Source organism: Mytilus edulis, chromosome 11 (assembly GCF_963676685.1).
Source record: "Mytilus edulis chromosome 11, xbMytEdul2.2, whole genome shotgun sequence".
In the NCBI taxonomy this organism is placed as follows: Eukaryota; Metazoa; Mollusca; class Bivalvia; order Mytilida; family Mytilidae; genus Mytilus; species Mytilus edulis.
In genome coordinates this window covers 66,204,256-66,276,344 of record NC_092354.1, presented here as the reverse complement: position 1 = coordinate 66,276,344, position 72,089 = coordinate 66,204,256, and the positions used below count along the sequence as shown (strand labels likewise).

At 32.5% G+C, this 72,089-nt stretch overlaps 5 protein-coding genes across 8 annotated transcripts in view; 3 read left to right on the top strand and 2 right to left on the bottom strand.

The window, feature by feature from the left end:
• The window catches only part of LOC139496104 (uncharacterized), a 21,887-nt gene extending 14,570 nt beyond the window's left edge, over positions 1 to 7,317 (bottom strand). The window contains exons 1-2 of one of the 3 annotated variants that reach the window (XM_071284564.1): positions 7,149 to 7,315; positions 2,659 to 2,719 (exon numbers count right to left, since the gene is read on the bottom strand). The gene's annotated coding sequence lies outside the window, so the exon portion shown is untranslated. Of the gene's footprint in view, positions 1 to 1,152; positions 1,219 to 2,658; positions 2,720 to 7,148 lie in introns of those variants that run through there. The other 2 variants (XM_071284565.1, XM_071284566.1) reach the window with 2 other exon arrangements.
• A 6,837-nt stretch (positions 7,318 to 14,154) lies between these two features.
• On the bottom strand, positions 14,155 to 22,938 carry LOC139496097 (zinc finger protein 431-like). Its single transcript, XM_071284557.1, has 2 exons — positions 22,858 to 22,938; positions 14,155 to 17,171 (listed from the first exon to the last, which is right to left on the bottom strand). Exon 2 carries the CDS (start codon positions 17,165 to 17,167, stop codon positions 15,107 to 15,109), a length of 2,061 nt encoding a protein of 686 aa, XP_071140658.1. The 5' UTR covers positions 17,168 to 17,171; positions 22,858 to 22,938; the 3' UTR covers positions 14,155 to 15,106.
• A 7,452-nt stretch (positions 22,939 to 30,390) lies between these two features.
• On the top strand, positions 30,391 to 41,508 carry LOC139496095 (uncharacterized). Of its 2 annotated transcripts, none has more exons than XM_071284556.1 (7): positions 30,391 to 30,512; positions 35,351 to 35,401; positions 35,671 to 35,920; positions 37,282 to 37,380; positions 38,557 to 38,598; positions 39,455 to 39,766; positions 40,680 to 41,508. In XM_071284556.1, exons 1-7 carry the CDS (start codon positions 30,503 to 30,505, stop codon positions 40,771 to 40,773), a joined length of 858 nt encoding a protein of 285 aa, XP_071140657.1. In that variant the 5' UTR covers positions 30,391 to 30,502; the 3' UTR covers positions 40,774 to 41,508. The 2 variants fall into 2 exon arrangements, with proteins under 2 accessions (XP_071140657.1, XP_071140656.1); XM_071284555.1 differs by having other exon boundaries at positions 35,671 to 35,932.
• A 1,663-nt stretch (positions 41,509 to 43,171) lies between these two features.
• LOC139496094 (uncharacterized) lies at positions 43,172 to 52,005 on the top strand. Its single transcript, XM_071284554.1, has 8 exons — positions 43,172 to 43,307; positions 44,835 to 45,038; positions 45,610 to 45,754; positions 46,503 to 46,550; positions 47,231 to 47,992; positions 49,794 to 49,850; positions 50,325 to 50,369; positions 51,493 to 52,005. Exons 1-8 carry the CDS (start codon positions 43,301 to 43,303, stop codon positions 51,536 to 51,538), a joined length of 1,314 nt encoding a protein of 437 aa, XP_071140655.1. The 5' UTR covers positions 43,172 to 43,300; the 3' UTR covers positions 51,539 to 52,005.
• Positions 52,006 to 70,099: 18,094 nt separating this feature from the next.
• LOC139494499 (uncharacterized) overlaps positions 70,100 to 72,089 on the top strand; it is a 4,294-nt gene continuing 2,304 nt past the window's right edge. The window contains exons 1-3 of the mRNA XM_071282657.1: positions 70,100 to 70,113; positions 70,587 to 70,637; positions 71,407 to 71,460. Coding sequence (XP_071138758.1) covers positions 70,100 to 70,113; positions 70,587 to 70,637; positions 71,407 to 71,460 — 119 coding nt within the window. The remainder of the gene's footprint in view (positions 70,114 to 70,586; positions 70,638 to 71,406; positions 71,461 to 72,089) is intronic.

Here is a 72,089-nt window from a genome sequence, read left to right as displayed (position 1 = left end):
TTGTGTGTCGCTTCTCTTCCTTCTACAATGAATTAATCATCATGCCTCTGTGTTCTACATGTATATAGGTATAGTCGCATTTGTCATCTTTTGTTATGATTATTCAGTTTGTGTTATTTTGGGAGGAAAACGAAAATAAAGGTGTCAGACCACCAATTAAAAATCCCTATCTGTTCAACCGAATCTTGCAATTTTCACAGCTATCTAAATATTTTACCTTAAGTTTAACTTCAAGGAAACCAGGTATATCCTGAATTGTACATGTATCACCTTTCTACATGCCAATTTTGAACCAATGTTTAAAGTCTTATATGAAATTTCTGACCTTGAAAACACAGGTACTACCAAAATAACTCCCTGTTTTCTGGAACTCTTAAATTAGTGTACTATGTAGCGCATTAATCCTGAATTTTTAACGCAAACTCATAGACAAGTGAATTTTGACTCAAAATGGTCTAAATATATTTCCCTTTCACCAGAAGTTTCATTTCTGCATATTTGTTGGTTAGTTTAAGTAAACAATGACATCAAAAGTACTATTTTGTGTCAGAGTTCAATATACTGTCGAGACCGCACTGTTTTTCCTCATCACAATTATGTAGAAATAGTGGTGAGCAACAGTGATCAACAGTTTTCAAACTTGTTTTAACTGGTCGGCAGATATCCAAACTCAAACACCTGATTTTCGTTTTGAAGGTCGTCTTCATTACTGTTTTCATATTCATTTTCAAAATCCTGTAGCATTTCTTCAATTTTAGCAAACAAGTTCATTCTCCTAGAAGATACATACTTTCCGTCAGATTTACCGTTGTCCCATTGAAAAGTCGCCGGTTGAAATTTTAACATTGCAAAATCTGGTCAAAGGGACGTAATTCGTACAAAACGTCGCAATATTTCGCGGAATCCGCTAGACGGCGTTCATTTACTGTTACTTGACCTTAACTTTAAATATTTTGATTTCATATGTGTTTCCACTTTTGTCCCTTTGGTCTTTATGCATACCGCATCTTATATTTTTTGAGTCGACGTGCTAGATTTTTTTCTGGCACGTTTTTGTCTCTTTAATCTTAATTTCAGCTATACATTATATTATCAAACGATTATGTTCTTTGTCAAATCAGTCTTATAAAGTTGAATACCAGACATCATTACCTAAATAACAAATTCCTGAAATGATTTCTTCATGACGTCGTAAACAAAAAGTATAATAGTATGACCAACATCGAGAACATTTCCGTATATTTCAGTTGGCGTTTTTAAAGACCCGAGGAAGCGAGACATTGGATGGCATTTGACCATGTTGTTTTTTGTGGAGTTTTTATTCGAGTCGAACCAACCGAGTTGCCATTCGCGAATACGTGTGCAAGATTAAGTATAAATATACTGACCACGCAGTGCCTATTATGGAAGTCTTGATTCAACGAGATGGTCGGACGTGATGAATGATTTCATTTTTTTATCACCTTGATGGAAGACGAAGTATCTAAGGGAGCTACCATTTGATTTTTATGGGGGGGCTAGGATGAAAAATTTTGTCCTGCTTTTTTTTTTAGTTGTAATCTCTGTCCTGCCTTTTTATTTTTTACTCTATTCGGTCCTGCCTTTTTTTTTTACTAGTTTATCCTGACTTTTTTTACACAAATTGTCATCCTGCCTTTTTTTTTAACAAGTTTCTCATCCTGCCTTTTTTTTTTACTCAAAACTCCTGTCCTGCCTATTTTTTTTTAAATTTCATCCCCCCCCCCCCCCCCATAAAAATCAAATTGTAGCTCCCTAAATGACGTTTTTATTTTTTCTCCAAACTTACATTTGTAAAAAATAGTAAAGTACAAATCTTATTACTTATTACATCAAATTGAAAACGGAAGTCTAAAACAACCCGACCATAGAGTGAAAAAAGTCCAAGGCAGTTCAGTGTCGTTATATTTCTACATGCACAAATATTGATATTTTAATAAATAATCTGGCAATAATTAACTATAGCCTAAAACATAAAACTGGCAATAATCTAGGCCACGTCAATAACTTCCGGGATCGCAACATGAATAATATATAAACGTGATGAATAATTTTGTTAATATTCTCGACGATTTAGTTGTCTTTTCATTATCCAAAATGAATGACAAAGGCACCCGTCTCTTGATTTCAAGTCACGTTATTTTCTCGTGCCAGGATATCAAAGGCATAACAATATATCTGGCAGATAATAAAAGCGCGGCTTATATTGTAAACTTAACGTCAAGTTTGAATCAAGTTTGAAAATAAATAGAATGAATATGGGGAATATGTCAAAGAGACAACAACCCCGACCAACGAACAGAAAGCAGCCGAAGGCCACCAATGGGTCTTCAACGCAGCGAAGTCAATATCTTATGCTTTTAGCAAGGCCATATTTGACGAATGGAAATATCTCAAGGTGACATCGATCGACACATCGGTATGTTTCTGAATATCTTAAGCCGAGAAACTACATACGAAATCTCTTTAGGTTCAACGAGATCTTTTCCAGCCTTATAATAATAGTCGATACGGTATTGTATTGTCAGTATTGTGGGAGTTGGCATCAATCAAAAATAAAACATGTGTTAATACCTATCTTGTTTTTAGACTAGTTTTAAAATTGGTCTTAGTATTATTAATTAATAAAATATATCTTACCAATTATCTACATTGGACAGATTTAATTGTGACCAGCATTATTGTCTTTCTACTTTTAAATCTAAAAATATAAACCATCAAAATAAATAACAGAGTTAACTTTACAATGATGTCATCATCGAGAAGATGGTCATCTACAGTGACCAGCGTACAGTGATCACCAGCTTGACAAATTTGGGGTAACATTGTTAGTTCGTCCGTCCCATCTTAATAGTGTTCCTATAAATGGTCGGTGGTTTTCTCCGTGTATAGAGGATTCAAAAGGGGGAGGGGGTCTGCACCTCTCTTTTTTTGACGATCAATGCATTTGAATGGGGACATATAGTTGGAACCCTTTCCCTTTATCTTGGTTTGGGAACACAAACAACCATTTTTTAATAAAGATCCACCACTGATTTGTGTCGTTCTTTCGTAACACTATCAAAAAAAGGTTAGGTAGAGGATTTGGTTGAGCGTACACAAGTAAGATTTACCCCGCCATATTCTTTGTGTTCCTGTCCATGTCAGACGCCCTATATTCAGAGAACATCGTTGGTTGTTGTTCGTTTTTATATACTTGTTTTTTTTGTTTTTAAGTATGCCGTTTGTTTAATATCGTTTGAAATGTTCCAAGTCAAGAAAATTTAGAAACAATCATCTAGAAATTTCATAATAGTAGGTACACTGCTTCTCAATCTGTCTGTTAAATTTCTTGGACTATAGCACACACTTTCCACCGCCCACCCATACACCCGAAATCACCATTTTGTAAGCCAATTCTGTGCTTCGTTTGCTCTGATATTTGTGGTCTTAAAATTTAAGGGGACTTGTTGAGGTCCTCACTAGTCGAAAAAAAAAGATCACCTGACTTTAGAGCAATTTCGGCCTATCTGCAAACATGCTAATTTTAAGATTAAATAAATTCTTATACCACATATTTGAATATCGTCATGACTGTTTAAATCCGAGGTTATTGAAGCAGATGTCGGCCCGCTTATCATGTTGAAAATTTAATTCGAGCTTCTATCATCCTATGACCATGATGATGCTTTGGCAACGTAACGTGCTTAGTTATTATATAGAGATTAATACATGGTCTTTTCCATATCGGCCCGGGTATCATCCCGAGACCCCCATATCAGCCTGAGACGGAGTATAAAGTTATAAAGTTTTTGACTGTTTTAGTTATTTTATTTATTTATTTGTCATACATAAAACAATTGTCGGAAGTATATGATAAAGCGATTAATACATGGCCTTTTTCATATCGGCCCGGGAATCATCCCTCGACCCATATCAGCACCTCGACTCCGTCTCGGGCTGATATGGGGGTCTCTGATGATATCCGGGCCGATATGGAAAAGGCCATATATTAATCTCTATATGTCGAATTGTCCGAAAGTAAGGCTAGAAGTAGTTAAAGGGCATGCAGAAGTTTATTTTAAGTCCAAAGTTATTTTAATAAATGTTGAACTGGTTGTGATGTTAATTTGATTCATATCTCATTTGTTCTATCAAGAAACAATTAATTAAAATTGAGAATGGAAATGGGGAATGTGTCAAAGAGACAACAACCCGACCATAGAAAAAACAACAGCAGAAGGTCACCAACAGGTCTTCAATGTAGCGAGACATTCCCGCACCCGGAGGCGTCCTTCAGCTGGCCCCTAAACAAATATATACTAGTTCAGTGATAATGAACGCTATACTAATTTCCGAATTGTACACAAGAAACTAAAATTAAAAAAATACAAGACTAACAAAGGCCAGAGGCTCCTGACTTGGGACAGGCGCACAAATGCGGCGGGGTTAAACATGTTTATGAGATCTCAACCCTTCCCCCTATACCTCTAGCCAATGAAGAAAAGTAAATGCATAACAATACGCACATTTAAAATTCAATTCAAGAGAAGTCCGAGTCTGATGTCAGAAGATGTAATCAAAGAAAATAAACAAAATGACAATAATACATAAATAACAACAGACTACTAGCAGTTAACTGACATGCCAGCTCCAGACTTCAATTAAACTGATTGAAAGATTATGATTTCATCATATGAATATCAGGCACAATCCTTCCCGTTAGGGGTTTAGTATCATACCATCATAACATATATGAGAAGAACATAACCCGTGTCATGCCAACAACCGGTTTTTGAATAAATGTGTTTAGTTCCGATGCAAAGACCCTATAAGTGAATCAATATTAACGCCAAAATAAGCAATCTTTAGTGACCTGACAACAGTATCGTAACTATATCCCTTCTTGATAAGTCTATTTAAAGGTTTTGTTAGTTTCTGAGGTGAATACTGACATTTTTGTGCTTTATAAAGAATATTTCCATAAAAAAATTGGATGTGAAATACCTGAACGTATAAGAAGATTGCATGTTGAGCTATATTTACGAATGATGTCCTTATACCGATGATAAAATTTAGTAAATGTTTTGACTAGTTTGTGATATCGAAAATTATTCATTTGTATTAATCTTGTTATAAACTAAAGAAATTAAATCAGACGTACAACTTTGTTTTGAATATCCTAGCTTGAACCGGATAATACGTCAAGTAGACAATAATTATTTTTTAGTCGAGTCTCACTCAAGTTATCAGTGTTAAAAACACTTCCTTTTATGATGGATTAGTTTACAAATTTTATCAATCCATTTTAAAATCAGTTAATTTGGTGTTTTGGAATTTCTCCATCAACATGCAAATGATAATCCAAACTGGGTAGCATAGTACAAATGTAGTTTGGTAGATTCTATTTATTATTAAATAGTTTTCCTTGACATTTAACACCATCTGATTTGTATAAATTGAATACTAAAACTGCAAACAAGAAATACGTTGTGTTTGAGATTTTAAACAATATAAACATGATAAAGGGCATTTAGGGAAACCGTAAACATGGTAAACAACTATTATTGTTTTGGCCTTATCTAAATTCTCGGTCTCTGTTAGCCATGTCGTTAGCTAGACGACGTTAATTTGCATAAATAACTCATTGCATTTAGTATTAAATATCCAGTGCAAAGGGATCATTTGACACTTAAATTCACAAACTAACAATTTAAGCCACAAAAAAGCTATCAATGTAAAAGACATAAATTTGTTAGGTCCATTATTCCCAACAATAATAATATGAGGGGGAGGACAGGGGTAAGGGAGACAGGGAGAAAGGGGGTAGGAGAAAGGAGAGGAAGGCTGGGAGAAAGGAGAAAAAGTTGGAGAAAAAAATAAAATATAAAAAAATAAAATATCTCTCTTTTTTCCGGTAAATAAAAAAAAAATAAAATAAGGAGAAAAGGGGTATAGGAGAAAGGAGAAGAGGGGTAGGAGAAAGGAGAAGAGGGTGGGAGAAGGGAAAATGGTACCCCCCTGTCCTCCCCCTCTAATATGTATGTATCAATAAACATTTCGCTTTCTTAAAATTTTCTTCTTGTTTCAGCTAGTATTGAATCCTGGTTTAATATATTGTGTTTTCTTGTTGGCATTTGAGACCATTTTTGTATAACAAAGTAGTATTTAATGCAAATCCTTGATCACAACTTGACCTATAAATTTCTTTCATTATATTTCATTCAGTATCATTGACATGTCTTAAAGGTGATCCATGAAAGCGACACATTTGTCGTTACACCTTTGTGAATGATGAGCAACCACCCTTCCTCATCCCCGTATGACCCATTGTATATCACCATCTGTTACTCTGGAGCGGAAAGGGTTGGGGTCGGGAGAAAATTCTGATCCGATTAGTAATTAACATGAGAAACAATATATTAAGATTTCCCCCTCCCCTTGTGAAGTTATCTTTTGTTGACTAGTCTACTATATTATATACTTTTAAAGTTTCATCATTCACAACAACTGAATGGTTTAAGTTTGACATCCATCTTAATTTGTGAGTCATACATACATATTAAATCGAACAGTCAGTTTCGTAAGTTGTCTCCAGGCAAAATTATCTACATGTTCAAAAATGTTCTCCCGGCGTTGAACTTTTCAGCAGGTATATATGTAGCCGGGGTTATGTACTGATTTACATATATATATAGGTGTATTATGAATGTCATGTAAAGTACTGTATGGTGTTAAGATTACATTTGGTATATATATATGAATATTTATTATTCCAATCAAGGGCCCTTGATGGGCAGAATAACATGTACACATAAAACAATAAATCATGATTTGTAACAGAAAAACATTTTTTTATATGTGTATGCCCCCTACCCATGGGGATATAATTTGGAAAATTAAATATCTTATCTTATCTTAGCGTCCCCTGTATATAAAGAATAAAAACACTGATTTCACATTACAATCGGACATAATTAAGAAAGAAATATGATGATTGAATACAAATGCTTTACAATACACAAGACTATTATCTTTTTTATAAAAGCAGTAAATTCTCATCATATTTAGATCGTTTTAACCAAAACCCAATATCATAAATAAGTGAATACTAAGTGAAATTTAAGAAAGATAATTATGTGTGTACTTACACCATGTACACGTTCCAATGTACATAACATGATGTTCTAAATAGCTATTTCCCTGTACACAAAATTACACCATGTTCGTTGAAAGGATGTATCTATAAATAACGGCACTCAACAAAAACCAATTGCATGCAGAATTACACTACTGCATAAACCGCATTACACAGAAATCGATTGGCGTAGTAAAGGCATTCGACGGCCAAACAAAAATTGTTATGTGTTTGACTGTCGCATACATTAGAATAATTAGATTAGCCTAGGCTTTGCAAAAGTAATATCAGGTCAAAGTTCAATTGTACTAATATTTCACCAAATTAGTTATAATTATTACATTAATGTACAAGTAAAAGCGTTATGTAAATAAATTTACATCGGAAAAAGGGGGAGGGGTGGATACTTTCGTAATGTGCTTAAGGGGGTAAGCCTCTGGAATTAGGTAATTTTTCCAATGTCGTAATATGTTCTTATGATTCATGTATGTATATTTGGTTGAGAATTTACTGTGAAATATATGACAGGTGGCTTTTCGCTTATTGCATCATAAGTATCAGACTGAAACTATTTATTTTTGGATGCGATTAAAAGTAATCATACATTCATAAATGCATCAGATATTTTCCATGAAATTAAGTAAGCAGGATAGTTAGCTATGGTATGATACGTGTAGCTATATAGATATATATTGTAAAAATATGGCATGCAGTTTGGTTTTTCATCGTAAATCGAAAGGATGAAAGGCTGCTAGGGGTACTCGATGTCTCAGCTGATTCAGTATCGCAACCACAAAAGATCGAAGTGTTCCATCCTCCCCGAAATTTATATTTATTCCTAGTATAATGACCTATAATTTCTCTGTTCTCTTGTGAATATTGCAAGGATCTCATGTTTTAAGCGAATATTTGGATGATTTGTCGAGAAATGTAAAATTTATTTGAATCTTCTTCAGAAATGTTAAGCAAGAGTGAGGCTATATATACCTCACTCTTGCTATATATAGCAGAGTTTTTTATATAAACTTTCCATATGTAAATATGTTTTTTCATCAAGTTATCCTGAAAAACCTGGACGCTTAACGTTTAGGGTTTTTTGTCCTAGTCTCAACCCCCAGCGAATTTACGTATAGAATAGAATAGAATATTTTTATTTCCTAAATTACAGGGCCCATAAAGGGCATAAAATCAGATACAATTGATTTACATTTATATTTTTAAAATATAGGATTCAGAATGTCAGCTCATAAACTTCAAATAGAGTTAGGAAGATATATCAAGGTTTTATCAGGCAAAATAAATTGTGTATATAAATTGCTTATCTGGCGACGCAGAAGATGATAACCACTTGTTACTGACTTATGCAAAGTATAAAGTTGAGCATTGTAATCTTACAAATGCTATAAGATTGCAATGTCCTTCTTTTGCCTATTTACAAAATCCTGAGCGATTTATTTGGATGTTGGGTATAAATGAAGATATTGAAATTGTGTACATCCACTTGATTTGAACTTTGGCGGATAATTGTGTTGTCTCATACAACATCTCCTTATTTTTATAGATTATGTTTAATATTTAATGTGATGACAATGAAATGTTCGTGTTGTTTGGTTGCAGTCTCTTTGGATATATATTTTCATTATACTCATTACATCTTATTTCATCCATAAACATACTGTCATCTAACTTCCATGATACGAGTGTATTCTTAATGAAATCTTTTCAAGATTTTTCTACTTCTAAAGGCAGTTAAAAACATTAAAATTTCCAAAAAGAGATATGTCAAAAAATTGCTGCGGTCAGTGTAAAACTGCAATAATGAATACCAACACCATGAACACATTAAGTCAATCAATCAGTAATATTCTACCCTTTTCTACACCAGGAAGTGGGGCGGGATTTCGGGGGATAAAACGGGGTGGGGATTGTCAAAATGGTGAATGTATCAAATTGTCGAACGCAGCGAAGCTTCATATATATTTACTATATTTTAAGAATACACAATAATTTCTCGCGATCAAAAAGGGGCCGGGCTTTGATACTTCTACTTCACAATTATACCCCTTGAATCTGCAACTTAATTTTTTTACAAGGAATTGAGTCACGATTGATGATGAATAATTTCTTACCTTTAAAAAATTGCAAAATTTAAGACCATCAACTACACAACATGTCTATATACACAAAATTCAATAAATAATGCTAAGGGTGTGATACTAAAAGATGCTTATCTAGTCTAATCGATCATTACAAGCTGTGACTATATAGTACGCTCCACTAAGGATTTTAGGGTATTACATAAGATACAATGTTTAACGATATATTTTTTCTCTCGCTTTATATTCGTCTAACATCAGCCCAACAATGTTAGATTTGTTAATTTGCTTTCGCAAGTTGTTTTGTTCTTCCCTCGCCGGGTTCCGAACTCGTGCTATTTGGTGACGTGGCTCCAAATCGCCTTGCACTGTGCCCGAAGCGCTTTTTCTTTTATTTTTACATGGAATTTTGCCCGACGCGCTAGATCACCCAATCACCTATACTAGGCTCAATAATAAAGCTTTCGGTACATGGCATGATGATGATACCTTTCCCAAAATGTTTCTTGTATATTATGCTGGCATTTTAACCCGTCTTTGCAATGAAGTAATAAATTTCATATATATATACAGCTTGCTGTCAGTCGGTGTAATCCACGGCTACGTGTTGAAGGTAGTGGACCTAAGGGAGCTACCATTTGATTTTTATGTGGGGGGAGGGGGGGCTAGGATGAAAAATTTTGTCCTGCATTTTTTTTAGTTGTAATCTCTGTCCTGCCTTTTTATTTTTCACTCTATTCGGTCCTGCCTTTTTTTTTATTAGTTTATCCTGACTTTTTTTACCTAAATTGTCATTCTGCCTTTTTTTTGCAAAGTGTCTCATCCTGCCTTTTTTTTACTCAAAACTCCTGTCCTGCATATTTTTTTCAAATTTCATCCTTGGGAAACCGACTCGATCAAGACTACAAAACATATACAGACACGGTATACACAAATTTACACAATTAAGAACCTGCACTAAAAAATTTAATTAGGGCAGCTTTTATGAAAGAAGCCAGGAGGATCATAACTTCATCTCAAATGAGTCTGAATATGACAAGAAATTACATACATGTATCAGATGGTATGAATATCCTGCGACATTTTCCTCTTCTTCTCAAGAAATCAAAGTCGAAAGATATTTTAAATAGTAGTAAACAAACGACAAGAAATGTGAACCACTGAGAGAAATTATTTAGCTCTAAACAAATTTACGGAAATGACATTATAATAACATGATATCATGTAAATTAAGACAATTTACCTGTCAAACCCGCAAATATCCATTACAAATATTCAAAATAAGAAGTTTAAAGAGAAGATTTCCAGTTATAAATTTGTTACAATGATTTTACAACTGGTTAGTTTATTGGGTTATAAAAATTTTGACCCTAAAGTTATAAATGAGGGCCCTCATGGGGTTTTTGATTATGTGATTACTTGGCCGTTTTTTTAATGATTATTTGATTATTAAGCCAAATATTTCATGATTATTTGATTACCTACGACTGTATTTTTAGTTTATGATTATTTGATTACTAAAGATAAGCAAATATTTAATGATTATGTGATTATATTGGCAAAAAAATGGTGATTATGTGATTACTAGGACTCCCCCATGAGGGGCCTCATAAATTATTGGTGTTTCAATAAAATCATCACACGATAAGGAAAAACAAACGTCAAACAGTTTCACAATATCTCTTGAGCGTCATCTTGTTCGGCCAACCTAGTTATCACAACTTACCAAAGTACAGCATGCCCTCTCGCAAACTTAACAGCTACAATGTACATACAGGCCCGAATACGTAGCCATTAATTTTCTAGGATGGGGTTTTTACATGGACTCACGATACAATCATACACAACTTTAACACTTACAATTCAAACAGAACGTTGACGTTAACAGTGCTTATTTTTTTTCAAAGGGGTTCGTACGAACTTCTCGACCCCTTCCCCCTGGTGACTTATAGTATCAATTATTTACGGTTTCTGATCCTAAATGTGCATATAATAGTTGCCACTGGACCTCAATCAAGCAACACTCAATCACGATGAGGATTTATGGACGGGGAACTTATGGCGCTACATAACTTTACAATTGATGTGGCGCTACATAACTTTACAATTGATGCCTTAGTGTTCGCCTTCCTAAAAATTCTAGATCTGAATGCATCTGTAATCCGTTAATGCGGGTCATGAGGTAGTGTCTTTTGTTTTTAAACTTAGACTTGGTCACTATTTTCTCTGTTTAAATATGTATACTTTTTTTTTTTTATCCATATTCACTTTATATTTATAAACTCTAGGAATGCTCATTGTCTCTATTCTTTATAATATTTTGTCCTTTATACTGAACTTTTTGCCCTTTATTTTCTATTCTAAAAACCCTATCCAGACCTTATGTTATAGTTAAATAGGGGTACCAAGACTAAACCTTATTGATATATCATTGCACCAAATTGTTACAATGCTCCACATGTGGAGCAGGATCTGTTTACCCTTCCGGAACACCTGAGATCACCCCTAGTTTTTGGTGGGGTTCGTATTGCTTATTCTGTAGTTTTCTATGTTGTGTCATGTGTTCTATTGTTTGACTAACTGTTTGTTTTCTTTATTTTTAGCCAGGCGTTGTCAGTTTATTTTCGATTTAGGAGTTTGACTGTTCCTAGATGGTATTTTTCCTCTCTCTGTTACATTGATCAATGAACTATAAGAATGAGGTCAAGATCGAATGACCCTCAACAGACAGATATAAACACCTTGCAACCATTCCATACATCAAATTTAGTTGACCTATTGCTAGTAGTACATTTATATCTCAGAAACAGGAAAACTTAATATTAACAAATGACCATAGGGAATAAAGTCAAGGTCAGATGTACCCTGAAAGTTTTATACATCTTAGAATTATGCCTTATTGTAATAGACCAAATATATGCAAGTCGACCTATTGCTTATACATTAGGACATGTGTACATAAGTTATAATAAGTATGTGAAAAATTGACCAATATTATAACCTGTAGTCTGACAGACAAGAACATCTTGAATTTACTTGAAATGATCCCATGCAATAACAGCATATTTATCCTAGATCTTTTAACTTGAGAGAAAATTATGTTGCATAACAAGAATGTGTCCCTAGTACACAGATGCCCCATCCCAACTATCATTTTTCAGTAGATCTTGAAAATGGGGTAAAAACTTTAACCTTGCATTAAAATTAGAAAGATAATATCATAGGGAACATGTGTATTAAGTTTCAAGTTGATTGGTCTTTTAACTTCATCAAAAACTACCTTGACCAAAAACTTTAACCTGAAGCAGGACAGACGGACGGACGAAAGAACGAACAAAGGAACGGACTCACAGACCATAACACATAATGCCCATAAATGAAGTATAGTAAATGGGGCATACAATTATATAATTTTTAAGCAGTTGCTAAACAATGCAAATGAGGTCAAGGAAAATGCAAATATGACAGAGAGGGAGTTTGCAATACATGATGAGTATCTAAATACATGTTTCATGTATGAAGCATCCAGGTATTCTACCTTCTGAAATATAAAGCTTTGTCAGTGGTGATTAATGTGTTTAACTCTTCCACATTCTGTATGTGTCTGCCAAGGTAAAGAGCCTATACATGTTATTCAGTTGTTGTCAGTGTTGCTGTTTATCAGATATTTTGTACATAAATCAGAGAGTTAGTTTTCTTGTTTTAATAATTGTACATTTTGTCTGGATCCTTTGTAACTACAGGTAGCTACAAACAATGTATGCTGAATGAGATTTGCTCATTGTTGAATCATCTACATCTACCTCATTTAGTGGATAGTTGTCTTGTCTCATTTGCATCATTACCGCATCTACTTATTTTACCAAGTGATGGCAAAATCTCAAATCTATTGTTTTATCACATTACTAATCTTTTTCAGAATTACTATTTTCTAAATGCTTTAATTGCTTATAAATTTAAAAAACAAAGATATTTTTTTTTTGCATTTTAATATGCTATACATATGTACTACATTGAAACAAAATTTCTTCAATAATAATTATGGTATCTCAATATCATTTTGAATATATCCATCAGTTTGTAGACTTCAACTCTCAAGTAAACATAATTTTTATTCATGTTATTCCTAAATGGAAAATTTCAACTCTAAGAAATTAATTATCTCCCCTTTTTTCAAAAATCATTTAACTGTTTAAGGTAGATTCATGGTATACCGCCATCTTGGATTGAACAATCACAGTAAAAAATCGGTCTAGTCATCTAGTTATTTGCCTAAATCTGCAAATTTGAATACAGATTTGCAATTTATTGGTTAGACTGTTTAATAATATAAAGAAAACTTGAAAATTTATTGTATAATCCAAAATATTTCAACAAATATTATTTTTCTTGCTTTTAGAATCATTTTTTTCAAACGAGCCATTTAAGGGAAGATAACTCTTTTAGTAAAAAAATTATACTGGACAAATAGGGAATTTTTTTCTTTTTACTTGAAGCAAGAAAACAAGTTCGGTGACACCATTTTTTCTTTTTATTTTCTTAAAACATATTACAAAACCTATCTTTTCACAATTTTTTTCAAAATTCTATCTCATAGATTTTTTTTATGCACACAAATGTGTTTTCCCATGAACAATCTAACCAAATTTAGGCAATTTTCAACGACTCATAGCTTGAAAAATAGCACGGTGACCCCTCCTTTTTATTATATATTTGAAAAGAGCATATTAAAATCTTCATTCTGACTAAGTATAAGAAAATTCTGTCTCAAAAAATATTTACTTATGATCTACCTTTATTTCCATAAAATGAAGAAATGTGTTTTTATAAATAAAAATATATATCTAAAATACATTTATGTAGATACATGTATATCCAATCCTTTATGTTTAAACAAAAACAATAAATGCCAATATATGCACAGCTGTTCTGGACAAATCTATTCATTAGATTAATTAAGAAGAACATTACAATACATTTACAGTTGATTGTCCATCAAGTTATAGATTTTTTTATTCTTTTATGTACATGTAGAATTGATTTTAATTCAGATAAATGCAACATATTGCATGATTGGAAAGTTGAATCAATTAAATAGCAAATAATGAGGTACATTTTTACTATCTGTTAACAAGTAAATATTATTATATATATTAAAGGTCAAATCTAAATATTATACACATGAGGTCTCTAACTGCTTATATTTACACACAAATATGGTGTTATTTCATGTTTTTAGAACATGTAGAAATTACAGCCAAAAAATATGATAAAACACATAATTTTATATACATGTACATGCTATAGAAATGCCAATTTTCAAAAAAGCAAACCACCGTCTTACATGTATATAAATGTACATGTATGAGTAAATTTATAATACATCAAGGTGTCACTACCCACTACTGTCATTGACTTTAACCACAATCAAGAAGGTTTGGTCACTTTTAAAGTTCAGTATAATCAATCAATCAATCAGAAGATTAATATGTCAATTACACTATCATGACTATAGTATGACATATCTTTAAATTTCTTTAAACTTATTTCTTCAAAACCTTCATGACCTTAGCTATTTAAAAATAATTTGAGCTTATTTACCATGTTTACATAACTTTACTGCAATTTCAGAAATTATTGCAATGTTTTTAATATTGTTATTCGGAAAAATGCTATGTACAGTGTTAATGTTATTATCGCAATAATATAAACTGGCATTTTGATTTTTTTATATGAATTAAACAGGATTTTTCTCAATATAGCAAAATTTAAAATTGCATTTGACTTTTTAACCCTAAAATGACAAAATCACAATCATAAATGCACACCAAATAATTTCTCAACTTACAGTATTCAATATTATAGAACTTAAATATCAAATATAATACACCAATATTTGATCCTGGTGAAAATCAACACCTTCTTCAATAATCACTTCTTTAGTAGCTCTTTTTACATTGACATGATTTAGATTACTTTCATTTTGATCAAGACCTTTGCCATTCTCAACTTGATTCATAAAATTGCCTTGCGCATTCTCAAGATGAACATTCTCATTTTGCCTGTTTTGATCTATATCTTTGCCATGTTCATTTTCAAGATGGCCGTTGTCATTTTGATCTATGCTTTTGCCATGCACATTTTTAAGATGGCGTTTTAAGCTTTTATGAATGGTGAAGTTTTTCTGACAAATTAAACATGTAGTTGGTTTAACATTATCAGGGTTTTTTCTCCTTCTATCAATTTTGTTAGGTCGGTGTATCGTCTGGTGTTTCTTCAGGTTACGCAGCGCTCGAAATGATTTCAGACACACTAAACACTTGTACGGTTTTTCACCCGTATGGCGACGTTTGTGTACTTTAAGTGTGCCTGCATCTGCTGTTTGAAAACCACACGTTTCACATTTAAATGGTTTGTCTCCAGTGTGTGTCTTCATATGGCGTTCAAGCCTGATAGGATGTAAGAACGCACGATCACAAATATTACATGTATAACCTTTGACCTTTGTATGATTTCTAATATGAGAAGCCAAGGCACCAGAATGACTCAAACCTTTTCCACACAAATGACAAATAAAAGCTTTTTCATTGCTATGTAACTTGACATGATTTTCTAATTTTCTCTTCTCGAAGAATCCCCTACCACATATTTCACATATATGAGATTTTTCACCATTGTGCCTTCGTAAATGTTGTTGAAATTCATATTTTGATCGCATCTCACGACTACAAATGTCACATTTATATTCTTTCACATCATCGGTATGAATTTTTTCATGCTTTTGCATTTCAAATTTTAAAATGAATCTCATATCACAATAACTGCATTCAAACGGTTTCTCACCATTATGCCTTTTATAATGGATTCTCAATGTATCCCTTCTTTTGAATGATGCATTACAAATTTGGCATGTAAAATATTTGACATTTTTCTGTTGTTCTCCTGTGTGATTTTTTCGCATGTGTAGTCGACATTCCACACTGTGGCTAAAATTTTCTCCACAAATGTTGCACGAATATGGTGTTTCTCCTGTATGAACTCTCTCGTGGACATGCATTTTGCACAACTGAGTAAAGGTTTCATCACAGTATGAACATTTGTTTTGCTTACCATTGTTACTCTTCTTATAATGCATTTTAAGACTATGACTTCTTTGAAAAACCTGTCCGCAAATCTCACACGGAAAACTTTTTTTGTGTATTTTCATATGTGATCTCAATTCCTTTTTTCTAGGAAAAACTTTGTTACAAATGTTACATTCAATTTTCTTGTTTTCATCTAGTAGCAACTCGATTTTCACATTGTCAACTTTCCCTTCCTGATTATCATTATTACCTGAATCCCCATCTTGAGTCTCACTCAAAATGAACATATTGACATCATTAATATTGGCCTGTAAATCAATTGCACTACAATATTTGGTTTTAGTTGAAATTTTTGCTCGTGTTTTTGAAAGAGGAGGGCATGGTTTTCTTCTCTTTGAGTTTGTAGCTAACATACCACTACATTTTTCTGGTCTTTTCCTTAATCTTTTAGCACGTGTGACAATTTGCTCTGCTCTTTCCTCCTTAATTTCTGGTACCATGTTTTCATGATTTTGGTCTGTAATGTCAATTGCTTCAACATTTTCATTTTCATCATCTGAAGGTTCTGCCTGATTACCATTAGAATTAGTAGATGATTGATCCTCTCTGGTCACATGACTTGAGTTAAGGACTTCATTGGCTGATACGCATGTAGTGGAAGCTGTTAAATAAAATTTTGGTTCAGCTATATCAATGACTTGCTTGGTCTTTTCACAGTTTTCTTGTTCCCTTAGGGTAGTAACAGTGTCTATACTGAATGGATCGTTTATAATTTGTTTGGTTAAGTTAACATTACCAGCAGTTATAACAGTGATGTAGACATCTACCTCTGAGACAATGGTCACCTCCATAACTCTGAAAAATATAATATATACATTTATTATTGCCATTTTGTCAATTAACATGTTTAAGACATAAATGTGATTTTAATTTTTGCGAAATTGAGAAAAATCCTGTTTAATTCTTATTAAAAAATTTCAAAATGAAAGTTTAAATTATCCGATTATAACCCTGTCACATTTTTCGCAAAATTTAATTAAAACATTGCAATAATTTCTGAATTTGAAGTAATTGAACATTGTTATATAACATAGATTAAGCCAAAATTTATGTTCAGCAAATTTTAAGACAGCTACATATTTTACAAAATGAATGTCCTTAAGTAAAGAGGTACAAATGTAGGCCAATTTTTCCCTGTATATTAAATGTATAAGTACTATAACATCTCACCGACAACATTGCACAAGTTCAAATCGCACTTGAAATATCATGAATGTATATTAAAGCATCTATTTTCCTGGTTTTGACTATTTTAAAGGTAAATAGATTTCTATATGTCTTTCACTTTGACACCCATGATGTACAAGTGGCCTTAATTTCTGCAGTATAGATCAAGGTATTAACTATGACAACTAGTTTATATATATAAATACAATAATCATGTGATCGGAAGACTTGAATCTTTAACTTTAAATCACTAGGCTCCCAGAGTTCTTCAAATATTTAAAATTTAACCATCCAGAGTGGAAAAATTTTGTATTGCACTAGATTTGGTGGCGGAATCTGTTTCTCCTAATGAGTTTTAAATGATATGCAGACAAACTCAATTCTTTTTATTTTAATGATCTGCCAAAAAGATGTGTTCTATCTATGTGATGCATACATGTATATATCATGGTCACCTTTATTCATAACATCACAATAGAAAATTTAGAGGAAAGCAAGAAAACTTGACGTCATAAAAGAATTTTGACAAATTGAGAATTGAGATAGATTAAATAAAAATAATCAACATGAACAGTGCAAATTCAAAATACATGAGCTAAGGGAGGTTATCCATTCTCATATTTTTTATTCAGTCAAGTACAATGTTAGTGTACATACTATAAATATGTTTGTGTACCCTTAATGGTGTTTTTTTGGTTCAGTATTTTCACCCAGGATATTTACACATCATGGTTTATATATGTATTTTGCTTGGATGTGATAGTCTAGATCTGAAATGATTTTCTTTATAGAGTGTGTTCATTGTTGTTGATGTACATGCATATATATATGTGACCATTTAATTTCTAGAAATGTTACAAGAAAGTAATAACTAAGTGCAGCGTAACCTGTGTTATCCAACACATTAGGGGACCAGAAAAAAAAGTTGGATTTAGCAAGGTGTCAGAATACTCAGGGGTTTTTTTTCAGCCAGGAAAGGCATATTTTGGGACCATGAAAATATGTTGGTTTAAGCAGTATTTTGGAATGCTCAGGTATCGGATAAGATATGTTACACTGTATTTCTAAAATCATGCGTTAAAAGACTGCTTTATACTGTATTACATGTAAAAGTATGTTGGGGAATAAATCTACACTGCTTGCTTAAACATCCTATAGCTACAAGAAAATGTCAATTTAATCTAAATATTTATCCTACTTTATAGAACTAGACCAACGTACTGAGCAGGGTTTTAACGTGCTAGTTCACAAAAGTCCTAAGGAAGATATATCACCTTATCATTCTTATGGGGTACCGGTAGTCTAGACTACTATGACATCCAACAGTGGTTTTGCAAGACAAGCTGGGGACCAAGCTTGTCTGGCAAAATAGCTGTTGAATGTCAGACTACCTAAGGATGTATTTTAAAATTGTTTGTATGTACATTTAACAACAAATATATGTGACGTATAAAATTTTCTGACGTTAGGCACGCAAATCAATGAATGTGTTTGTAAATTGTAGATAGATGGTTTTGTGTTCTGTTAAATTGTTCCTTTTAAAATTGTTACACAATGATGACTGCTGTACCCATATTTTGACTATTTTATTTATTGTGTCTGTTTAGTTCACGCATCATTGTAAATATAACGGAATTTGATAAGACTGTCATCAAAGTGAAAGGGTTAGCGCTATAAAACCAGGTTTAATCCACCATTTTCATGATTTCTACATTTGAAAATGCCTGTACCAAGTCAGGAATATGACAGTTCTTGTCCATTCGTTTTTGATGTGTTTTGTTATTTGATTTTGCCATGTGATGATGGACTTTCTGAATTGATTTTCCCCTAGTTCAGTATTTTTGAGATTTTATTTTTTAATATTTTTGAAATCATATTTTTGAATTATATCCAAAACATGTGATAAAAGTTGAAATTAACAATGAATTAAATAAATATCATAATTTAACTTAACTCAGTGAAAAAACTTGTTTACAATAACTAATTTTTGAGTAATAAATTTTTCGCTTCATGCTTCAGTGAATCCCTATATAAGCAACCAATTTTTTTCTCATAAGGGGGGGGGGGGGGGGGGCTCCCCTTAAATCCGCCCCTGTTACTGTCATATAAACATGATAAACCCAAAATCAGTTCAAGAATTAAAGTTTATTTATAGAAATTTTTGGCTCCTCAGAGGTGTACATCCCTATATCAGTCAGAGATATAACTCTATAGGGTTATTACAGAAAATAACTTGTGTGTGTTATTACAGATACTTTTCCTTAAATTTTCTAAATCTGTTATAACATATGTTTGTTATTTGTAAAATTAGTTAATCTATAGTGGACTCTAGGGAACAATTGAGACTTTGCGCAGAAACTAAATGCATAGCCTTGATAATTTATTTTTAAATTGAATTAATACATTTTTGATTATCCATGGTTAATCAATGAGACAAGGCTATTAAGGAATTAACTTAGCTGTGATAACAAGGCTTAGTTAATAAAGGAATGTAACTTATTATATAAGATACTTGGGAATTACTGAGAAACTTGCGCAGAACCTCATTACGTGCTCTGGTCATTATTTCTTACAATAAATCTAAATACATTGTAATTAAGCATGATTTATGTCTGAGCAAATGTTTTGAAGTGATATAGAGAAGCTGTGATAACACCCTTTAGTTATTACAGGCATATTTTTTCTGTAATAACATATAGGTGTACTATTGAAAATTGGAATACTATGAACTGCTACATCTTTCAATAGTTAAGTATACATAAAGACAATAGTAATATTAATAGAACTTGTATACATTTTAACTAAACTTATGATGTATATTGTCCCTTTCAAACATGTAACATACATATGTTATCACAGTTCTTTGATTTTTTAGTCCACAATAACAAATGTATGTTATTTTCCTGTAATAACCCTATAGAGTTATATCCCTGACCATGCTGACTGTATATCCCTAGCTAAAAAATGTACATGGACACTTATTTCAGACATCAGTCTTTGTTCTTACTCCATAATGCTAAGCAGAGCAGTAGACACCTATACCAAATATTTAAAAACGTTTGATTTGAGTGAACCAGGTTTTGAGGAATTTTGACATTAATCTTGTGGCAAGAATTTCGGACAAAGTTGTCAAACATATTTTTGTTGTCTGTGATGTATGTCATTTTGACTTTTGACCAATTATTTTTTTTCCTATGAATATATACATGTATCGATTCAATTCCATTGTCATGATTTTAAACATTTTGTTCTTGTATGCATGTACATGTAACTTATTCATGAAAATTATAGTTTGATTGGTGTATCTGAATAGAAAATTAAAATAGGATTTCAAACGTCATAATTATTTGGACTAGTAATTGTATGTCCCTCGAAATTAGAACATGTAGAAAGGTCTGCCAACATCAGACATACAGTATGATGTCCCTTGTGCATGTCAACAGTTAAACTGAACATACATAATTCTAATTTAATTAGAAATGATTTAACGAAAGCCGAAATGGTTCAATAAACCTTAATGCTATTTGAAGCCTTGCTCTACTTGACCCGAAAATCAGTGCCTCTTGAACTCTTGACATCATACATTGTCATACAACAACCACATTTCTATTGTGGTGTCAGATATTTTCTATCATGACGTCAAAATGCTTTACAAGGAACCTCTGTGATGTCAAGTAATGGAGCCCATTGGAGGACAAGTAGAGATATATGTATTGACTATTGTTATTTGTTTCCACAATAGGCTGAAACCTATAGTCTTTAAGGTGGGTGGTAATGGGGGTACCTTCATGACGAATAACAGTAAAAAATTTTGCCAAATGATGTTAAAGGTAAGTTTTGGTGCATGACAATAAAATATACACTTATTTTAAGACGACAAAAATATTGACTGATTTTGACAAATCATGTTAAATTTTCCCCCAAAATGACAGTAAAAATAATTATTTGAGAACCCTGACAACTCATGATAAGGATACTTTTTTTTTATTAGTTTGACGAATCACTGTAAAATTTTAACCAATTTGAGGCTAAGGGTACAAATGTAGCTGAAAACCCGTTTTTAGATGTTGTGAGGCTGAAATACAAATGTATATATTCCAGTCGACTGGTATGCGTTATACATTGCCCTGAAATATATGCCAGTCGTCTGGTATGTGTTATACATTGTGTTAATGATACACACATACTAGTTTTCTGGCATATACCGTACTGTATAAGTTTCGGTATCCAGTCGTTCCGGCCCCTAACCGATCTGGCCCCAAAGTCGATCTGGCTATTATTTTTTTGTAATTAAACAAGATGAAAGATTTGTTAAGAATACGTATCGACGGAAAATATTTCATCTTACTTCCAATATATATTGTGTCACAATCAATTGAAAAAATGCTTATTCAGTTGCTGATTAAAGTTGATGTCTGTTGATTGTACTAACTTTTGTTATATATAATTATACCCAATCATCTTGAAAAACTAGTAATGAAAGCGTTATCAACATAGTTGTTTTATGCTCATCTAAAAATATATTTGTCAAAGGCCAACTTTTTATTACCGTACACCTTTAACGTTATCATAAAATTTATGCCTGAGCAAACGGGTGGAAAAGTTTGATTTTATACTGCACAAAATATTTGGGAAATCAAAATCTAAAAGGATGGTCACCCTGCCTCAGTCATACGGCAATCACGATTATGTACTTACGGAACATTAATTATTTTATGCTACCCTACAGAATGCCGATAATGAAAGTGCTGGACACACAATAGAGCAGGGATATCTTGTAAATGACGTCATAAATCATGCAAAATTGACGATCTTTTCCGGTGAAAGACATGAATCCAAAAATGACCTATTAGTATTACAATACACCTTATTGCTGATCCTGGCTGACCTGGCAGCTTGAACTTTTGACCCCCACAACAATCACTTTTCCATTGTGGCATCAGATATTTTGCGTTATGATGTCAAAATTTAACGGGAACCTGTGTGAATTCGAGTAATAGCTGACAAATAGCGATAAGGTGTATTAATATAAATCTTCATTTTTATTCATTATAAATATTTTTTTTTTATTGGGGCCGGATCCACTTTAAATATAGGACAGGATCGACGTTGGGCAGGATGACGTGGGACGGATTGATGTGGGACCGGATCGGCCCGATCGACTTAAAAGCTAATTTTCCGCCAAAAATCATTTATGATACGCGTCTCTGTGAGGCGGCCAAAGCCACCAAATCCCAAATATTTTGATGTTATTTATGATGGAGGGGGGTTAAATATTAAAGTCTGATGTGGTGTTATCATATGAACTATTTACATTCGGAAAGCCTCATCAAATTATGCTTCTTTCTAATAGCCCTTCGTCTGTTTCTGTTTTGAGAAAAAGAAAAACGGAAGTAAACTTGTAAGAGTGAATAAAATAATAACAATATCGGGCACAGAACATACATTCCGTAATTTGGTTTGCAGATCTATTTTTTTCTCGATTTTAATTTTTTACTGTTCTCTTTTTTTTTTTTAGCTCACCTGGCCCAAAGGGCCAAATGAGCTTTTCTCATCACTTGGCGTCCGACGTCCGTCGTCCGTCGTCGTCGTCGTCCTGCGTTAACTTTTACAAAAATCTTCTTCTCTGAAACTACTGGGCCAAATTTAACCAAACTTGGCCACAATCATCATTGGGGTATCTAGTTTAAAAAATGTGTCCGGTGACCCGGCAAACCAACCAAGATGGCCGCCATGGCTAAAAATAGAACATAGGGGTAAAATGCAGTTTTTGGCTTATAACTCAAAAACCAAAGCATTTAGAGCAAATCTGACAGGGGTAAAATTGTTCATCAGGTCAAGATCTATCTGCCTTGAAATTTTCAGATGAATCGGACATTCCGTTTTTGGGTTGCTGCCCCTGAAATGGTAATTTTAAGGAAATTTTGCTGTTTTTGGTTATTATCTTGAATATTATTATAGATAGAGATAAACTGTAAACAGCAATAATGTTCAGCAAAGTACAGAAAAAGCAGATATACTCAACGGACAATTTCAGAAAGCCTTTTCAGACAAAACCAACATATCAAACCACGAATTCCAAAAGCAGTGTAATATGTCTGGTAAATTTCAAAACATCTCCGACATCAATATTACAGAAAATGGTGTTAACAAACTTCTGAAAAACCTAAATCCAAACAAAGCAGCTGGACCAGACAACATAACACCTCGAGTCCTTAAAGAACTTGCATCAAACATTGCTCCTATACTGACAATTATATTCCGCCGCTCATATCTTACAGGGGATGTGCCAAGTATTTGGAAATCAGCTAACATCTGTCCAGTGTATAAGAAAGGGAAGAAATATGATCCAATTAATTATAGACCAGTTTCACTCACCTGTATATCATGCAAACTAATGGAGCATATTGTAACCAGTCACATTATGTCTCATGCTGATGCACAAAACATAATGTATCCACTACAACATGGCTTCCAGAGGGGACTATCATGTGAGTCACAACTCATTGAATTCATCGATGACATAACTGGCTTCTTAGATCAAGGTAAACAAACAGATTGTCTCATAATGGACTTCTCAAAGGCATTTGACAAGGTTAGTCATAGCCTTCTCATCCACAAACTGAATCATTATGGGATAACAGGTAAAACTAATGAGTGGATAAAGAACTTCCTCAGTGACAGAACACAATCAGTAGTGGTGGAGGGAGAAACATCAACCTCAATACCAGTGGAGTCCGGCGTACCCCAAGGATCTGTCCTGGGACCAAGTCTTTTCCTGTTCTACATAAATGACATGCCCCAGGAGATCCAATCAACTGTACGACTGTTTGCTGATGACACAATTGCGTATGTCACAATTTCATCCGATGCTGACTCAGCAAACCTTCAAAAGGACCTTGACAAACTAGCTGTATGGGAAACAAAATGGCTCATGAAGTTTCATCCTGATAAATGTAACGTTCTCACCATCTCCAAAAAGCGAACACCAGCTAAATACAGTTACACACTACATGGCCATAACCTTGAACATGTCACAGCAGCAAAATACCTGGGATGTACCATTGCATCAGATCTCAAATGGGGTAAACACATTAGCAACATCTGCTCCAAAGCAAACAATACCATCAGTTTTCTTAAAAGGAACTTAAACATCTCCAACAAGTCTATAAAAGAAAAAGCATATGTATCCCTCGTCAGACCAACATTGGAATATGCTAGTTCAGTATGGGACCCGTACCAACAAAATGATATTTATAGATTGGAAATGGTCCAAAGGAGGGCAGCAAGGTATGTTACTAACAGATACCACAACACTTCATCTGTTAGTGACATGCTTGAACAACTAGAGTGGACTACACTACAAGAACGAAGAAAACAGAGCAGACTGATAATGATGTATAAGCTTAATAACAACTATGTAAAGATTGATACATCAAATAAACTGATACCAAACGAACGTCCTTCCAGGAATAACAACGAAAAAGCATTCAGAATTCCATCATGCAAAACTACAGTTCGGAAGGAGTCATTCTATCCTAGAACAATAAGAGAGTGGAACACCTTGCCCAACTGTAAGGTCTCTGCCCCGAGTCCTGAATCTTTCAAGGCTCAGCTCCGTCAGTAATTAAATTGACATGTTTTTATTTGCACTTGTATATAAAATTCACCTAGTTTTTGTTTTTGTTAAATTAAAATTTTTTCATAAATGCGCGCACTCCATAAATGTGGCAGAATAGTCAACCAGTTGACGGTGGCCGCTTACTGGAAGAAGAAGAAGTAAGATCTACATATAAGTCAACATGACCAAAATGGTCAGTTGACCACTTTAGGAGTTATTGCCCTTTATAGTCAATTTTTAACCATTTTTCGTAAATCTTAGTAATCTTTTAGAAAAATCTTCTCCTCTGAAACTACTGGGCCAAATTTAACCAAACTTAACCATAATCATCATTAGGGTATCTAGTTAAAAAAATGTGTCCGGTAACTCGGCCAACAAACCAAGATGGTCGCCATGGCTAAAAATAGAACATGGGGGTAAAATGCAGTTTTTGGCTTATAACTCAAAAACCAAAGCATTAAGAGCAAATCTGACAGGAAGTAAAATTGTTGATCAGGTCACGATCTATCTGCCCTGTAATTTTCAGATAAATCGGATAATCGGTTGTTAGGTTGCTGCCCCTGAATTTGTAATTTTAAGGAAATTTTGCTGTTTTTTTGTTATTATCTTGAATATTATTATAGATAGAGATAAACTGTAAACAGCAATAATGTACATCAAAGTAAGAACTAAAAATAAGTCAGTATGACCAAAATAGTCAATTGACCCCCTAAGGAGTTATTGCCCTTCATAGTCATTTTTTAACAATTTTCTTAAAATTTGAAGATTTTCAATAACATTTTCCACAGAAATTACTGTTATAGATAGAGATAATTGTAAGCAGCAAGAATGTTTAGTAAAGTAAGATCTACAAACACATCACCATCACCAAAACACAATTTTGTCATGAATCCATCTGTGTCCATTGTTTAATATTCACATAGACCAAGGTGCGCGACACAGGTTCTTTAGAGCCTCTAGTTTATATCTTGCTCGCATAAAACATACAAGCATAACATGCAAAACGGACACTTATATTCCACAAACTTTAATGGTTCGAAGTTTATAAAAGACAGCCTGTTTTATCAGTTGAAAAAAAGACATAAAAAAATCCATGTAACAAACGTATTCAAACGGTGCTTATCATAGCTTTTATTTGAATCAGCTGTTATATCTCTTTGCATTACCTTTGATAATCAGTGAAATTTTGATAGTAACATCAGTAAAATATGCATGAAGACATCTCAGCAACTGCTAGTCAGTCAATTAAATATTATTAAACGTAAGCCAACTCAACTTATATTCCATATGACATTTTTAAACCTTTTAATTTTTTCCCTTCTGCACGACATATTTGTGCTATTATTGAATTTTGGTTGGGTTTTAGTTTTAGCATATGTTAAGATCAATAGTTTAATAGTGCTGTGCATGTATATTCTAATATGCATGTGCGAGTGTAGCTTTGCATTGTTATATATATGTTGCTTATATATAAGGTTTATCTGCATGCTCTCTGTTTAACTGTTATTTATATGTTACTTATAAATGGTAGTTGGTGTGAAGAGATAAATTTAATGTTTGTGATGTTATAATATCGTATTAACTTGGCATGGCATTTATATGGACTTGTCAATTCGAAAGTTAGACTGAATATCTTATATTCAAATTTGAATTAAAAAAAAATGGCTTTCAAAAAGTGGGTCCAAATACATCATGTACATATTTTAATGGTTTGATATTTGATCAAAATATGACACCCGATCAGACATTGGAAAAGGACGCTGTAGCAAAATAAGTGTATCCGCTCAATATCATAGCGAAGTCAAAGGAGTAGGCAGGGGCGGATCCAGCCATTTTAAAAAGGGGGGGGGGGTCCCAACCCAGAGTAAAGGGGGGTTCCAGCTATATGCTCCCATTCAATTGCATTGATCGGCCCAAAAAAAAGGAGGGGTTTCAACCCCCGGAACCCCCCCCCCCCCCTCTGGATCCGCGCCTGGTAGGCTCAGTAAGAACCCTGTTTTATCCCGAAAATATAGCAGTTTTACAAATTCAAATTGTTATTGTAACTATTTATTGGAAAATAGAAAACTTCTGTGACATAAATATGAGATATGTGTACTATACAATGCACGTGTATCGGGTACTAGTGGCCGCATATGTGTTTATTCTTAATATTTAAATGTAAGTTGTATTTGATGATAATACGTACATCTATAATACTAAAATTACGAGGTCCAATTTGTCAGCCGTCATCGGGTAAAAACGACAAATGAAAGAACTCAACTCTATATATAACTAATATAGGACAATGGTGTAGATTAAAAATTACACCACTCCAGACCCTTTTGTTTTCCACATAATTAATATTGCCAATAATTAACAAGTGCCGGGTCTAATCCGATACCGATACCAATAGTATATTTACCTGTTAGCTATTACCTTATCTGTACGTTCCGCATTTGACAGGCGCACCACCAAAAGGTGTATTTAGGATTTTGCTATATACACGGGTCATAATCAAAGGACTGACACTACTAAATTCAATCATTGTCAAATTGTTTGATTAAAAAATACTCCATTCCTGGATAGCCAGAACCTTTTGTTTTCCAAATAATTAATATTTCCAATAATTGATAAGTTCCAGGTCGACGGGTTCGAACAGAAAGATTTGAAAGCAGAGAAAAATGTGTATCTTATAATCGACATGACTTATCAGATGACAATACCAATTACTAAAATAAGGCTTCGGCATAGTTATATACTTTAATTCAGTCACGGACCCGCGATATCACGGGTGTGTACTTGTAACATATATAAATGGGACTGAACACGGATGCGGCCACATTCATTTGACAAAAAACACCTGAAAGTCACATATTATGGCATAGATTTTTCATAGTTCAGCTTGCAGAGGCGGATTTAGGGGGGGGGGGGGGGGGGGGGCAGGCCACTTATGAAAATTTCTGGATCCGCCACTGGCTTGAATTTGCATTGAGCGTCTTTAATGACTTAATCATTTAATTTAGTTTAAATCTTTCACATAAACTAATTGAATAAAAAAAAAGTGTCAAAAATCTTTCATCAGATGATCCTGAAGTTTGAAGCACTTTAAAACTTCTAAAAAAATCGTGACTTTTCAAACAGGAAACAGTGTGTACGAGTTGACCAAATATATACAAAGATATTCCATGCACAGGATTCTATACTGATTCTTCACTGTTCACATATTTTTTTTAATAACAAGTTTCACGGCCGTGACTTCACTCCACACATATATACTCTTTAAAAACTGACGTCTACTAACTGCAAAAATGTATGCTCTGTCTGCGTGGTGTGGTTCGTAGCAATGTGTATATATGAGTTTTATTAAATTTGAATCAGACACACCAATCTAATTAAAATGCAGACACACAATTTGTTTAACTATGGAAAGACATGACCACGATGACTACGTACGAGATGGGGATACGAGGTTAGTCTGAAAATACATCAGCAGAGATCTAGAACAGAACTTAGCACATATGTCTTAAAACTACGAGTAGTAAAACATGGAAAAAACTACCAGAAAATATAATTACATCAATAACAACAACTACATTCAAAAACAATACTAGTAGGTATAAGAAGATGTAGTATATGAGTGCCAATGAGACAACCCTCCAAGTCATAATTTGTAAAAGTAAACCATTATAGGTCAAGTTTGATTACAGTCGTCAACACTGAGAGTTGACTCACACCGAGTAGCAGGATATAAAAGGCCCTAAAAATACTAGACAGTGTAAAACCTTTCAAACTGTTAAAAAAACGAGAAACAGTTATGAACCACATCAACAAACGACAAACACTGAACATCAGGTTCCTGACTTTGAACAATTACGGCGGGTTCAAACGTTTTACTAGGTACCAACCTTCACCCTTACATTAAACAATAATGTAACATTTTCTCTGACTGTTGATGACGTCCTTAGACTAAATCCATTGGATGTTGGATGTGTACGGATTGATAATTTAGTCTTAGCTGATGCATGATTTCTTTTTTTAGTTGTTAGTGGTTTTGAACTATAGCGGTCAGTTAACTGCGAGTACTCTCATATCTGTTCCTAGTGTCTTTTTGTTGTTTGGATGTATAATTAAGTACCCGGCCACGTCCACTTGTATTTTTGTCTATCTGATAAGTTAAGCCATTTTCAACTGATTTTTATAGTTCGTTCTTATGTTGTACTGTTATACCACTGTCCCAGGTTAGAGGGAGGGTTTGGATCCCGCTAACATGTTTAACCCCGCCACATTATGTATGTATGTGCCTATCCCAAGTCAGGAGCGTGTAATTCAGTGGTTGTCGTTTGTTTATGTGCTACATATTTGTTTTTCCTTCATTTATTTTAAATAAATAAGGCCGTTAGTTTTCTCGTTTGAATTGTTTTACATTGTCATTTCGGGGTCTTTTATAGCTGACTATGCGGTATGGGCTTTGCTCATTGTTAAAGGCCGTACGATGACATGTTATTGTTAATTTCTGTGTCATTTTGGTATCTTGTGGAGAGTTGTCTCATTGGCAATCATACCACATCTTCTTTATAATTACCCTGATAAAGACTGGATACACATGCAACTGATGATGTATGAGGACAGGACTATCAAAATGCGATCTGACACCTTAAACATAAGCACACGTGAGTCAGTAAGTACATAATTAATAAAATGGTTGCAGGAGGTTGGGTTTTTATTGAGAAACATATTGCACATTTCTAACCTTTTTAGTTTTGTTGGCTTGCTGTCTCTGGCCATCACCAATACTGATCTATTTTCCCAATAACAGTTTTTTCATACGTATCAGTTTGAAAATCTGATTTGGTACATATATAATTAAATCTCGCTTCTGAAAAGGTTTCCGTTTATTGAAGTTGAGGTGAAATAGACCACAAGATGAGGAGGATGCGTCAGCTAATCACCAATAAATAATTAAATTAATGCATGAATAAATTTCAAACTGCCTATTTATCATTTCAAATAAAAATATCAATGTAAAAACACGATACGTATATGTTTAAAATGATAAAAAGACTTTTTAATTTTTACCGAGTCTGTACTTGGGGAAACAAAGTTTTAATCATATATATATATCCTGGATCCGCCACTGCAAATGAATGTCTCATTTATCAACGCAGTATAACTTCTTCATCTTTATCTATCCCTTTGGCTAAGGAGTATCATTTATAAGTCACGAATGAATTGACAACATTCGAATAGCCTCTGGCTTTTTTTTACTAACAAAGTAAAGTTAGATGTTGTTTTAATTCAAGAAACAAGTGGATATTTTCGGAAACATTATTTTTTCGACGGACAAAATTTGTTCATTATGTCTCTTGGTATGTATTTTAAGTTTTAAATTTCAAAAATATCTTGCACCATCTTATTTTTTTTCAAAAAATTCAAACCTCTTTTTTTACGAACGTGAACTTGGTTCCTTGAAATTTAAACAGACACTGTTAAAAATGTTTTAAAAACTTGTATGAAAGCATTACTATTGTTCAATTCGTATATTATATTTTTCATCAAATTCTAGCCGCTTAAACAGTTTTCAATACGAAATAAACATGCATGCATAAAATTTGTACAGACAACAATATGTAAAAGAATGTGTAAAAACTATGATTAAGATTTGTTCGTAAGGAAACTGTAGTGAATTGTTAAGTTATAGCATATAAAAAATAGGAAATGTTGAACATGGAAACACAAAAAGTCAATGTGGTCTAAATTGGTCATTTCGGTTGATTAATCAGTTTTTACTGGGATGTGTAAATGAAGCTGTAAAAATAAAAATCTATATTTGGAAACTGATTAATTTTTGCAGTTTCTTGACATGTATGCATCAAATTAAGCTATTGATTGCATTTACATTGAGCTTGTAAATGAAAATCAAAGGGTTTTTAAATTTTACTTTCACTATTCAAAACGTAAGGTTTGGAATGGCGATGCAACTTGGTGTAATTGTAGTATCAAAGTTATATAAGTTATGAAAATATACAGTCCTATTTGCGTTGCTGTTGAATGTTGAAATACAATTTTATAAAATGTTTCATTAGATTTACTCTGGAACCAAATATGAATAAATATACTCGCTAATGAGACGACGACCCGCTTTTTTATTAAATTTTGATGAAATTTGGGAACTCAGAAAAGGTATAAAAGTTTTAAAAAAAATCCATCAATGATTGAGATACAATGTATATTCCAAAGTGTTTGGTTTACTGTGCAGAGAGTACAAGTATTTATGTAAGATCAACTATTTAAAAAACCACACGAGGGACACATTTGCGTTTGCGCACATTTTGGGTTTAAAATGAAAAACGTATAGAACCAAGCACAAGGCACATGCGTGAAATTTTGGTCCTTTGAGTGATTTTAAAGATTCAGGAACGTACTGAAAATGTCCCTTATTGTTAAATGAAGTGAAAAAGGTAACCGATCATACCTTTCTATCACATCTCTCATCTATTGGAGAACATTTCACATGTATTTTGTCTTTTATCGCGCAATTGACAATAACACCAAACAATATAAAAAGCTCCCGATAAAACGGTGCAGATAAAAAAATAGAGAACAGGGCTCGACATTAACGCTTGTCCGATTGTCCGGGACAAGTGCACACAGGTGTCGGGCAAGTAGATTCACCATACTACTTGTCCGATGGGACAAGTGAAAAATCAAGGTCAGATAAAAATAGATCAAATTCAAGACTTATACATTCCCAAAAATATGAATGATTGTTTTATTGATCATACTTAATGAAATAATTAATCATTGATTGAACCAGAGACATATAAAACTTGTATAATATGTCTCTGATTTGCCGGAGTATTGAACATGCTGGCAGCCATTGACCAGGGGGATATAAGTAAGGGGAAAGAAACCAATGTTAATGTATCTTCTTAGTATAAGCTTCCTTGAATTAGGAGCACCTCCATATGGAGTTTTACCTAAACTTTAAAATATTAAATTAAAGTATGTTTCATTTGATTTTGCTTTTATGCATAACAATACATTAAAAGAGGACACGTTTTATTTGATAAGATCTATGACATGTGATATAAATATTTAAGATGAAAAAAAAAAAAAAAAAAAAATCTAAAAAGGCAGATTTTTTAGTGAAATGTGTATGTACTTCATGATCATATATCAATGTATATACAAATCAAAATAAATTGTAAAAGCTAGTTTTGACATCATCAATAAATTAAAAAGGTTTACTCATATACATGTTCAAGGTGGCCAGGTGTATTTACATCCTTGGTTTAACCCATACCACTACTAAAGAATGAATAGGTCCATAGGGGAACGTAGTGGTTTGGGAAGAAATGATGATTTAATGATTGACAAATGATAGTGACATTGAGTCAGAGAACACAGTCTTGCAAAAAAACTTTCATTCTGAAATAATGAAATGTATTTTGATGCGGTATTCATATAACATTACAAAATGCTCCTTTTATTAGGTACAATCAAAGCCCAAGTGTTATTATTGCATAAATCATCAATATGTTAGATTTTCAATTATGAATTCGGACAAGTGAGTTAAGAGTTCGGACAAGCTGATTTTCTTGCCACTTGTCCGAAGGGACAAGTTAGAAAAAATGTTAATGTAGAGGCCTGTGAGAAAAAAATGGTTTTCTTCTCTGACAGATAGACTTTTCACAGATAATCCACATCTGAACCAAACAATGTTTGAGTTGATATTGGACTTAAACGATAAACATTCAATCAAAGAGTCTAAATGCTTTATTTGTATTATACAATTCATAAATGTGATACGTATAAGTATAGTTTAATGTAAGTTAGTTATTAGTGTGTGCTTTGTGCTTTTAAAATTCGTTGTAATGAGCATCGCAGGTGGAAATAAATTTTTGATAATTATTTCACATATAAAATATGAAAGAGTTTGAATGGTTGGTCCGTGATTTTTCTATTCTTTATTCATTTTGCCTATGATTCTCTAGTCCTTATTTTCAGCACAATGTATAATTCTCTAATTGTTTTTCCTTTGTGGTCTATTTTTCCATAATCTTAATTTGTTTATCCTTTTTATACGTGTTTTTTGTCCCGTCATTTCCCGTAAACCCCATCAAAACCCTTAACAAATCATAATATTTCGCAAAAAAGTAGTCTACTTTCCACTGATCAATCTGTACTTCAGATGACCTTAGCTGACATTACTAACAGCAACTACAACAGCAATTCAGTCTTAACTTACACAGTTTTCTGTGTATTTCGTCTGAGCACAGAATTGTCACCGTCTCATTATACATCGTGTTAGTCATAAACACCAGTTTGATGGCCAGATAAAATGTAGTGCCCCGGGGATAGGAGATATTTAATTGTCAAAACCACCATCCTAAAACATGCATTGTTGCAAAGGGAATACACACATGTTATTGCCCTTCGGTTGTTGACTTGTCAAACGAACTAAAGAATTTTTGAGATGTATATCTGTAAATTGATGTCGACATTCAGATCAACAGATACAAATAAATAGTTTTATTTTTGTTTGGAAACTGACATCATAAAACTATTTAAATCCTATTAAATTTTGTAAAAGGACAATTATTGTATATTTTTATAAATGTTGAAAAACAACTTAAGGTAATAGATAAACAACTAGAATATAGATAAATAAATAAGTACTTTCACTAAATTATTGTCGATATAACACGAAGTAAACAGGTATGTTTTTCTCTTTTTCGGAAGGAAAGTGTCACCCTAGAATATTTGAAAAACTATACATAAAACAACTATTTTTCAGGGCGAAAAAAAATCATTGATTAACACGTATGACAAGTAGAAATACACAAAAAAAAAAAACCAAAAAAAAAACCATGAAAATAACTATCCGACAATCCGACAATAAAAGAAATTAAAGCAAAACTAACGATCAACATACAAACTTCAGAGTGTTGAACAGACGCAAACGCTATATTTTAAGAACATATTATTAAACAATACATTTTATTATTCTGGAATGAGACTTATTGAATAGAAAACAAAGTTAAGGTCTACAGCCAGGACCAATTTGAATTGGATTTTCAATCTTTACTTTAAGACCCAAACCAGTGGCGGATCCAGAAATTTTCACAAGTGTGGGCCCACTGACTGCTAAGAAGGGACCCGCTCCAGTGACGCTTCAGTGATTCCCTATATAAGCAACCAAATTTTTTCCCAAAAAGGGAGGGCGGACGGCCCTACTGCCCCCACTTAATCCGCCTCTGCAAACATTTTCAATTCTAGTTTGCGTGGTAATATTCTACCGACACACCTGTCACCTCATACGGACATATTGTTGATCATACTATAAAATATCGCCAGATAAAAATTGAATCAGCGAATATTTGCACCTTACGCATATTATTATTAGCATATTCCGTTCGAAGTTTGATACTAGCAATTACCCACAGACCGAGTCTTATATTATTTGTTCCGACTAGATCCGTTTAAAAACTACATTAAAATTGAAAAACAAAAACGAAAATTAAAAGCAAAAGCAAAAAATTGCAAAAGGCGAAAAGAAAAGTAAATGCTAAATGTAATGGGTTTCCATCCCCCCCCCCCCCCCCACCCGGGTAAAAAAAAAGCCCCTTGGTAAAAAAGTTGGATTTTTTTATTCTTAAAATAATACGTTTCCATTTCAACAGTGAAAGAAAACGAATTGATAATCTAAATAAATACATTCAAATTTAGCACAAACTACTGATAACTGGACAAATAAAACCAACCATGTGAACATGCTATGACATCCAGTTATAAAAAAAAAGGACCTGCCTGGTCTGTTTACAAAGGGTAGACCCGGTGGAGGGGGACAGGAATTCTTTTAAATATCGCCAAACATAACCAGAGATGTAATAGGAAATAATCATACACCAGGACTCTTCTTCTGAAGAAGAATTAATAATAGTGCAACCTGAATATACAAGTAAATACATGTTTTAAAATACAAAATAATCAGCCAGCCAAATAGGCTTATGATGTACTTAGATGCACTCATGATAATAGTCTATTCTGAATCATGAAAATGATTTTTTAAATAACTATAAGTTTGGTCAAGGGTAACTAAAATCAGGTGCTCGATATGTGCTACAGACACACATTTTGCTAGTTTAAACTTACTTTTCAAAAGCATTTATATTCTCCTTAAATTTGTTCATTTATTTAACAGGAGCAGTGAAGATTGCGGAGAACGCCATGTGTGAATGTTCCTCTGAGTTTGGTAAGTGTATAGTATAAACAGATGAGTGGGACCTTTCCCTTGATTTATTATGGAACGACTGTTAAACTTTAAGGGGGACGGGAGGGGTATGTTTTTTTCCTTAAAAAAAATGATTTTGATTTTTTTTATGTTCCAGTAGATGACAAAAAAAAATATTCTGAATCCAGATTTTTTTTTCATAGTCTACAATAATTCTGTCCTTTTATTCCTACGTAAGGGCAATCATAATAATGTCAAGCTAGGTTTTAACGAATAACATAACATTTTAGGCTATGCTGAAGTAGTCAAAGGACAGACGTCAACATCTGCTATAACTGGTATGACTGACGATGAAACAGCGGTATTAGCTGGCGTGTTAGCTGGACTCGCAACATTTCTTTTCCTGGCACTTCCATTGCTATGTTGTTTGTGTCCCCTTCCGTTCGCTTGTTGTGGAGGAGGAGGAGGGAAAAAGAAGGCTGCTGCCGCTGCAGCCGCAGCAGGGGCACAAAAGAGGAAAAATATCCATGAATTTTCAAGGTTTGTTAACAGGTTTGTCGTTTAAATCTAACAAAATGCTTTATCGCTTTACTTATACACACCTACTTTTGCATTTAGGTACTATCACTGTACCAAAAATATGTAGTACTGGAAATCTATACTTTTAATGTTCAGTACTGTTTTGTTACTTTAAAATTATTGTAATATTTAGGTATCTGTATTTTAAAGTACTTGATTTGTACTTGATTTGTACTTGAAATTTGAATACTATATATTTTTGGTTCCACCGGTACATTTTCAGCATTTCGAAAGTTTGTCTATTTCAAATCTCTTAAAGTTATGATTTTGAAACATGGAATATTGTGATCACTGTTTATTTATTTTTCTGTACCAAATGTACAAATTAACTATTGTAAAATGCAACTACCTAAATATTACAATAAGTTTAAAGTAAAGAAAGTACTTATATTTAAAGTAAATTTCCAGTACTATAAATTTGAAGTTCAGAAATAGTACCTATGCAATAGTAGCAGTATAGGATCATGTTGGTTTTTAGTGCTGTAAACTAGTTTCAAAACCAAACTCATAAAGCTTTAAATTCATTTGAACAAATGACTGGAAAATCGAAGAAATCCGATAAAAGAAAGAAAGAAAATACAAAATCATTACCATAACCCAGAGATTATCTTCCACTTTGAATTTGCCGTTAAGTTTAAGATCTTCGATTCGTAGGATAGTTTGTATTGTTTTATCAGTCGAGTCTTCATTGTGGAATACAAATGTATCAAAAATTATTCAGAATGAGAATTTATGTAACTATGTAAATGTGTTTGGTCGTTTAAAACGTAATATTCATATGTATTCATTCTGAGGGAGGGTAAGAGGGGTCCTGATCCCGAAATCCCGGGCTTAAAAACACGAAATCCCGAGGTCCCGAATTTAAAACAATTAAATCCCGACATCCCGAAATTCGAAAAAAAGAATTCCCGGATCCCGAAAGTGTCAATCCCGAAATCCCGAGCTTAAAAACACCCGATTCCGGAGTCCCGATAAAGGTCCTATCCCCCCTTCATTCTGATATTATACCATATCAAAGCATCAAACCCGACTGATTGTTCATCATCTATACATTAAAAGTTTTTATAAAATAAAATCTTCAAGTGTTAAAAGAAAGAGATTATACTTTCCCTATTACTTATTTAAACACGGTTATTTGCACCACTGATTTAATAAAATTCCAAATAGAGAAAGATTAATATGTTCCAATATGAGTTTTTATCGTTTTATGTCGCTTCATCATGCTTTTAGTTTTGTTATTTGTCTGATATGCAGAGAAAATAGTCCACATTTGCTAGCTTCAGTCGCTATTTCAATGTCAGTGGTGAATGTTTCAATTTCAGTGGCAGGAGTACAGATGTAGAATCTATTGGGAGTTATCGTTCTTGGGATAAGAATTGGGACAAACTGGACCGATTTGACCATGACAACTTGTATGAAGTGTGAGTGTTATAAAGATAATAATTCATTATTTAAAGCTGCTAATAGAAGCTCAGTCTAGTTCCATAAAATGTATCAAACTGGCTGACTTTACAATGTGAATACATTCTACTGTTTTCAAACATTAAAAACATACTTTATAATTTACCCTGGAGTTAGTCCAAATAATTATAACGTCTTGAAAGGCTATTATAATATTTTTCTTTGACGCCTAACTTCGACGTAAGGCGTCAAAGAAAAAAATTATAATAGCCTTTCAAGACGTCATGTAATTATTTGGACTACCCTGGAGTATAAACTATTAAATGCAATGTATTGTTTTCATTTGGATATTTCTTTGGTTTTTTAAATGGATTTAATCTGTATAAAAATATAACATAGTGTCAACATTCCATCAGATAGAAAAAAAAAAGAAAATATGTTCAAGTCTTTCAGAATCACGAGGTTCGTCTTTAATTTAAGTTAGAGTTACGTCCCTTTGTGTACACTCTAGCTCGCATATTAAAAAGTAAAATCACAAAACAATCTAACGATCTAACGTAACACTTTTCTTACAAAAACTACAAAAAAGATAGATTGTTGATGCTTAACGTCCAGTGACAAATATTTCTTTAATATTAATGACGAAAAAAGATTATCACAAAAATACTGAACTCCGAAGAATATTCAAAACGGAACTGAATCCCTACACGAATGGCAAAATTAGATGATAAAACACATCAAACGAATGGACAACAACTGTCATATTCCTGACTTGGTACAGGCATTTTCAAATGTAGAAAATGGTTGATTAACCTGGTTTTGAAGCGCTAAACCTCTTTGTACGACATTCGCATCAAATTCCATTATATTGACATCGATGCGTGAAAAAAGTGTCACAAATAGGGGTACAACAACAACACCCATAGGCGGATCCAGGGGGACCCTGGGGGGCCCGGCCCCCCCTTTCGTGGGAAAAAATTGGTTGATTATATAGGGAATCATTGAAGCACGATTGGAGCGGGCCCCCATTAGGAAAAGTTCTGGATCCGCCACTGACACCAACACAAAGAAAGAGTTTCACCATTTCTTAAAACTGAATGTAATTTTAATGAATGGCGACTTTTGAAAATTGATTAAAATCAATAGTGAATAGGTCTTACTCATCTTGCAATATATGTTTTTTCATTATTTTGTAGGGACATGAAACTTCCTCGAGTATGGCTAGAAACTCTAAGAGGGTATGTATATAGATACCGTTTTGACAGCTTATATATAGGTTGATAAGACAAGCCAGCCAATGCTTTTCCATAATCTGTTATCTTTTTATTATTATTTCTATTGATTTCAATTATTTTCGTTTTTTTTGTGTGTATTATATGAACATGAATTTACTAGAAATAACTTACATCTGTTATTTCCTATCATTTCTGGGTTTACTATCCACAGCGGTAGTAAATACAAGTTATGTCTAGTTTATTTACTGTAAATTAAGTCAAGATTGTTTTATCAATATTCTATTTTACATTAGAAAAGTACTTTGTTTTAGTGTGTTATCATTATAGCTCAGTCTAGGTTGCTTTGTCTAAATATTTCATATATTTAATCGATAATATTAGTTACATAGTGTGCTAGTGACCCAATACAGTATACATGGGGTCAGTAAATTCCACATGGGATGAGAGTGAAGTTTTGTTTTTATAAAGTGACGTAACACCACTACTTACCCTATATTGATAAGCCCCGCCTCCCTACTAAACAAATATGGAATATACACGGCCTCTACGCGGACGCTCTTAAACAATCATATTCCTAGAAATGTATAGGAGGTAATATAATGTAACATAGTGTAGTGACTGTCGTAGAATCATCATTTTTGTCCATGATCTAGATCAGATAATCAACCTCTGGTACACATTATTTTTTTGAAAGAGCTCCAGTCGATGAAATAGAAACTAGCCTGTCAAGCTTAATTTCAAACGATGAAGTAGAAAATAAATTGTCTCTAGTTGGATTTTTAAATTTTGTTTTCAGTGTTCCGAACGATGGAGTAGAAAGTAATCTATGTCCAGTTTAATTTTCTTAATTTTGTTTCAGTGTTCCAGATGATGAAGTAGAAACAAGGTTACGTGAACTCACGCGAGATGGAGGCTGGGAAGGAGGTAATGACGTCAACATGGGCAAACAGATGTCGGAAATGGAAATGAGGCGGGAAATGTACGAGGAATCAGGATCCGGTGGTATGGGAACCGATGGGGGTAGATATGCGTCTGTGCAAAGGATGGATGGAAGCGGAGGAGGAGGCGAAGAACTTATTGCTGAATACGAAATCTCCAGACATATCACCATGGATACCACAAGAATGACGCTACCGGAAACTGAATATATTTACGAAAGAGATATTCGAGGGTGAGTATAAAATGTCTTATTATTGATGTTCGGGCTGTTTAGGTGTTGCTGTACAACAATTTTGTTTATTTTTTAAAATAATATGTCGACAATATTCAGCTTTTAAATGACAGCAATCACCCGAATAGAAGTTACGTAAAAAATATCATGGCTTAGCATTCTATGGTTTACAGCTGTTTAAATACGCAAAACTGCATGTCGACAACATTTAGCTTTAAAGCTATCATCCGAATAGAAGTTTTATAATGACTAACTAGGGTTGTAGCCTTTTTGAAATGGCAGAAAACACCATTCATACCTCATAATTCGCCGTTTTAGAATACAATTTAGTATGGGTAAAACTTTCAAAATGTTCACAAATGACACAACCTTATTTTTATTTTTGGTTAAGGAACAATGAGTTAATCAAATAAAAATAAGGTTGTAGATTGTGAAAAGGCGAATTCGATTGCAACTGATAAAGTCTTGGCAAAAAACGCAATTTGACAACGAAAAGGGAAATAAATAATCAAAAAACACCACTATATAGATCTGTAACTTTAACGACTGAGCACAAAGCCAATGAATACCGTCAAAATATGGTGGTGCTCTTAATCGTGACACAATGATTTATACAAAAAAGACAATAATACATAGAACATGGCATTGCTTAGGTTTACAGAAGTGACGTAAAACTTTAGGTGAAAGCAAATTATTTATAGATGGAGATTATATTCAAAGGATGCTACCTAAATCATGTCAATCGTTTTAATATACATGTACGTATTTGTATGGGTTATTGTTTCAATTTGCATACAACTTCATTGTTAAGGATGGGTTTCCATATAAAATTCTAAATATTTACAATTAGAAAAAAAAATACAAGAACATCGGTGTCATATATTTAAATATGTCCTTTTTAAACATGTTACAGGGATAGCAGCATTGCTGACCGAGATAATTTCAAAAGAGTCTACTATACCTACCAAAGGATAAAAGGAGACGACTCGAAACAGACGTCATTTTGAGATTAGGGACTGACCAGATACTCTTTATTGCTTGCTGCTTGATTGAAGACGTTGTTCATACTCTGTATCTGTTTTATACAATTTATGTTTTTGAAATATTGTAATTAATATACTGTTACATTTGATTAATTTTATCCAGATATGCATGTTCCGAAATTTATTATTGTTTTAAAATAAAATGGATAAATGGTAGCCATATAATTGTAGTATATCAATTATTGTTTTATGACAGTTATTTTCCAACTTCCACCTATAAAGTGTAACATTAGTAATAAACAAGTAGATATTTTTATGATAAAAAGTATTTGAAAAGCAAAAGGTACAACTATCCAATATATGATGTGTAAATGTGTTTTTTTAAGACCTAACTAAGGGTGGGAAATACCTTATATTGCCAGTAGTGTTTAGTCAGTGGTAATTTATGCTGAAACTCACGTAGAACATCTTTTGGGCAATGCTTGATTAGCCAGTAGAAACTTAAGCAACATACATAGTCGTAGTATGTTACAACTTACTACTCGTTTAAAACTGAAGACACTGGCAATATCATACCATGTGACGACTAACTAGCCAACAGAAACGTAAGAACATGTTGAATAAGATATTTGTTGCTTAGTAGTAATTTTGTGTAACATGTATATGAATTAGATTTGATATGTTTTTAATTTCATACTTTCCAGAAATTTCCCATCTAATATTGAAATGTGATACACAAATAAAGTGCTTACAACCTTGCAGACTTTTTCATTTGCCAATTGACATTCTAACGAAAAGAAAACACATTCAGTTGCTATTTTCCCATTTATATCCATTTACAACACATAGAATCACGCACTCAAAAAGGTTTTATGATTTGAATAAATCTCAAAAAGTTTTTATCATGTGTCTGAATAAATCAACTCTTATGATGGTCTCGAAATTGGAGAATGCGCCTCCGGATATCTTTGTGTGGATGTAAGCTGCATTTTGACTGACTTTTATATCTAATTCGTTCTTGTGCAACTTTATAAGATATTCGAATTCACTTTACAAGAGTAAAAGAGGGTAAAATGTAATTTTTGGTTTCTGTCCGTCTTATTTTTTTTTTCTTGTATTATATAAGCATTAATCAGACGTTTAATTTTGGTTTTCTATTTTTAATAGCTGACATTTTGTCAATCCAGTGTTGTATGACTTACCATACGATATAGGTTTTGCTCATTGTGGAAGTCTATACAATGTTCTATACAGGTACATGTACAACTGTAGTTGATAACATCATCATCCTTTGATATGTGTCTCTCTCAAGAGTTCACGGACACTGTCTAAAAAGAATGCAAGAAACATATTAGACCAATAGGTCAAGGGTTCACGGACACAGTCTAAAAGGAACGCCAAAAACATATTAGACCAATAGGTCAAGGGTTGACGGACACAGTCTAAAAGGAACGCCAGAAACATATTAGACCAATAGGTCAAGGGTTCATGGACACAGTCCAGAAAGGAACACCAGAAACATATTCGACCAATATGTCAAGAGTTCACGGACACAGTCTGAAAGGAACACCAGAAACATATTCGACTAATAGGTCAAGAGTTCACAGACATAGTCTGAAAGGAATACCAGGAACATATTCGACCAATAGGTCAAGGGTTCATGGGCACAGTCTGAAAGGAACACCATAAACATATTAGAACAATTGGTCAAGAGTTCACGGACACAGTCCAGAAAGGAACACCATAAAAATATTAGACCAATAGGTCAAGGGTTCATGGACACAGTCCAGAAAGGAACACCAGAAACATATTCGACCAATAGGTCAACCGTTCACGGACACAGTCTGAAAGGAACACCAGGAACATATTAGACCAATAGGTCAAAGGTTCATGGACACATTCTGAAAGAAACACTAGACACATAAGAACTTTTTGCATCATCATCCTCCTAAACAATATTTTAAAGCAAATGAATCCGGAGAGAGAGGATTAATTTTATGAATTAAATACATAAAAGATCAATTATATTTTCATGAGATTTGTAAACTATTTGTTGTCAACATAATTATGATAATACAATGTAAAGTCATTCACGTTTTAAAGTGAATTTACGCAAATGAAATAGAAATTGTTAATGTAATTGTTTACATAAATTGCAGTTTTTCACATAACTTGACGACTAAATTATAAAATGCATATAAAATATTTCAAATTCTAGTACTACGCCCAAAAGTATTATAATACTATTATATTACAAATATTAAAATTTAATTTGGTAGCTGCTATGACAGTGACTTTCAGAATAAATAAGTAATAAATATTTATCTGGGCGTTGGTTCTGAGACGCACCAAGGCTTTTATCGATATTCACCTTTACTTTGCAACATATTGGTGTCCGGGTCATTAACTCTTCTGACGTTAGATTATATTGGTTATATTAGCGGAAATGATTGATTGTAAAATTGAGAAATTTGAACGAAAACCTAGGTGAGGTAATAACCGTTTAAACGATCGATATCAAACATCTATCAAAGGATTGGAATATATCGAGATGGCAGGTAAGTGTTATCAAGACTATCTCATCACCTATATGGTAATAGTAAAAAGGGGGGAAGGTATTACAGAAAAATATAATACAATGAAGAGGATAAATAATATAAGGTAGACAAAAGGAGGATACAGATGGCAGAGTAGTGGTATCGAAACAATCTCACCATCTATATGGTAATTGAAAAAAAGGGGGAAGTACAGAAAAATATAGAAAATAAGGGGGATAAAAAAAAACTATACACAACATATAGTAGACAATATGAGGATAAAGATGGCTGGTAAGTAGTGGTATCAAGACAATCTCACCATCTCTTTAGCAGTGGTAGAAAAAAGGGGAGGGGTTATACAAAAATATAGATAATAAAAAGGGTTAAAAAAATATACAATAAAAGGGATATAAAAAAGATAGAATATATAGTAGATAAATGGAAGATAAAGATAGCAGGTTAGAGTTCTCAAAACAATCTTATGATCTATATAATGGTAGACAAAAAAAAGGGGGGGAGGGGAGATACAGAAAATTTTATGCCATGTAGAAAACCATTTTTTCTGCCACTTTCATATTTTCAAATAATTTAATTTTGGATGTAATGCCTCTTCTGCTTGGCTGATGTTATTTTGTTATGAGCCCATAGACATAATTAGTCATGTGACCGTGACGTCATCAACGTTTTTTCATGGTTTTCTACGGTTTAAAATGGAATTTAGAATTAAATTATAAGAAATGACTGTAATATTTTTTCTGTTTACGCGCGTTATTTAGTGTGCACCAAATTTTTTATGTTATTGCTTCATAGACAGAAACAATATTACAGTCATTCCTTTAATAGTTTTGATTGACATTTGAAATGGATAACATAATTTGATACAGAAAAAAACCCTCATTTTGGAAATTTGGTATCGAAGTTAAAGTTACATTTAATAACTAGAAAGTAAAACACAATCATCGATAGCTTTTCTGTGAGGGAGAGTCACACAATTTTCCTTAACAAAAACTATATAAAAGAAGGTCGACATATTTAAGACGTCTTAATTTTGTGAAAATTTTATGTTTTGTGTATAAAAATGAGGAAATGTGGTATAACTGCCAATTTGAAACTATTCAACAGACATTAAAAGACGAAGATGTTGACAAAGCCAATTGTATGTCATCTTAATGACATTAAAAGTGAAAAAAAACCACATTGTCTAGTCAGCTATAAAATGACTCGAGTTGAGGGGGGGGGGGGGGGCTATGGATTTTTTTCGCGACAAGTCGAAAACAATTTTTTTTCTTTAAATTTTAGCATTACATATAGTGGCAGCTGAGGGGGAAACAAACAATTTTTTTCTCAGAATCAAAAACAATTTTTTTTTCTCCAAAAACTGGAAACAAACTTTTTTTTCCAAAAAAATCCATAGCCCCCCCAGAAAATCAAATGGTTGCTGCCTAACCTATAACATACAAAATACGAAAAAAATACCAAAAAACAAAAATGACGAACATGCACAGGGTCTACACTCTCAATGATTCTTTGATTTGTTTCTGTCTTTAGATTGCCCTAAACTCAACAACTTGAACTCTAATAGCGATGTGACTACAGCATCAAACAAAGATGAACTGCGGCTATCCACATACACCAGAACAGAAGGAACATCCGTGACCCTCTTCTGTTTGGACGACTATACCCTTATTGGTCAGAGTACCGTCACGTGTCAGACTGGAGGATCATGGGATTTTACAGACAAACCATATTGTAGTGAGTACATCCGTTGCTTATATTATAAATGTGAGGAAAGAACAACCAGTGACAAATTCCAATTGAAAATTCCTCTAGATATTTTATCTTTTAGAAACTGAGAAGAATAGCAAACATGTTAATTCCCAGAACTATATTGCTGCTTTAGTAAAGAAGAAATAAAGTTGTTAAACTAATGATCTAGATAGGGACGAGGAATGCATGCCTGTATCTCAGGGCTTGTAGTTTGTTGCTGAAAATCATATGTGTTTTACGTAATTTTTATATTTTACATACAAACTGAATTTTCTAAAGTTTTATTGTGATATAAGGGAATCTATAGATTATGCCCAACTAAAAACTTCTGAAATATGTGTTTCCTGTTCGATTTAGTTGCTGGTTTACTGTTTCATTGATAATTGTAGGATTTTGTTGGCCCGGGGTTATAAAATAGACAACAGGAGGATATTACTACAGAATGTAAAATATTCAGAATAGAGAATAATGGGAAAAAGTAACAAATAATAAAGAAAAACGACCTGCGAATTGAAGAAAACAGAAATTTAATAATTCCCGCTCTTTTTATTTTCAGAAGCAAACTCGACATCTGATGGGTTGTCTACAGGAACGAAGATTTTAATAGGAGCCGTGGCAGGAGGGGTGGCTCTGGTTCTATTAATCATCATCCTAATAGCATGCTGTATGCGAAGGAAATCAAGAAAAGCGAAATCTGATCAGTAAGTATGTTGATATAAAAACTCATGAAAGACTCCAAACTTATAATCTGATACGCCTGACGTTTTTGTTTGTTTGCTGAATATTCACAGCATCGCTTGAATCAAAACGATGCCAAATCCATTAGAAGTGTGTATCGAATACAGTATAGGCTAAAAAGCCGAGTTCGCTTTAAACTCTCGAGTTAACTTTACTTACTCGGGTTTCAACAAAACGATTTTACTTGAACCACTCGAGTTAACCCCTCGTATCCTGGTTCCAACCCTCACCGAGCCAGGGTTTAACTCGAGAAACTCTTGAATGACGTAAAACCAATGAGAACATTTTATTTTTTATGCTTGGTCAGGGCCGCACCCTAGAGTTATTTAGAGTTGTTCCGAATATCAACTCTATTGCGTTCACGTGATAATATATTAACTCTGAAGTCGATTGAAGAGTTTCAAGTGAACTCGGCCTATGTGTCTGAGGGTATATTTACCTTAATTTTTAAAAGGTATAATCAAATATCACTCCTTTACCGGACAACAATGCATTTAGGACCTGCTTGTCGTTAAAATAATTTGCATACGTTTTTCAACAATGATAAAACGATTATTATATGTTCCAACTATTTTTTGAATATCGTTGGTTGAAGTATTGTGATTCTAGTGTTGTTGGTTGCTGTGAAATTGACGTCCAAATGTATCTCAAATTGGACACATTACATAGAATTTGCAAATTATCTATTAAAAGCTAACAATATATTTTCAGACAGAAATTTTACAATCAATTGCAAGATGAAAACACGCCGAAAGGACAGTAAGTTTTACTTTTAAACACTTATATTTATATGATTACTCTCAAGGATCAATATTTAAAAGCCAAAAACAAATTTTTTTATTTTTTTATTTTCATTTTTGACAAAGAATTATTTGTTATAATATCGAAACACTTGGAACGTGTGTAGATACTGAATAAAATAACATTTAAGTACATTTAAGAACATTTTCATAACATAAAGCAAAGACTAATTTTAAACTTACTTATTTGTTATTTGGATGGGGAGTTGTCTCATTGATATACATACCATATCATTTTCTATTTATTTATTGCTGATATAACACAGGATTGTAGAGATATAGTCTTGGCAATATGTATATATTTGTAGGTTCGGTATCATTATGCTATTTTTTCTTGGAAAACGGCAAGACCTCTGTTCACTCGGTAGTAGCGATCTGTTCTATCACCTTTTCATCTATGTGTTAATTAATTTATTATACTGAATGTTCTGTCATTTGAAATTTGAAACTAAAGTACTGTAACATTTTAATAAAGTTTGACTTCATGTACATAACAAAGATACCGTCATTATAATAGTAATAACCGTGAATTTTTATTGGTCTACACGAGGGGGTAACATTACACATTTTCCCTCGTATTAACCAATTAAAATCTGTGTTTTTAACGTGAAGTATAATAATATTATTTTTGTACTTCAGAAACCCAGGAGAAATGATTGGTGAAACACAATATAAACCTCCGTCCTATGCTGCTGCATGGCCAGCAATGACTCATTCTTTTATGATTGGAAAAAGAGAGTTCCCATTCAGAAACCCGGATTCTGAACCGGGCATCCATACCGGTAAATCGATTTGGGATGGCAATGACTATTTTATAGGAAAACCAGAAATAGATTCAGAAAATAAAACAGTATCCAAAACGGAGAATCTTTCGTCAAGTAAAACGTCTGAACCGCTATATAGTGCTCCCTTCAAAGGTGAAAGAAGACAAAATCCGGTTGAATATCGTCAAGGGTCGATGATTAGTGATGTTGACAATAGCTATTCACAATTTGTTCATCCAATTTCAAACCGATACTCATTTCAGAGAGAAATTTCAGACAGAGTGAAAAATAATTCCGACTCCGAGGATCGTCGTACTTTTTCAGCCACAAACATGAGTCAAAATGGATGGGACGATCGGAAGGTCATTTCGACACAAGCCGTAAGACGGGGAAATAATATTGATGATGACGTTTTTGTTGAAGTGCGCATCCCGTCCAGATATTTGAAATCAAGATCAAATGACGATCAAACGGAAGAAAAACGAAGATTCAGCGACGACTCCGTTCCAAGGAGAAATGTCAGACCATTCGTTCATGATGTATCATCAGATAAATCGACCCTTCTGAAATCGTCACAAAATGGTTCAGAAAAACCAAATGATTCGAAGAACTCACCAAATGACAAACCGAAAGGCGTGTAAGTTATGTATGTTATAAACACAAAAGAGATAATACCAACAGGACAGATGAAAGATACCAAAGTTATATCCAAACTCATAGCCTTTTATAGCTGACTATGCGGTATGGGCTTTGCTCATTGTTGAAGGCCGTACGGTGACCTATAGTTGTTAATGTCTGTGTCATTTTGGTCTCTTGTGGACAGTTGTCTCATTGGCAATCATACAACATCTTTTTTATATCATAATTCGAGACAAACTGACAATGCCATGACAAAAAACGAAAAACAAATAAAAGACAGACAGATAACAATACACATTAACACAATATAGACAACTCAAAACTGAGCAGCACGAACCCCATCAAAAATCGGAAAAGCAATTAAAACAATGAGTCGAAGAAACACAAACAAAACGATGACTAAAGGAACAAAAATGAACCTAAATGATAAATTATAGTATAGGCAAATCTTGAAAGTAGTAACACCGAGTTAGATTCGTTTCTGTTACATTTATACTCTATAACTATGGCTTACATATTCTCCTTTTTTTTTTATATACTAAAACGTATTCAAAATATACATAATGGACGGAGAGGAGATGGGACAGGGGGTGAGGGGTGAGGTCTACATTTTCTCAATTCGTTATATTTCCTCATCAGTCTGTAGTCTATATTTATCATTCAATCATTATCCATTTTTATTTTTTTGGCTGGTCTTTTCTGTTCTTGGTTTTATTATTCCATATTTTGTAAAATCCCAGCAAATCCCTACTGTCCTCTGATAAGATGGAGAAAATACACAACACAAGAGAATAGGACGAAGGGTTACGTTAGTAGTAACGTTTGTAGTATCGACAGTGAAATGTGTCCACTCTTCTCCTCACCGCACATAAAAAAGTATAGCACTTCATTTGTGTTATCGAAGGTGAAATCTGTCCATTCCTCTCCCTCACCGCACATAAAAAAGTATAGCATTTCATTTGTGTTATCGAAGGTGAAATCTGTCCATTCCTCTCCCTCACCGCACATAAAAAAGTATAGCACTTCATTTGTGTTATCGAAGGTGAAATCTGTCCATTCCTCTCCCTCACCGCACATAAAAAAGTAAAGCACTTCATTTGTGTTATCGAAGGTGAAATCTGTCCATTCCTCTCCCTCACCGCACATAAAAAAGTATAGCATTTCATTTGTGTTATCGAAGGTGAAATCTGTCCATTCCTCTCCCTCACCGCACATAAAAAAGTATAGCACTTCATTTGTGTTATCGAAGGTGAAATCTGTCCATTCCTCTCCCTCACCGCACATAAAAAAGTATAGCATTTCATTTGTGTTATTGAAGGTGAAATATGTCCACTCTTCTCCTCACCGCACATAAAAAAGTAAAGCATTTCATTTGTGTTATCGAAGGTTAAATCTGTCCATTCCTCTCCCTCACCGCACATAAAAAAGTATAGCATTTCATTTGTGTTATCGAAGGTGAAATCTGTCCATTCCTCTCCCTCACCGCACATAAAAAAAGTATAGCATTTCATTTGTGTTATCGAAGGTGAAATCTGTCCATTCCTCTCCCTCACCGCACATAAAAAAGTATAGCATTTCATTTGTGTTATAGAAGGTGAAATCTGTCCATTCCTCTCCCTCACCGCACATAAAAAGTATAGCATTTAAAGACAAAGAGAATAGACTGTTTACAGATCTAACATCAAAACTTGCAGTGCATGAATAAACCAGTTTAAATGACACTTTACATGAATAGAACCATTTTAGATTGTCAATACTTTTTTTATAAAGACAAAACTGTAATAGTAGTTTCTTTTCAGTTACCAAGGGGACTGGCCCATGCGAGATGATTTGAAGAGTTTAACAGAATTCAACAAGTAAGTTATTAGTCATTTTTTAAAGAATCTTTTTTCAGTTTTTAGAAATTTTGTTTTTTAGGCTTCTGTTTTAAAATTCATATTTGGTCAAAGAGCATATAGGCTGATGAAACTGACTCAATTTCATTTTTTTTAAAGGAAACAGTAACAATCGTGTAAGATTTATATTAAAGATTTGAACACGAGTCTTACAACTACATCGATATAAAAGAGAAACTTATTACAAATCTAATGCATCAATCTACGGAAAATGAAATTATTTTGGGATTTCAGAACCTTTATTCCTTTTGATTGTTTAGAAAATAGCTCATTACAAAATTAACTTCCTAAACGTACAATCATTGATATACATGTTGTTAAATCCTGTTTACAATCGATTGACCGTTTACCATGTAGCAGCGGAATTTCTGAAAAAAAAAAATTGTACGGGTGAATTTGGAAAACATATAACTCATGCCATTTTTGTTTTTACAGAAGAGCTCTTCTTCACAATAGAGACCCGTTTCTCTGGAGACCAGTGTAAGTTTTTTAATATAACGTCTTTTTATATTTTCTATTAAACTGAGGATGCCATTTTCATTCCAGAATCGTTTGCTTACCATGGTTAACTACATCCGAATGTCCAATTCCATATATATATTTAAAAAAAAAATAGAATATTAGCATGAGAACATTATCTACCGCAGTATTTGACAAGGTTAAGTTGATCAACACATGACAAACGATAATGTAGATATACAAAACCGAACCATATCTGACTTTCTTGATTATTTCACATGCATAAATGTGTCCTTTATAAGAACAAAACCGTTCCGTCACGAGACTCTAAATCTAATTCGTTAAATAATTATAAGTACATGTATGCAATTGAGAATATTTTAAAGCAAATCCACATTTTTTTCTTAGTCCAAATTCAAAATCCAATTTTCCAAATGAACAAAGGAAATGTATTTATTTTTTTTGCAAAAACTTGTTCTTCATATAAATGTCACAAAAAAACTTTATTCTCAAAATAATTCAATCTGCTATATGGAAGAGGTAAAGAATAACACACTTATAACCTCTATCTCGATGGGGGTCATACCGAGATTTGGGAAAGGTTTTCATTGATAACACTTTCAAAGATCGAGAGAACAAAAATACCAAAGGGATATTCAAATTCATATGTTGAAAATAAAAGGATAATATAAGGGGGGATAGGAGGGGTCCTGATCCCGAAATCCCGGGCTTCAAAAAACGAAATCCCGAAATCCCGGGATTAAAAACACAAAATCCAGAGGACCCGAAATTTGTAAAAACAGAATTCCCGGATCCCGAAAGGGTCAATCTCGAAATCCCGAGCTTAAAAAAAAAAACCGATCCCGGAGTCCCGATAAAGGTCCTATCTCCCTCATAATAGCATGGCAAGAAAAGTGAAAATCGAAAAGACAAACAAGAGACTCGACAAAAAACTCAATAACTACAATTCGAAATATATTATGTGTAGTTTCAACGTTATTTAATTTTTTTTTAAATTTTTGTCAGTATTATCTAAATATCAAATATGTTGATTTTTCTAAGAAAAACTTACCTTTTTTTAATGACAAACGGGAAACGGGTTTCTGTACTATATAAATCTATTATGTTTCTCTCTCTCTTTCAGGGATAACAATTTTGGATTTGATGCTGTTTTCAATTCCAAATTCTAACGCATTTGAATTTCAAAATACTGTTGAATGGCATATCAATATACTGAATTCATTCAGTTTATACGATGTGCTGAGTATTTTCGTTGACATCACCTCTCATGGTGCTGTTCCGCAGAGAGTAAGAGTGTATATGTACTCTTATCATTCGTCTCAACTCGGCCGATTCCGTACCCTAGAAGGAGAGTAGCGGATTCTACCGAGGATTGCCGAATGGTACTCTTATATGTTCAGTTTGGTATCTGTCTATACCGTCCAATTCATTAAAGATATCAGGCTTCATCATTGTTCATTAACATTTAAGTGCCAAACACTTAATATATTGTTTGGATAACTTCATATCCCATGATATTACAAAAGCAATGTATTGGTTAATAAATTGTTTCATCATCATGCATGTAATAAAATATTTATAATTTTGATTGATTTTATTTGCAAAAACATTAAACATGTTGATCCAGTTTAACTTACATATATGTTTTGTTTGGCACTAGCATTTATTTTTACAGAATATTCTGTTGTTACTGTTATTTTTATGTGTCTTTTTAGTTTTATTTTCTTTATATTGAAGTCTCTTAGAAATCAGTAAAGCCATAAAATATTTTGATTATCAAAGGTAAATTTTAACCACCATTTGGTCAATATAATGCATGGTTGAAACTTCGAATGTGTCATCAACCGAATATACCAATGTTTCAACGTAAGTTTTATATTCATTACTATTCGTTTAATAAATTATCTGCCCATACATTATGTACATGTATACACAAAGACTGAAATTGGATCATACTCGAGACAAAATTGACCTGAGGATTTTGTGCTATTTGTTTTATATTCTTTTTTACGCGTAAAAATGGTTCATTTGTGGTAAACGGCAACAAGCCATCATTTTTTCCCGAAATATATTACATTCAGGTGATCTGCAATATCATTTGTATGTGACATACATGTGCTACGAACTCTCTGTCTGTTACGAATGGCCGCTTACTAGAAGATCCGGCGAAGTTGGTAAACAACTTTTTACTAAATCAAAACTGAATACCACTCAACTTAAAAATACCGGCAAACAAGATTACAAACACAAAAAATCAACCAAACAATTATCAACGATATCCTATAATTATATGACTTCTAGTTTATCCATCCATCTTAATATTTTCATCCGCATATCAAGAACCTTTACTATAGAATTAACGTCATAAGTGCACAACTAAAACGATATAATTTTAATAACCTTTTATGGCAACGTCCTTTTCTTTTGAAAAAAAAAGATTTGCTTCCAATAAATTAGGAAAAAATAATTTCTAGATTATTTTCAGAGAAAAAGTTCTAGCATCGGGTAAATCATTATCAACTCTCTTGTTCTTTTAATTAAAATCCATTAACCCCGTTTGAAAAAAAATACCCCATCATCAACCGCCTCAATAAGAGGAGTGGTAGTTGCCTGATCACCAACTAAATAATTATCCATTATTTATTTTCACTGCATCGTTCATTTATAATTTCAAAATTCTTATACTTAGTATAACAGGTCGGGACCACTACCTTATATGGAAATGCATAAATTAGCATACTTATGTTCTCGCACATGTAATTGTTTATTTACATGTGACGCAATTTATTTTGACCTAGGTTTTTGACCAATCCACTAAATGAGTCACAATGCATGATGGACTACTACGTGTTTACAATCAACCAAGAACACGTGTTATTTACTGAAATACAACACATTTTTTCGTGCAATGCGGGATTCACAATTTCGCTTAGTTTTTCATTTTGTGTATCCTCATTTATAGTTCGTGATATAAAGTATTACTTCCATGCTCAGATTAACGAAGAGTTGTTTCTATGTGAAGAAAAAATGGTTTGAATTACCCGATATATAGCCATTAACATGTTAGATGATGTCACAGAGATTTCATGTGTTTGTCCACCAGAAGCAACGAAATAACAGCGAAAAAACACAATTACCCATGAGACAAACTTACTGGTGTAAAGTAAACCGTCGATAACAGCCGGTGCTGATATTCAAGAGTACAGCAATGTCCGTATAGATAATTAAAGGCAAATGTGGGATCCTGGAATTTTGTGTTCGTAAAAAAGGCGAAGCAATATTTACATACATGGCAGTGTTAACAAAATCTATAAGTATTTTTGTTGGTCACATTTCAGTATATGGGACTTCCAAACTGTTCCCTTTTTTTAAGGTAGTGAAGTCAGCAACTGTAGTTTCAGTTTGTTCTTTTTTTAACGGGCTCGGACATTTGCCAGACTGAATAAAATCATTACAGCTGATTTCTTAAACCTGCAAAGTAAAACTTTGGTTGGCTTGCTTGCTTTGTTTGTATAGTTGTTTATGCAAGCTTTGAAAATTAGTTTGACATCTTTATACAATATATGTATATAGGCATAGTTTAACTTGTATATTTTATATTTTGTACAATATACAAACAAAGCAAGCAAGCTAACCAAAGTTTTGCTCCACATGCATTAGGAAATAAGCTGTAATGGTTTTATCCATATGTATGTGCGACAAGGTGGAAAATTTGATATATTTTGTGAAAATTGCAGCGTTGGATCTATAATAAAAAAGAAAATGTGGTATGATTGCCAATGAGACAGCTGTCCACAAGAGACCAAACTGACACAGAAATGAACATTTATAGATCACCGTACGGCCTTCAACAATGAGCAAAGCCCATACCACATATTCAGCTATAAAAGTCCCCGATATGACAATGTAAAACAGTTCAAACGAGAAAACTAACGTCCTTAATTATATAAAAAAAAAAATGAACGAAAAACAAATATGTAACACATAAACAAACGACAACCACTGAAATACAGGCTCCTATACAATGTATTTTTTTTTGATGGGATAGATTTCTTGTCCTTTTATATATTTAATTGGGCCGTTTTTTTTTTGTTTTTTGTGTTTTTTGTGTTTGGATTGTTTTACACAAGTAATTTTTGGGTCATTAATAGCTTACTTTTCAGCATTGGACCTATGACTGCTTACTTTACTAAATTATGTCTTTGTTGGAAAGATGTCTCAATTGGCACTCATACCTCATCTTCTTATTTCTATATACAAAGCACGTTTTAGAAAAAAAATAATAAGCAATATGGCACTCACTATGATCCAGAGACTTTGAATATTGGAGATATTTTACATATGTCAACAGGACAGCAGCCGAACGATAAAAAACCTCTGAGGTATATTTTTTGATAAAATTAGCAACAAACGGATATTATCGATGGATGAATCTATAACAAATGTATTGAGCTATATACCGTACCCGCTCAGCGGCGGATCCAGGGCGGCGGGGGTTCCGGGGGATGGACCCCCTTTTTTTGGACGATCTGTGCATTTGGATGGGGACATGTAGTTGGAACCCCCTCCCCTTTTGTCCAGGGTTAGGACCCCCTTTTTAAAATGGCTGGACCCGCCCCTGCCGCTTTCATAACACTTCTTTTTAGCATACTGAATATTATGATGTTCTTACTATTAGTTCTGGTCTTGATAAAAAAAAATACACATTCAGTACAGAAAGAAGTGTTTCAATGAAAGTTTCGTGTTTTTCTAGGCAGAAATGATTTTGCAATGACATTATACAGGTTTAAAAGAGCTCAAATGATTTTCTTACTGGTCACTTCATTGGATATTTCACTGTGTCATGTCGTGAAATTAATGCAGGTTCAATTCAAAACAATGCACAAAACCGGTTTAACTATTTTGCAAGGCGAAAAAGAAAGTCGAATCGTGAAGCCAATAAACAATATTTTTTTAATCTGAGCATGCAAATTGAAGATTACGTTATATATTTTACATTAAATATATTTGCAGAATAAAAACTTTGGTAATGAGAGTCCCAGACAATATATTAATTGACTGTTTCCCCACTAATTCCACGTGTTTTAAGTAGTAGTTTACTCGTAGTAGCCCACAATGCATTGTAGTTCATTGAGTCGATTGGTCAGTTTTTCATGGCCATATTGGCCTTGTGTTTTGGAAATTACTATGCAAATATATTCTGACGTCAGAAAATCTAGAGTTCTCGACCTGTATAATACATAGTTATTAATATTTCTCTCAGTCTTTGATAATGAGTATACATTATTTAATGAATACATCTTTTTATATGCTCAAAAAATACTTATATACAACAATATTGTTACTGGTAAATGAATATTATGATGATAAATAATAAATAATGTTGAATGTTAACCGACTTGATTTTAACTTTTAACAAGTTAAACGTGATCAATCATTTTTAAACTGTTCACGTTTCATTGATGACAGATAATTGCAGAATTTCACATGATTATAAAATATTTAATCATCGTGACTTTGATATTACAAAACCTGTATTTACTCTTTTTAATGAGATAGATTTGGGCTCGGTAATATATTCAGAAAAGGGTGGTTCCAATAAATTACTATTTCACAAGTAAGTAACAAAATTTACTATGCATATATTTAAGATATGTTTTGAATAAGTGCGGAACGGTGATGAGAAAATTTTTTCTCGATTTTTGGCTGAAACTGGTTACAAGTATATATACATGCATTTTAGAAACAACTGTTGTGAATAATTAGAATAACACCAATCTTAAAATTGAAAATAAATATGGGAAGCTTGTTTTAAACTCGAAAAAACCCACTAATGATAAAACATTTTTTTTGTTCAAAAGAAAATGGAATTTTAATTATCACTCGTTAAAAAACTCATAATCTAAACAGTTCTCCAATATTTTGGCCCTTATCCGACGAAGTTTTTCTTTATTATGGTCTAAAAGAAAGTGGAAATAAAACAAAGTCCCCCTGAAATAGAGTAGAGTCATATGACTAAGTAAATAGATAAAGCAAACTGAAGTATCCATTGTTATGCATTGCATGTTGATAGAAACCCTAATTGTTAAATCTATGATTTATAAAGATGTCATCGAAAAAGTTCACTCAGTTGTATATTTTAATAAAAAAACACATTGTAATGTTAGGGTAAGTAATTTTATTGAGGTGTAAACGTATTGGCCGAATCACATTTTGTAAGAAACATTTGCGAAACGGTCGCTTATTGTTATCATTTGCACACGATCTCAAAGCTTTTACATCCAGCCTATACGATAATATAATAGATACACTTATTTCTTATAATTACTATTTTTGCCGTAATCATGGAATGACGAATTAAAACAAGTGATTTGTTCATTTTCCTTATGTCTGTAAATAGTTATCAAAGGTACCAGGATTATAATTTAGTACGCCAGACTCGCGTTTCGTCTACATAAGACTCATCAGTGACGCTCATATCTAAATATTTATAAAGCCAAACAATTACAAAGTTAAAAAGCATTGAGGATCCAAAATTAAAAAAAGTTGTGTCAAATACGGCTAAGGTAATCTATGCCTGGGATAAGAAAATCCTTAGTTTTTTTCGAAAAATTCAAAGTTTTGTAAACAGGAAACTTATAAAAATGACCACATTATTGATATTCATGTCAAAACCGAAGTGTTGACTACTGGGCTGGTGATAAAACTGTTGTCATTGGAGTAATGTCTCTCAATCATTGTCTTCCAAGACAAATATCGAATTATCAATGTCATGAAATAAATTAAATTTTGAGATAATGATGGTTTGGTCATTATTTGTTATGTTTATAATGGGAACATCTCCGCCTTTTTGTAACAATTATCATTGTTTTCGCTTATATTCTTTTTTTTCTTGCTCAATGGTAACAAACAATTTGCGCTTTTTATGCCACATTTATGGGGATTATGTTTTCTGTCTGTGCGTCCGTCGGTCCGTTCGTTCCTTTGTCCATCCGTTTGTTCGTCTGTTCGTCCGTTTGTCCCGCTTTAGGTTCAAGGTTTTGGTCAAGGTAGTTTTTGATGAAGTTGAAGTCCAATCAACTTGAACTTAGTATACATGTTCCCTATGATATGATCTTTCTAGTTTTAATGCCAGATTAGAGTTTTTATCCCAAATTCACAGTCCGCCGAACTTAGAAAACTATAGTGCGAGTGGGGCATCCGTGTACTATGGACACATTCTTGTTATTATTTAGATAGAAATAATTGTCACTTAAAGTCAATTGGAAGTTTCCAAGGTATAGGTTTCACTCAATAGGGAGACTATTAGTTAGTCTGGAAAATAGACTTAAAGATGACCAGAATAATGTATTAAATCATCACCCTATAGTTTGAAGTGAAGATACCAAAACTGTCCATCAGAAGACACTTCGGGCAGCTGATACACACTTATATAATAAATTAAGGAGGACTACGTTACGAGCCATTATATAGCAGTTGAAGTAGGAACATTTTTAGAATTCTTTTATACATGAGAATGATTTTGTTTTTAACTTATGAAGGAGCAATGTAATAAAATTAGTGCATAAAGATCAGCCATGAATTCGCCATCTGATAAAAAGCTTTCTGTTTTGAATTTTCTTTGGAGATCGGTATTTTGTTATATCACTTTCTGTAAAGTCCCGTAAAACGCATTCGGCAATCCTCGGTAGAATCCGCTACTCTTAGATGAGGGTACGGAATCGGCCGAGTTGAGACGAATGCCGTAAAACGAAGTTGATTAATAAGCTTTTACGGAAGTGAACTCATTTCCGCGTCAACAAGTTAAGGTGCAACAACCTAAATATCTCATACATCATTAGTTGTGGTATCTTTATTATGTAATATATACTATGTGAATGCCAAATACTTTGGTCCCCATATACACTTATACTATACCAATATACAAATCTATTTTAAATTATACGACAATCAAAGACATATTAATTCCCTACAAATAGCAATACACTACAATAAATATGAATAAATTATCAAATTGAATACCAGAAAACAGTTTAGACATGAATGAAAAATGTTCAGGTTCAAATGTCAAAATGATTAGTTACTGATGCTTTAGATTTAAAAATGTTTATACAAAGAAAAAAACACACTCGATAACTTTCACTCATTACTCAGCAAGAATCAAAAATGTTAAAAGAGAGGCGAGGGTGTGTGAAATTAATCAGAGCGCTGTTGGATAGCTCTCATAAACTGTTTGCATCGCAGAGAGCGTAGAACATTAAAGTTATAATTATGGCAATAAATGGGTGGGGTCGGGGTTGTCTTTATTAATTCTTTTATTCGGGCGTCACTGATTTTTTTTTAAAAACAAAACTCTCCTTGTGTGTAACAAATTTTCGGACATCAAAGATATATGGACATAATGAAATTGGCTTGTAGTCAAACCTCTACTGTTATCTGTTTAATTAGAGAAGGGAATTTATATAGCATTAAACGACAAAAGAAAATAACAAGAACCATAATGATATTTGTACATATTTATTTAGTCTACTAAATATACTGATAATAATATTCTACTTATTTATAGTTGAATAATTGTTCTAAAATTATATTAGCAATATAACACATGACCAGTGGTTGTGACGGTGTATCCATTGGCTCTTTAACCATTCTTTATCATGCTAAGAAAGTTTTAACAAAGGACAGATCAAACAACTTTTTAATTGATTTAGGAAAAAATTACGAGAGTTTGTATAGATATTCAATGCAAATACCGTGATTATTGTGAATTATTGTGAATTATAGGACTCAAATGAACTATAACTGGAATATATCTGCTTAATTTTCATTTTCAACTTATAGTGTAGCATTAACAAAATGAAATTAACTGCATCTGAAGCGCTTTTCTGGATTCAACTTCATCAAAACAGTTGAAACAGATGATGTAAAAAAAAAATGAAACAGTTTTTTTTACCTTAATCCAAATATACCTTATGTCAAATTTTCCTGAGAGAGTTCCTAGACAGTTTGTCAACACAATTTTGCTAATCAAAATGCTTCAGTGATCATATTGGGTTATAATTCAGTTATTTGTACTGCCTGGGTTGGTGATTTAAATTGATCAAGGTTTATTGTATATATTTATGTTACACTGTATGGTACAAGGATTAGCTGCCATAGATAAACGAAATTATGTTGACGGAAAAGACAGATGAATGAATAAAAACTGATACAAAAGTGCTTAAGGTTCAAGTTCAAGATCAAATCAATAAGAAAAATTCTCAGACACATAAATTGGATTTCAATATATATTCAGCATGTATTCATAGCTTGTAATTTTATTTTCAAATTCATGGAGACGGATTTATATAAGAGTACTGCTCTTGTTTCCTAATCCCAATTATTGAATATTTTGTATATTTCGTATTTATGACTTTACCCTTGTAGCTATATATGTATATATATACATAACATGTATAACGATTTCTAAAATAAAATATGTTTACAGTAATATGTATTCAAATGAAAATGCAAATATCATATACAAATAGATGTAATAAAACTAATTATGAACATATATCATATGTAATGAATACAATAATTTATGCAATAGTCCTGATTACTTACGTTGGTTTTGTATTTATTTGTTCAAGTTCAACATTCGAAGTATCACTAAAAACTTGCAGCAAATATATCCTTCATTTCCCATATAGTTGTGTGTTTGTGTATAAACACATGGGATCTTTTTATAATATTGCGAGATAACTGCATAATTTTCTTTACATTTTTTAGTATCTAAACCTAAGATCTATATAGAAAAAGGTGACTCTAAAATATCACATAGTTTAAGCTGAAAATTTTATATTATGTTTAAGTACGTTTTAAAAAGAGCCAAAAGTAATGAATGCACTTTTTGCATCACGTTTTCTTGTCTTGAAGAAATTACTATTATTTTCTTTAAATAAAAAGACCTACGTAAGAACAAATCTTCGACTTTACTTAATCTTTTTCAAAATAATAAAAATGCAAAATAAGGTGATCGCGGAAATCTTTAAATGTCAAACTAATTTTTTTTCTCTATTTTTTTTCGTGTAATTTTCATTTTGCGGTATATACTTTGATATGTTGTATCCTGCAGTTAATGAGCGTTTGGAATTAATCCAAACATATTCTTCGTAAGAATTATATCTCCTGAGACTGTTTATCTTGTGCATGTTTCTCCTCTACTACAAAAACAACAACAAAACCCACACAGTTCTTTGTAGAAGCTTATTGCTATGTCTACATCCTTGGAAGCTACACGTTTTTGGATCGGAGCGAAGGTATATTCATATGACTATTTTTCAAGACGAAATGTTGATGCAACTCATAGTCAGTAAGACGTGCGGATCAATGGTTTTCTGATTTGAGTAATTATGTCCTCACTTGCTTATAGTTATCAAAGGTAACAGGATTATAATCTAATACGCCAGACGCGCGTTTCGTCTACATAAGACTCATCAGTGACGCTCAGAGCAAAATAGTTATAAAGCCCAACAAGCACAAAGTTGAAGAGCATTGAGGACCCAAAATGCCAAAAACTAAGATTTAGGTCAAAGTTTTATATAATGTATTAATTCAAATCGTTCCATGTGTGAGCATGCTAACTTTAATAGATGAGAATAAATGGAAAGTAGCAAGATGACCATTTCTCCGAGTTGCTTTTAATACTTGAAATGTACACAACTGTGACAATGTCTAACCATTAGCAAAATATTTTTAAAAATTGGTTCAATTATAAATTATATAAAAATAATTTTGTAAAGTTGAAAATATTTTCACTAATATCACTTTCTACATCTACATGTATGAAATGTGCATTTTAAAGTACTCATTTGCACAAGCAAATGTATGGCATGGTACCTGTTCTCAAGTGAAAATGCCCATGCACATTAAAAAAAAGGAGGTAACTTTTAAAGGAAATAAATTGATTATCTGACTCATAAGAAGGTGAATACAAATATAGTTAGTAAATAGAAGATTCTTGCTTCAAGTATTTTCTCGTCTCACCAACAGGACAAAATTGCTGCTAAATAATGAGATATTTCATTTTTATTTTAGGACGTATTTAATTAAAATAATGAATAAAAGACGTAACCAGTTGCTGCAACGTTCAATTGTTTACTTCATTACCTTCTTATCTCATTATTGACTCATTTAAATGGACATTCCTTAAATGATTTAGGCAAAAATTCTGAAATTGATTGTTCGTGTTTTTGAATCTCATAGATAAATGTAAACAGAAACTGTAAAAATAAATAAGGTATTAAAATATACATAGTTTCGGTATATATAAGTTAAATTCTTTTCACAATTATTCTGTGAGCCAAAAAATATTTTGAGTATAACTTTCAGAATAGTGCATATATCAATCCACAGTTGAACTATTTTTCTCATAACATTGAATACATAGTTCAAGGATATGCTTTCAATGTATAAAAAGGTTTGTGCATGAATTACCCTTATTATTTACTAATTGAATAACACTTCGCTTGAATTAAAGATCCGAGTGTAAACATATCTTTATTAAATATAGAAATAACCATACAATATTTCCACAACTTTGACCTGACACGAGAATTCACACAAGTTTGCTACGCTTTGTAAATATAAATATATGTAGACATAGATACATATGAACATTTGGAGATTATATGGGAACTTGTGCTTTTATTTATAAAACTGATAGCTTCAATTACAGAAATTAAGGCAACATCAGTTCACTTCTGCTCAGTAGTCATAATTTTTTTAAAGCAAAACCAAATCCGGGTAATTTTTGGGATGCTTGAAAATGTTGTAAACATTTAAAACATTCAAACAACAGTTATCAAGGACCTGAAGTGTTAAGCTATAAAATCACATTGTGCAACATGTAATGTTTTGTTTTTGCATGAATCATTTAAATCAAGATAAAATTAAAAATTGGTTAGATGAAATGGTTTGAAGCCATATTTTAAATAATTGATAACATTCAATTTAAAAACAATTAAAGTAATTAGCAGTCAGTCAAGTGAAATGAATTGGAAGTTTGAAGATGTTAGAGAACGTTTAACAGTGGAATGAAACAATGTTAATTGTATAGTGATTTTGCATGCAATTATTTGTGTTTTAACAGGACATACAAAAACATTGAAATTAAACATAGTTTTATTCCAGTAGTCAGGACTTCTATGTTGACACAAACTTTTTTTGCCATAGGTATATCTATAAATTTACTGTTTGATAAATTTATTGGAAAGACTCGGGCTTTTTACCCCAAAGGAAAAGATTGTCTTATCTGTATTCGGTATAACCTTATGAAATTGTTTCTCCTCAGCGCTCTTCGTTTTTCATCAGAGCGGCACTAATGAGTCATTTAGAGAAGAAATGCTCGTGTGGCATTTACAAGTCGAAGCCATTTAAATATCATTAAGGTTTTCTTCTGAATCTATTGAAAGCAAAATAGAAACAATAAAGAAAAAGAAATCAACAAAAGAAATATATGATGTTGAGCCGTATTGAAGATTGTTATTCAAGAATTTTGTGACCCATTGGAACTTCGTTCTTGTGCATGTAAATAATTTAAACAAAACTAATGAATGTACTACAAAAACAATGTAATGTTTATGTACAGAAAATAATGAGTCCACAATTGTTTCTTATTGCTTGTTGTGTTTTTTATGTTTTTTGTCAAAATGATGAGTCAAAACTTTTAAAGTTGATTCGTGATGATTTGTTCTTGCTTTGGTGATGTTACTAAACTGTCCTATGTAAGTGGCGGTTTAGCAGTCGTAAACATGTTTAACACCGGCGAAATTTGCATGTGCTTTTTGCAAGTCGGGTGCCTGAATTATAGTGGTTGTATTGTGTTGCTTTATATTCTATTTGTTTATCGGTAATTTGGTTTTACATATATGATGCCGTTAATTTTCTTTTTCAATTCGTTTTATATTTGCCATGTGTGATCTTTTATAGCTTGACATGCATCGGGGGTTTTGCTCAGTGTTTAAGGTGGTCCTCTGAAATTTGGTTTGTTACATGGATGTCAATTGATCTCTTGTAGAAGATTTTTTAATAAGTGAATAATCGAATTTTATGCGACTGTCATACAACAAAGAGGGTTATATAGCTATAATACCATGTCTAGTCCACCCTTTTCTACATAATTTCATTTTGTCATTTGCTAAGGGACTTCCCGTTTGGTATATACCTCGGTGTTTGGCACTTTTGTTTTTTTTACTTTTTTCATGCATATATATATACGAACTGACTTAATATGAATGAGACGTTATGACTGAATTATCTTATCACCTTTAATTACATTATTATAAGTTCCCGTTTCCGATTGAACGATAACACACGCGATTTTAATTCAGTAGATAATTAATTTGTCAAAATTGAAAAATATAATGCCTAGTGACCACCGATGCAAGGAACCAAAACAATCTAAATTGTATAATGAAAATTTTAACCCATAAGTAGGTTTAAGTTAAGTTATACAGTGTATATTATACTTTGTATACAACATTATAATAACTAATTAACTTATCTTTTACTGGCATGGAGGTTCTTTTCTATATGGCGTTTAATTGATTGTAACGCTCTATCCCACAACTTCTGAAAGGATTATCAACAAAAACAAATCTGCTAAAGTTAATTTTGATGTCAAGGACAAGGCATAACACCTTCTAACCACAATACCGATATCAAAATTAACTGTCGTGAGTGTTTATTTTGCGTTGATCGTCATATTTCGTTATTGTTCAACTTTTATTCTATAAAATAATGGAAAATCAAGAATGCAAGCAGGATTTTTTTATGAAAATGATGAGCCAATTAATCTTTTAAAGATAATTTAAAAAGAATAAAAAGAACAAACGAAACAAAATTCCTGGGAAAATTCAAACCGAAAAGACTCCTACCAAAAAGTGGCTATATCAGAGGTTCAAAAACATTAACCGAATGAAAACCAACTGTAATATTCCTGTTTTGGAATAGACATTTCCTCGTGTACAAAACGATGAATAAGCCCTGGTTTTATAACCAGACAAGTCTTTTACTAAACACGAACACATATTTGGTAGTTGAAAAAGTATAGACCTGGATATAAGTAATCCTTGTTTTGTGTCGATTAAACAAGTAAAATAAATTAACTCGGTCAAACTGCATTTTAAGTATAGTGTCGTAAACCTGTGTCCAAAACAAAAGGCCTCACAGTTTGACTCGAAAGTAAAACTATGGAAAGTATCGTTTAATAACAAATATATAGTACGTAAAACGGTATATAAGGCTAAATAATATTGAAATTTATTTCATAGTTGTTAAGTCTGATGAATGGATAGAAGTCTCAAGATCATGTGATATTGGATACATATATAAAGTACACATATAAATATTCAGTATTCGCAAGTAAATTTCTACTATATTATACCTTGTATACTATCTAACCGGGTGTATTATGAATAAATTGAATTAAATTTCACGAAAACTTTTTTTTAATTATTAAAACCGGATATAGAATTAAAATCAATCACGTAATCAATGTAAAGCATGAAATCAACCATATAATTTTACCACATATATTTATATAATAAATCTATCAGTAACTCGATGACATTAAAAATGCAAGCCACTTATGTTTTGTAAAATCTGTAAAGTATGTGGTGAACATGTCTTTGAGTTACACTCTTAAAGAATTAAATATCATACCATTTTCCACAAAATACACCTCATCTACATTACAGGCTCTTACCAACCCTAGTCGAGACAAATTGTCCTAAAATTAACGGATTCACGGTTCTCTTATTTCTGGACTGTACTCATTAAGTTATATTTTAAAGATAGAAACCACACAAGACAAAACTGAAATGTTTTTTTGTCTACATAGGATAAACACATGAAAACTAGGCTTGGGTAAAACTATTTTCATGGGTTTCTTTGTAACTTGATGTCCGATGTTATTTGACTGAATAAAGCAACTGAAGCAAGTTCGAACGAAATTGGAATCTATAGATTAAGGGAAATGGCATTCAAATTTGCGGTTGATTTTGAATACGAAAAAAATTGAAAGATAACACGTTCATAATTTGGTAAGCCAGACGCTTGCTTCTTTTACGCAAGACTTATTAGTGACGTACCGCTCAAATCAAAACAGTTGGAAGACCAAATCACATAAAAAGCTAAACTTGAAATAAGGGATAATACATATACAGCCAATCAGTTTCATATCTAAACTTATAACTTCGATTCTAATATGACGTTATTCAAACGCTTTGAGTACACACCCGTGGTAACATATATATGTATTGTATCGACTAATGCGTTATGACTCCTACGTTTTTATGAATGAGTTCCACGAAGTCATTGAACGATGACGTAAGAATATAGGTATTTAATGCAGGAATGTTAAACCGAAAGTCTTCAAAACAAAAAAACGTAAACAAACGATGATAAAATGTGTCATAAGTCATTATTTGTTAAATATAATTAAGTTATCTTTTAAATTCATCAAAATACTTAATTGTAAATAGTTTAAGCATGTCTCTAGCTGAGTTTGCTCCGTTCTTTAACGTCAATGTTATAGTGCATTTATTTACGGGAACGGCAAATATTTGACTTCAACTAGATCGCTTCGATCCAAAAGAATTGCAGTATTTGTCCTACATTTGTTCTAATACAATAGAAGTAATTCATGGGGCTTTTATTATTTCTAAAATATTTTTTTAAGAGCATTAAATGTTGTGAAAAATACGGTAAGGTAATAACCTAGGATACAACTGAAACCACTTTAATAATCTCAGATATTAACTCGACCATTTTATAGTGGAAATCAGGTTTACAATTTTATTTAAATTCAAAAAGTAAATTATCGTCGATGCTTTATGAAATAGATAAAAAGCAAGAAAATATGTTAATCTATATTATAGAGGCTAACAAATATGAAGTTTTCAGTGTTTGTTAGCTAAACATTTTGTGGTATAAAAGTTGAACAAATAAAATGAAAATATACGTATAATACATTAAATACAAATGAATGTCAATGTCTTAAGAAATAACGACCTTCAAAATAAAAATTCAAGGTCACCACATTTTACAAAGCTGCAATTCGTTTAAAACTTTGTATATCATTACTTAACTTCAAAAGAAGACATAAACAAATAAAGATGAAAACGATACTTTTGCCAAAAATGTTTTTCATGGTTTCCAACATTATTTTTAACAAATTCATTTAAATCATAAAAAAAAGTATCTATGTAAATACTATTTATTTGTATGTATTTGCACTTGGGTCATTAAATAAACCAAAGAAATCTAAAGTGTTTTAATTTTCGAAAAAAATTAAAACGAGTTTGATTTATAGATATACATTTATCTTACTTGAATCGCTCGACTGCAGTAAGTCTGAATGCAATTACATCCATACAAATGTTGAAAAAGTAAAAAAAATAGTTTCAAACTTAGAGATCAGTGTGAGAAAAACTTATAAAACTATTTAAACTTACATTTTAAATAAGAAAATAAAAAATAAAACACACCCGTACCCACACCCACACCCACGCAGATAAATAAAGAAAACACTGACACAAAACAAACTCGCTTAAAAGAAAAAAAACACATACGTTTACAATTTAGATAAGTAAAGGTTCGAGCAAAGGTTCTCTGAAGATCTATAAATTACACACAAAAATGAAATTCATAAATTTGAAAAAGTTAATGTTTGTTTTGGGCGTGTTTTCAAAAATTGAATGCAATCTAAAAGTTACGTCAGGGTCATTAAGGGCTTGACATATGTTATGGATATTTTGTTTTGCATTAACGTTTGTTCTTGGCATATTGTCATGCACATAAACAGTGAAATATGCATTTGAAAATATTATTTCATATCCGTAGTGTTCGACACTGAATATTTTAATTCCGAAAATAAAACCAGATTTTGATCATATATCTTTATTTTCTCCTTTGTGATCAAAGTTATATTCATAACATTTCAATACAAAAGGACTATACATTCTTTTTGAATATAAACAATAGAAGATATAAGACAACACTCAGCAAGAGGCTGGTGTAATAAAAAATTAAATACTCTTGGTTAACGTGTGGCCTTCAACAATGAACAATCTGTTTACAGCAAGGCCCCAACAAGACAAGTATAAAACCATTAAAAGCATAGTACCGTACAATTATATTAGATGATTTAAAACAAGAGTATACCAGCTTATTGAAAAGCGACAACGATGTGATAATCTATTAATCGGAAATTTTCTAGGCAACCTACGTGACCGTGAAAAACCATATCACTATAGAAGCATGGCATTAGAAATTTTAACACACATATTTATCAAAGCAAAAGTAAAGATAAGTTATTGCTCAACTGTCACGTGATAAATGCCAGTGATGCTGGAATTCAAATCCTCCAGATGTTTACACGCCCGTTATCAGGGTGTCTTTGTTGTCTTCATTTTTTCTGTGGAAGTAATAATCATTTGATAACAATAGAATTAATGTTCATTTATAAGATCTTCCTTTAATGCTATTTTGAATGTATTGCTGCTAAACATTGATTATTTACTTGTTTAATTTATTTTCGTATTTCAGATTTTTATGCCCCACCTACGATAGTAGAGGGGCATTATGTTTTCTGGTCTGTGCCTCCGTTCGTTCGTCCGACTTCAGGTTAAAGTTTTTGGTCAAGGTAGTTTTTGATGAAGTTGAAGTCCAATCCACTTGTAACTTAGTACACATGTTTCCCATGATATGATCTTTCTAATTTTAATGCCAAATTATAATTTTGACCCCAATTTCATGGTCAACTGAACATAGAAAATGAAAGTGCGAAGTTCAGGTTAAAGTTTTTGGTCAAGGTAGTTTTTGATGAAGTTAAAGTCACAACTACTTGAAACTTAGTACACATGTTCCCTATGATATGATCTTTCTAATTTTAATTCCAAATTAAAGTTTTTACCCCAATTTCACGGTCCACTGAACATGGAAAATTAAAGTGCGAGTGGGGCATCCGTGTACTATGGACACATTCTTGTTGTTTCTAACACCAATTAAAGAAAAACCTTCTTCAAATGCATAATGGTTCATATATTTATGTGTCTTTTATTGTAGTTCTTTGTATTTGAATTGAAACTAATACAATAAATGCACTCAACCAGCCAAAGATCAATAATCTAATGAGCAGGAAAATCATATTAAAATACTTACTCATACGGAAAGTAATGATGTGCAGCAACCATTTCCGTCAAATGGATGAATTATATATGTAATAGGTGTATGTTATTTATAAAACATTAACATGAATTAACCTTTGTTTGTTCACAATATAAACATTATCATTGATATGTTTGTAAATATGTAACATGTTGCTGGGGAGTTTATATTTTTTTTTATTAAATGGATGCAATATAATAATTTAAATTCACTTTTCTAACGACGTTTCCGCCCAGATACGCAAGATATATTTTCTATTACATATACATTTTACGCCTTGTTTCCAATCGGAAATATATAGTTTTCTTTAAGATGATGAAAATTTCGCAGTGATAATTTTCGATAGAAGATGGGTGAGTTACATTTTTACCTGTTCTAGTGTATATGTATTATATTCATTACATATTATTGAAAAAGGCTATGTGAGATATGTTCAAAAGTCATTAACAGCAAATGGTTGAACTATTATTCATCTTGACGATCTTTTTAAACAAAACTAATGATAGCAATTTTTGTGTTGTTTTCCAAATTATCGTGTTTCACTCTAATAGATCTCCACGAAAGGCTGCAACTCAGTTAATCATTTTAACATTAATTATTTTCTCACTCTCGAGGGATTTTTCTAGTTATTTATAAGATTCTTAACCTGGAAAGTCCGGGTTTATTTTGTAATATAATTAGATTGGGAATATATAACCAGTAAACGACCGCATGATTTTTTAATCAACATATGAAGTACTTTGACTTTTAACCATTTAAAGCAATTATAATCTACAATTCTATATTAAATATTGGATATAGTTCATCTCATATCCGGTATATTGTGAGAATCGTAATTCAGATTTGTGAGTAGAAACATAGAAAAAGTCCGAAGCTGAAATTGTGTAAACACACTGACAACACATGGAAAAATAAAACAAACGTTTAAAGAGAAAACAACATTTAAAACAAAAGAGAGACAAACACAAACCCCATTAAAATCCAGGGTTGTTCTCAAATTCAAAAAAGAGTTAACAGACCCTGTATCATATGCAACATTGAAATAGAAAACTTGTCTTTACAAATGTTTGTGTGGCATGTATCACTGATTGAGTTGCCATAGTAGATAAACGACTTCCGACAAACTTACAACTGTGTCAGAATTCATACTTTAAAATTCATATTAAAGCAATCAAAAAGGAGAGAATATGAACATGATGAAAAAGCAAAGTGATGAAGAAAACCAACTGAAATATAGAAATTTCACCATAGTTTATTATATTGAGCAATTTTGAAATCAAATCACTGGATATCTACAAAAACATAGGGAAATATAAGAACGAATATTTTTTTCAAATGCTTTATTTAAAAAAACAAAATCTCTTCTTTTTCAGATTCCCATGCTATAAACATCTTGATTGGCTGCCTTGTTGGTGTTTTCGTGATCGCTTTGATAATCATTATAATTGTGGCAGAATTTTGTCTACGACGACGGAAAATTAGAAAAGCGAGAGCCAACAACAGAATGGACGTTAATAATGGCAGGTACAAAGTAAAAATAGAAAAAATGACAAGTAGAATTCAAAACGGATACTCCTTTCTCATATGAATAATCAAACGCTGAAACACATCAAACGATTGGAAAACAACTGTTATATTTCTGACGTGGTACAGGCATATCCTTATGCAGAATATGTTGTACTGAACCTGGTTTTTGTTCATAATACTTAATCGTTTCATACAAATATGTTTTCGTTTTGATTAATAATAGTTTCTGTAACAAAATTGATTGTCACTTTCTAATATAAAGCAAAATATGTATGAAATAAAACATCAAAAGTGTACATCTTCATCTTAAAGCTTTGCAAATTTAACTGTACGCTTAGGTATAAAAAATATTGATAATTATTTGCAAAATATTGTATATTGTTGAAACTCATTGTTGTGCATTGGACGAATACATTTTGCTCAATTCTTTTATAAATATGACAAATTTTCTTATAAAAACATGTTATTTTTTTTCAGTACGAATTTACAAGGATATATCAAAGCACAGAAATCTATTCCTGCTAAAAGGTACGTAATTGTCGTAGAGGAAGCTAAGGTTTGACTTAATGTGAATATATCTCATAGAAAGGGACGTATAATAGGATTCGAACTTTGTACGATGATGTATTTGGTTTTAGGTAGCCCTATCTGCCTCGTTGTAACATATACTTATCATGTTTCTGTATGTCTTTCAAAATTCGAATTACATATTTTTTTGGTAATATTCTACCTGTGATAACTAAATTCTTAAAAAAACCGATTTGTTATATTTTTTTAAGATCCCAAATCAAAAGAACTGTAGAACGAACATCAAAAACAAGAAAATCTTTGGGACAAAACGACATAAAACAAGGCATTTACAACAAAAAAAAAAAACTTTATAAAATAATAAAATTAATCAATTACCAATAAGAGAATCCTAGTTTGACTTAAGGCGCTTCATTGCTTATCAAGGAACACACACGGATGTTTTACATTCAATATAAAATAATTGTTATTTGACTACAGGCAATCCGTCACTGATCAACGAATATTAGTATACGCACTGTCGTTTTCAATTAATTATAAAAGAATTGAACATTGATTTAATGCGCTTCATAGCCTATCAACGTCTTCAAACTTCTGTTCTTCAGTAGTTACTGCAACCAATCCTTTCCGGTTAATGAATGCACTGGCTGCATCAGAAATGAAATTAAACAACAACTCCGACGCAAATATTGTATGTATGTACTTACATGATTTTCTAAATAAGAAACTGTTCCATAATATTCCATATGAATTGAATTTTTACGCAAAGAAAATACAGACTGTTTCGTTACCTGAATTCCCTTAAAGCGAATCCAGCAAAGCGGTATGATGACTTTAGAATTAAATAATTTCCCAGGATGTGTGGTAGATGTAAATAAGATGTTACTATATATACATTAAATATATAAAAGAAAATGTGGTGTGATTGCCAATAAGACAATTTTATGCAAGAGACCAAATGACACAGTAATTAACAAATATAAGTCACAGTCCGGCCTAAACAAAATGATCAAGTTTTTTGTGTACTTTCAACACATCCTTATGTAAAAGCAATATTTTCATTTGTCCATCGTGTTTTCTGCTCTGGTTCTGATTTAAATGTTAAAAATCAGTTCATCACATGGAATGCATGTATGTAACCTTTCGTGTCTATACAAAATCAGACGGTGGAGCTGTACCCAAGTATATTGCGTCATATTTCGCGACAGTAACAATTTGTAATAACACTTGACAGAGATTCTCTATAACACAACACTTGTAGTATAAATTTAGAAATGGATACAAAATATATGTCTTCATCGTTTATAACTTGATTCTGCTAATAGGTAATTGATCACGTTTCGTATTGAAAAGTAAATTAACAAAAATACCGAACTCTCCGAAAATTCAAAACGGAAAGTACGTTATCAAATGGCAAGATCAAAATTTCAAACACATCAAACGAATGGAAAA

Bases quoted from the DNA above. Each gene is read 5' to 3' on its own strand.
- LOC139496095 (XM_071284555.1), top strand. The intron at 35,402-35,670 runs GTAAGTGTATAG...ATAACATTTTAG, and splicing joins TGAATGTTCCTCTGAGTTTG to GCTATGCTGAAGTAGTCAAA. The intron at 38,599-39,454 runs GTATGTATATAG...ATTTTGTTTCAG, and splicing joins TGGCTAGAAACTCTAAGAGG to TGTTCCAGATGATGAAGTAG.
- LOC139496094 (XM_071284554.1), top strand. The intron at 46,551-47,230 runs GTAAGTTTTACT...TTTGTACTTCAG, and splicing joins GAAAACACGCCGAAAGGACA to AAACCCAGGAGAAATGATTG. The intron at 49,851-50,324 runs GTAAGTTATTAG...TTGTTTTTACAG, and splicing joins AGTTTAACAGAATTCAACAA to AAGAGCTCTTCTTCACAATA.
- LOC139496097 (XM_071284557.1), bottom strand. From the start codon at position 17,167: ATGGAGGTGACCATTGTCTCAGAGGTAGATGTCTACATCACTGTTATA.